General features: G+C 36.1%; 1 long non-coding RNA gene and 1 pseudogene across 1 annotated transcript; both read left to right on the top strand.

Moving 5' to 3' along the window:
• Positions 1-19,571: 19,571 nt before the first annotated feature.
• On the top strand, positions 19,572-55,603 carry LOC144378316 (uncharacterized). Its single transcript, XR_013440015.1, has 3 exons — positions 19,572-19,718; positions 24,461-24,517; positions 55,187-55,603. It is a non-coding gene; the product is annotated as an uncharacterized LOC144378316 (long non-coding RNA).
• Positions 55,604-71,219: 15,616 nt separating this feature from the next.
• The window catches only part of LOC101972376 (holocytochrome c-type synthase pseudogene), a 1,164-nt pseudogene continuing 294 nt past the window's right edge, over positions 71,220-72,089 (top strand).

The raw sequence follows: 72,089 nt of genomic DNA, 5'->3' as shown, positions 1-72,089 counted from the left end.
TGGCTTCCAGGTCTGTCTGGCCTTGAAAGAAAGAGATTTTCTAAATGCCATCTCCTTGCCCAGCATATTTTCATAGAAAATAATAACATAAATAAATTGTACATTGAATTCAGACTGCCAGGGGAAGTTTGGTCTCTTGAACCATATTTCAAATTCCTATTAACCTATTCAGGATGCCCACATGAAGTCTGGCATAAACTCAGGGGCATGGTCTTCTGGATCACCATGAGCATGCCACCTGGCTTCCGCTATCATTTCTGCTCTTTGTGATCTCATCAATGCCCTTCTGTAACCCCAAACCACCACGGTGCCCTTTCGTTAATCTTGCTGGGGTGGCACCTCTCAACGGCCATATGTTCTCATTATCTTGCATAGAGTTTAGTGAAAAGAATGATTTCTGTGACAGCTTCTCATTTTGATTACAAGAAAAGATGGGAAGATCAGATTTCAGTGATGTATATGTAGAAATATTCAGTTATTTTAAAAATATTTCTCTCCCTTTTATCCAAACCAATGATCTTGAACCAGAGTGTTTCCATTTCCTCCCTAAGAGGAACTCTACTGTTCCCTCCAGCCTCTTTCTTTATAGACATAAACTGGTAGTTTGCCCTTGCTGAGCCCCTAGACTTTGCAAGGTCATGTGGCTACTGAAAATTTGGAATTTGGCTAGTCTAATTGAGATAAGCTGGAACTATAAAATACAAACAAAGATTTTTTTATGTTTATTTTTTAGTTGTAGTTGTACACAATACCTTAATTTATTTATTTTTATGTGTTGCTAACCTTGCACATGCTAGGTTAGCACTCTATTGCTGAGCCACAACCCCAGCCCACAAATAAGGTTTTAAAGATTTAGTATGAAAAAAGTGAAATATTTTATTAAAATATTTCATATTGATTACATGATGGAATTATAATCCTTTGTATATCTTAGGTTAAAACATATTAAAATTAATCTTACCGGTTTCTTCTTTCTTGTTTTTAATTGGCTGCTAGAAAGTTTAAAGACATGTTTTTCTCAGCAAGAGAAACAATAAGAGAGGTAAATAGGGAGCCTACATCCTGGGAACAAATATTTACTCCTCACACTTCAGATAGAGCTCTAATCTCCAGAGTATACAAAGAACTCAAAAAATTAAACAAAAGAAAACAAATAACCCAATCAACAAATGGGCCAAGGATCTGAACAGATACTTCTCAGAGGAGGATATACAATCAATCAACAAATACATGAAAAAATGCTCACCATCTCTAGCAATCAGAGAAATGCAATTAAAACTACTCTAAGATACCATCTCACTCCAGTAAGAATGGCAGCCATTATGAAGTCAAACAATAATAAGTGCTGGCGAGGATGTGGGGGAAAAGGGTACACTTGTACATTGCTGGTGGGACTGCATATTGGTGCGGCCAATTTGGAAAGCAGTGTGGAGATTCCTTGGAAAGCTGGGAATGGAATCACCATTTGACCCAGCGATTCCCCTTCTTGGACTATACACAAAAGACCTAAAAAGAGCATACAACAGGGACACAGCTACATCAATGTTCATAGCAGCACAATTCACAATAGCTAGACTGTGGAACCAACCCAGATGCCCTTCAATAGATGAATGGATAAAAAAAATGTGGCATTTATATACAATGGAATATTACTCAGCACTAAAAAATAACAAAATCATGGCATTTGCAGGAAAATGGATGGCACTAGAGCAGATTGCGCTAAGTGAAGATAGCCAATCCCTAAAAAACAAATGCAGAATGTCTTCTTTGATATAAGGGGGCGACTCAAAACAGAGCAGGAGGAAGAGCATGAGAAGATTACCATTAAATAGGGACGAGAGGTGCATGATAATGGGAGAGAGAATGGGAATTGCACTGAAGATGGTAGGAGACTCATTGTTATGCAAAATTACATATAAGATGGTGTGAGGGGGAAGAAAAGAGAGAGAAAAACGTGTCACAGTAGATTGGGTAGAAAGAGAGGAGGGGAAGGAGGGGATAGGAAGGGCAGCACAATACAATACACACTAGTATGGCCCTATGTATAAACGTAGCTGTGTAACCAATGTGATCCTGCAATCTGTACAAGTGGGAAAAACAAGATTAAGATTACGTACCCCATTTGAATCAAATGTATGATATGTCAAGGTCATTGTAATGTTTTGAGCAACTAATAAGAAAAATTTTTAAAAAAGAAAGTTTAAAGACATGTATAGCTTACAATCCTGTTGGATGAAGTTGTTCTACAGTTTCATTACACCATAACAGAGCCAGGGTGATTGGAGAAGATGTATACCACCCACTTCTCTTTTGTTTATCTATGCATCCATCCCTCAATATACCACTTACCCATTAATTTTAGCATATACTCATTAGGATTTATTTATGGAAAAGAGACATGGTTATTTTCATGTATTACAACAGTTGAGTGTAGGAAAAATCTTTAAATATTCCACCAGTAAATATATAATCAGAAGCTGTGCTAAGTACAAAGTTGTAAAGCTGTATGTTATGGGAGCTATCCAGAAGGGAAGAGAGCTCAGGTTGTCAACATGGAGCATAGGGAAAGATTTCCCTTAGGAACTTTTGGCCTTGTGTCTTAAAGGTGAGCAGAGGTTAACTAGGCCAGAGTGGGATGGGAAGAGAGGGAAGATCATCTTAGACAATTCTTTTTAGGGTCTTCTAGCAAGAGGACTCATGATACCAAAAAAGAGCAAGAAAACACTTTCTGAAGATGAGGCTGGGAATAGATATAGACCAAATTTTAAAAATCTTGAGGAGACAAATGGTTGAAAAGGAGAGAACATCAGCTATGGTTTGTGGAATGTTGTGTTGATACATTAGAAGCTAGTGGGCAACTTTTATTAGGAAAAGGGCTTCATAAAAATTATTTGTTGTTGTTCATATATTGTTTGCTTCATAAGAACATGCTTTGGCACAGTGTATAGACATAGGAATGTGCTATGAAAATGTAGAAATGCCAGGTCAATTTATTTTTCTTATATGATAGACCTTTATTTAATTTATTTATATATGGTGCTGAGAATAGAACCCAGTGTCTCACACATGCCAGTCAAGTGCTCTATCGCTGAGCCACAGCTCCAGCCCCTGTAGACTTCTTTTTGACAAGGTTATTCTGACTTCATTATACTAAAAAGAATGAGGCTATAGGGTACAGAAAGGACATTTTGGAATTAATACAGAACTTCTCCACTACCTCACACCCTGAGAACCTATCAGGAATTCAACTGAAAGAACCAGAAAGAAAAAAGAAAATAAAAATTTTAAGTAAACTTTAAAAAATTTTAAAGAATTATTCCTCCTTTCCCATCAAGAGATTTTTCTATATGAGCTCTTTTCTACATAAATTTTGTCTTTGGGGGTTTTAAATTTTTTAAAAAATTAAATTTATCATAAGGCAAATTGCTTGATCATCAACTAATATCGAATCTAATAATGGTTTCAGCAATACATGCAGAAAAATAATTTGATTTATAAATGCTTTAAAAACTATTATTTCTGTGATGCTTATTCACTGACAATTGCAACTTCCCATTCAAATGCTTAGTGCATTGTTTTATGTATATTCTTTTTTTTTTTAATCCAAATGGATGGGGAAAAAAATAAGACCTCACAGAGAAAGACACTGAAAGTCATTTCCTGTAGCTTTAAACTTTATCCACTTAAATTGCAAATTATTCTGGGAAAAGATCTATAAATAACTGCGAAGTTGTAGGAATGCATGGGAAATTAAAGTCAATGGGGAATATGCTGCTCATTCTCTTTTGGTTTTCAAATGAACTACTTTCTGTTTTGTTCATTGGGCAACACATGGTTAACTGGTCTAGAATGTTACATAACATTAGAGAGACTGACCTATTTTGGACACTCCCTATAGATCACACTTGAAATATGCTTTAGCACCCATAGCAGAAATAGGTGTGTATAGGAAAATTGTCCCTGAGGCTTGTATTTGGGAACACCACAATATATTGGCATATTTATAAGAATTTCAGAAGAGCCTCATGAAACAATACCGAAAACAGACTGAAATTTTGTAAGTGGAATCAAAATTTGAAAGATTAGATTATGAACACAGAATACATGATAGAGAAACTATTTTTTAAATGATGCTGTGCTGATTTTGGATTAGAATGGATTGATTATTCAGTAGATTACTTGTAGATAGATTATTTGTAGATATGGAAGCTTCCTTTTTGCCTCTGCTTTCAATTTTTATTTTTTGATACCAACGGTTTCATGTGTCTGTTAATATCTCAATCATTTTTGCTTGTTTTTAAAAAAACTTCATCTGAAAGCATGGAAAAGCAAGGCAGTTATCAGTTATTGAAAAGCTGGAAAAACCAGCCTCACTTAAAGCAGTAAGTTAAAATCTGGACCCAGTGACCTTCCAATTCTTTTGATTGCACAGAAAAGACAAGTTATTACCTCTCAGAACCGCAAATTAGCTATGCTAAATTCTAAATGGCAAACTAGAGTCTTTTTCCATCCATGCACATCTGAGCTTTTCTCTGGGTTAGTAAATACCCACATTGCTTAGAATTTGAATGTCTAAAAAGAAAGTTTTCCAGTAGCTGATTTTCTCTGACCATCTTGTCATTCACAGTGGGTACTTAATAACCCATTCAGTACTCTCAGAATTCTGTCAAGGTCTAAAATCTTTATGAGTCCAACTTAATGTGGAAATTTTAAATTATTGGGATGTAGATGTTTCAAGACAAGGAGATAAAAAGGCTGCCTTTTTTTTTCTCCTTTCTAATGACTTGAGAAATCTAGGATAATCCCACCAAGACCAAAGCTAAGCACCTGCTTTTTCGTCCAGGTGCAAAAGTTTTGCATTTAAGATAGACAAAAAGCACTAGCATGATTGATACAAGTAGATTTTGTCACCAAATCGAATGCCTCATTAGTCACTGAAGTGTTAATGGATAGGGAATTGCATTATCCTTCCATGCCTCTGTTCTCTCCAGTGGACCAGAAAAAAAGGAACTATAAGGTTAGTAAAATCAATCATTGCTAATGGTAGCTTGACCAATGCAGACTCCTGACTCTTAAGGGAGAAGTCTTGACAATATATCTGCAATGATTTTCTTTCTTACCAGTCAGAATGATTTAACCTATTTCAACCTAATCAAATTTTATTTGATCTTCTCTACCACTCAGGCACTCAGCTCACTGCTCGAGACAGACATTGGTGACTTTATTAGTCAAAGTTCTCCAGAGAAACAGAACTAATATAAAGATTGTGTATACACACACTCACATATACATTAAAGGACCTTCTAAGAAACATCTAGAATAATGTTTAACCACATAACTGAATGCTGTAGCTTAACCTAGTTGACGCATAAAATTAACTGCCACAGTGACCAACAACCTAGGAGGTGCTCAAGATAAGAGCCTGGGGTGAGAGAGTACAAGAACATCACAGTGTGGTTATGATTGGGAGAAGCACAGAGAGCCAGGGAACCTAATGTACTTTCATTAGGGTTCCTACAGGAAGTGATATTTAAGCTGATTAAACCTCCCTACATATTAACATTCTTGGGATACAAGAGTATGGAGAAATGAGAAATGAGTAGAATGATTACTAGACAGAGAAACTGCACATCCAAACCCAAGATCAGAGAAAGCTGGGTCTATTTAGAGGATAGAATACAAGGCTGTGGGTGCCATGAGCAAGAGAGAAACAGGGATACAATTATTATAGGCCCTGAATGCCATGTTAAGGTGTTTCCAGGTTACTATTTGGTAATGAGGACCTTTGTCTCCAAGAAAGGATACAACCTGTTTTCCTATTGCTTCCACCATCCATGAAGATAATGTTGAGTTCCCAGTCCCACTCTAGTGGATGAGTCTGTCAACTGTCACACTCTTGAATTCAGCAAGCCAAAATCCAAATCAAAAGTCACTTGTTCAATCATTTCCCACATCAACTAAGGCAACTAGCTACAAACTGTTAGTGCAGTCATGTGTAATTCTCCAGTGATTTCAAATATCCAGCCATGAACAAATAAACTATCAGTACAGTGCTTGTTGTACCATTCTGAATGAATATTTGAAAAAAAAGCCCCAAACATTCAAGCAATATTTACTGACTTTCGGTTTTATGTAGAAGTCGTGCTAAACGTTAGAGGATAAAAAGACAAAGTTCAGTTTCTACCTACAGTGAACTTGGGATCTTGTAGAATGACAACCCTGAGTAACTTATAGAGGGAGATCACTGGGGTCTGGAGGTGATTAGAAAAAGAATTGAATACTACTAGCTAGCACAGTGCCAGTAGCAAAGTAGGTGTCTGATAAATGTTGCTACTTTAAAAAAAATTTTAAAAATTAAAAAATCTTCAATTTGTTCATTTTAGATACATGTGACAGTAGAATGTATTTTGACATCATATATCTGGTATAACTTCCCACTTTTGTGGTTGTGCATGGCATGGAATTACACTGGTCATGTATTCATATATGAACACAGGAAAGTTATGTCCAATTCATTCTCCTGTATTTCCTACTTCCATCTTCCCATCTTCCCTTCATTCCCCTTTGTGTAATCCAATGAACTTTTATTCTCTGCCTTCTCCTGTGTGTGTGTGTGTGTGTGTGTGTGTGTGTGTGTGTGTGTTAGCATCAGCACATCAGATAGAACATTTGGCCTTTGGATTTTGGGGATTGGTTTATTCCACTTAGCATGATAGTCTCCAGTTCCGTTCATTTACTGGCAAATGCCATAATTTCATTCTTTTTTATGACTGAATAATATTTCATTATACATATATACCACATTTTCTTTATCCATTCATCTCTTGAAGGGCACCTAGGTTGGTTCCATAACTTAGCTCTTGTGATTTGAACTGCTAAAAAATTGATGCAACACTGCAGTATGCTGAGGAGTGGGGTAAGTGTGTCAAATGGTAGGTTCATTGTAAGTTTTCTGAGGAATCTCCATCTGTTTTCCAAAGTGGTTGCAACAATTTGCAATGCTACCAGCAATGTATGTGTGACCCTTTTCCCCCACATCCTCACGAACCTTTTTTGCTACTTGTATTCTTGATAATCGCTATTCTGACTGGAGTCAGATGGAATCTCGGTGAAGTTTTAATTTGTGTTTCTCTAATTGTTAGAGATGTTGGACATTTTTTCATATATTTGTTGATTGCTTGTATTTCTTCTGTGGAGTGTCTGTTCAGTTCCTTAGCTCCTTTATTCACTGGGTTATTTGGTTTTGTTTGGTGTCAAATTTTTTGAGTTCTTTCATATCCTTGAGATGTCATGCTCTAGTTGAGGTGCAGGTGACACAGATTTTCTCTCATTCTGTAGGCTCTCTTTTCACATTCTTGATCTTTTTTCTTTGCTGTGAAGAAGCTTTTTAGTTTAGTTTTTTTCTTTTTTTTTTAAGTTTGAATTTATCGCATTTATTGATTCTTGATTCTACTTCTTGTTCTTTAGGAGTCTTATTGTGGAATTTGGTTCTTAAGCTCACATGATGGAAAGTCAGGCCTCCATTTTCTTAGAGTCTTAATTAGGCACATGGTCTTTAGTTTAATGTCTAGGTCCTTGACCCACTTTGAGTTGAGTTTTGTTCAGGGTCAGAGATAGGGGTTTAATTTATTTTTGCTACATATGGATTTCCACTTTTCCTAGCACCATTTGTTGAAGAGGCTGTCTTTTCTTTTATGATGCCCTTGTCTAGTATGGCATAACTGTATTTATGTGAGTTTGTCTCTGCCTTCTATTTTGTACCATTGGTATTCATGTCTGTTTTGGTGCCAACACCATGCCGTTTTTGTTACTATATCTGTGTGGTATAATTTAAGGTCTGGTATTGTGATGTCTCCTGTTTCACTGTTCTTGCTAAGGATTGCTTTGGCTATTCTTGGCCTCTTATTTTTCCAAATGAATATCATGATTGCCTCTTCTATTTCTCTGAAGAGTGTCATTAGAATTTGAATAGTAATTGCATTAAATCTGTATATAAATGCTGCTACTTTTGATGAGGATATGATAGAAAGGCACCAGGAAAATTATTTCTAACAGGGAGCAATATGGGACATTTATTCTTGTACAGGATTTGAAGGCTGAATAAGATTTCAATAAGTAAAATTTAGGAGCTGATCATTTCTGATGGAGCCAACTTGTTTATACAAAAGAGTACTATCAGAAAGTTCAAGATGAGGGTTAATCAGAGTAAGTACTCAAAGGAGCATATTTCTCAGAGGAAAGAATACCAGAAGATAGTTATTATGAGCTAGAGAGATGAACTGTGGCCCAATCATTATAGCCTTGAAGGTGAGGGAAAGAGAAAGTGAAATGCTCCTTAGGAAGCAGTTATTACTTTGACTAACACTTCCATTGTTTTAAAAGATAAACCAGTTTGAAAAACAAAACAAATAAAAAAAAGATCTAACTAAAATGATGCACCCACGTTTAGTAATTTTAAAAGAATTTTGTTCATATTGATATTTTCTGATTTATTCTTTTTTGGTCTTTGGCAAACTTCGAGATGTAGCTTAAGAATGTTTACAGCATACAAATTCATCATGTCTTCAGCCTGTGTTAAATGGCTTATAGATAGAATATGTATTATATAAGAAAGTCATGACATGGAAGGTGTGTTTTGAAACGATGCTGATTTTATAGTTTCATGAATGGAAATCTGATTTTTTAAATTCTAATTTTTTTACTTTCACCGCATGTTTTCCTTCCAGTTTCAAAGGTGGGGGGAATCTTGGAAGCTTCAATATGTGATATTTAAGCCTGTTTGTAGTATATATGGGTTATGTGGAACATATGTTGTTCTCCAAATTACTGTGTTTCTTTCTCTTTTCTCAGTGCATAATTGGATTTTAATATGACAAATGTAGTAGGAGGTTTTCTACCCTAAGAGATTTCCTGGCTCCAATGTTTGAGAGCATCAAAAATTGTCTGCCTAATACTTCCTGGAAATGAAATGTAGGAATCTTTCTTGAAGTGCCCTTGAGAAACTTGGAAAGGTTCTCATTGAAACTAAATACTTGAAAACAGTAATTAATGTAATAGTGTTTATGTTCAGCAGGAATAATTTAAAATTTCTAAATAAACTCTTTTGGCCTGAGGAATTCCCTTACAATATCCGATTTGTGTATACCCTGAAAGTGAAATGTCTCCTGTAACTGAAAGCTTTACAGAACCAGAAAACACAGCCACTACTCTAAATCTGGAAAGACAAATTTAATTCAGCACCTTCTTTAAAACGTACAAGAAAAAAATAATCAATTGGAGCCAATTATCATGGTAAATTATTATTTACTCCCCAGAGTGTCAGCTAATCAAGTTACTTCTTAAATGTACTGACTCCTAGAAAATCTTTTAAAATTTTATTAATTATGTTGACATCCATGGGAAAGGAAATATTTTCAATTAAGTAAACTTTTTATCAAGGTCAAAAACAAATTACCCTTTTCTGAATTTTGGTATAATTCGTTAGAATTATATTAAAAATAAATGATCATAGATCCTAAATTATATTCTATTTCCCTGGAAATTCAGATTGTAGATAGGTTATGTGTTATTTGTTGAAATCCTGCATACATTCCTTTTTCTGTACTCTCTGTGTGATCTCATGAACATTTATAGCTGTAACTGTGACATTTATATAGAAGCTCAAAGATTTGGATCTCCAGCCAAAATCTTGTTTGAGCTGTGGTCTAGTGTGTTTGTCATCTTAATGTCTGAAATCTCACAAGGATGGAAACTTACCATGTCCCCAACCAAATCTTTTCCTTCACTCTTATGTGCTCCACTTCCTATCCCAATTCAGTTTTCTTGGTGAACAACTCTTGTCACTGAACAAATTGCAGTGAATTCCAAGTGTGAAATATGAAAATGATTTCCCTCACCACTAACTCACCCAACCCTCATACTACAACCTTCACCAACTCTGGTCAATTTTATCTCCAGAGTATACATTCCTGTCTCCCCAAGCACTGTCTTGGTCCAAGCCATTACCATACCTTAATTAGAGGAGTTTCCAAATTTGCACTACAAGGAGACAAACTCATTTGCCCTCTAAACCTTTCTCCTTTCCTTTTTTTTTTTTCCAAATGGTGACTTAAAAACAGTTTCCTAATTATATCATTTCTCTGCTTAAAATTCTTCAAAAGCTTTCAACTGATCTTACAGTAAAAGATCAAAATACTTAAAATGATCTATAAGCCCCTGCAAAAGTCAGACTCTACCAATTCTCCATTAAAAGAAAAACGAAGGTTAGTTAAATTTAACAACATACACTTGAGCAAGGTTTAGAAGTAGGCAGTGATCCAAATCAAAGTTGGTGCAGAATGCCCCACCCTGCCCCATATGCAGGTAATATTTATAGCCAAAGGAAAGAAAGTGACAAACAGAAATAACTTGGTTGGCTGCAGTTGGCATTTGCCTTAGATGGTCATGTTTTGACAGCTTTCAGCCTTTGATTGGCCGGAAACTTAGCTACAATAATTGGCTGAGACTCGGTTGCCTGGTTTCAAGGGTACTCTCTTGAGTTTGGTTTCAATTTATTTTTGAACCTATCAAGCTAGGTTACAGTTCACTGTGTAGGGAGGCCACTTTGGGCCCAACTTTCAAGTATAGGGGCAAAATTAGGCCAAATTTATTTCAATTCTCATCTCTGAGTATGTGTCATTCCACGGAGTCCCTGTTCACTGTTCTCTACTCACACCAAGTTCTTTGAAGTTCTTCCGTGTGCCAAGCTGTTTTCTGCCTCGTGGCTCTGACCTGTACTTGCATATCTCTTTCCATCTCTCTCCATATCATTGGCACCATTACATCACTTAGATGCTCATGGATGCCACCATCTATTCTCAGATGTGTTTTCCTTATTCTCTATAATGATGCTCCCTTCTTCTTTTCCTTCAATGAACCAGTATAATGGCTTAGTTGTTATTTCTTTTGCTCCCATCAACCTTAACCTTCATGAGATTAGGGGACACAGCAGGATGGTTCATAGCTATTTAAGCATCATTGAATTGCATGCCTAACACACAGTAGGTACTCCATAAGTGGTTTTGAATGCAAAAAAATTAAATAAATTGCCAGACAAAAAAAGAGAAGATAAATCCTACTCCATGACATCAAGCGTGTGAAGGATATCAAATTTCCATTTATTAAGTAAAATCTGTTGCTGAGATCTCAACTCTTTTTGTGGAATGAAGACATTCAAACTCTGTATTATTTGGTGGAGGACTGTGCCATCTCTAAAGACATATAAAATTGGGGAAGGGCCCGCTTCTTCACCTCTGAATTTAATTACAGATGAATTATTGTCATGCCTGCGTAGCCCCTTGAAGGAAGGCTGTTCTACTGTTCTCAGGTCAGAGGTAAGCCTCAGTACCTAGGTCTACCCTTTTCCTGGACTCTTCGCCATTGCTTCTGAAATCTTTCCTGTTCATAGGACATTATCAAGGAGCAGGGCTTGGATCCCTCCTTTTGTCTTTATCATCATATTTTGAGCTCTGGTCTTTGGCTGTAAGTATAAATTACCTGGTATAAAACACAATGTGTGGCAACACTTGGACAGAGTTTGTTAATATATGATTTTACAAAGGTCAACAATCTTTTATTGCAGATGATATAGCCAACTGTATGAAATTAAGTTTATTGATATATTGCTATACTGTTAATAGCAATTTTGTTTGAATAAAGGAATTCTCTCTCTCTCTCTCTCTTTCTGTCTCTTTCTCTCTCTCTCTCTCTCCCTCCCCCCCTTTATTTTTCCAAAGTCTACAGGTTTATTTTTATGCATTTTAAAAATTTAAATGGTCATTTCCTTATTTTGAGACTTTAAGATGCACTGAAAATTTTAAGCAAGAAAGCTCATCAATTGGTTATTTATATGAAAATATATTTTAAATTTTATAATATTTGAAAATGTAGAAAATATAAAGAAGAAATTAAATAATCATCCAGAAACCTATACTCTGCAATAATCAATGCCATTAAATCTTTACTCTAGCTGCTTTACCTCAATGCCTTCTGGCAATTACCAGTTAGCCAGAACTTATCATCTGGTTGTGTATAGTGTTGCTATTTTCTGACCCTTTCTGAGCCCATTCTGAATATTTGCCCTGAAACACTTTGTTAGATTCTATCTTGACACTCTCTGGAAGAAAGACAAGTTTCCAGTTTGATTCCCACCAACAAAATGACTTTCTATTAGAAAATATCAAAGATTTCCATACTTCCCGATTGATAGTATTAACCACTGCCTCTGACTATAACAGTTGCATGAATGTTTTAATGGTTTTATCTACCCTTATGTAAGCTAATACTTTAGACATAGAATTAATATTTGTATCACCATGGAAGAGATTCTCTAGAACAGCATGTATAAAAAGTGGCTGAAAGCCCTTGCTATAACTCTGAGTAGGTCTGTTGTTGCCAGTACTTTGATTGCCACAGGAAAGTGCTACTTTCAGGCAAGAATTTTGAGACCCAGCAGGAATGTAGCAAGAGTATAAGAAACATCTTTGTTGTTTTAAGCCACTGACACTAGAACTCCTTTTATTATTACAAACCAAAACTCTCCTGACTAGCAACTACCCTGGCACCCAAATCCAGAAGTGTGTGAGTGGAAAGGATATGTCACATCTGAAGAATAAGATGTTCCCTAAGATTATTTTACTTTATCTCTTGGCATCATCCAAAGTTTCATATCTGCATTCTAACATTAAACTTGCAACATTTAGCTTGAGGTAGTAACTGCCTATTGACCCTTAGTTCCCTAGCTACAACAAAAAAACAAGATGCCCTAAAACCTGATATAGCACAGTGGCACTCTTCTTCATAAAAAGATGGTTTGAAAGGATAGGGAGGAAAGAAATCACATTGAGCTGTCATTCTCTCCTGCATATTCAGCAGAGCTGACACTGCACCTGTTAGTCATCTTTCTGTCACTGCCACAAAATGCCTGAGAAAAATTAACTTAAAGGAAAAAAGGTTTACTCTGGTTTATGGTTTAATCTATTGTCAGCTGGTTCTGTTGCTTTGGGTCTGTGGCAAGGCAGAACATCAGAGTGGGCCTGTGGTAGAAGAAGTGTATTCATCTCAAGGCAGCAGGAAGCAATCACTGAGAGACAACAAGGTGCTATGATCCCAATATCCCCTTCAAGGACATGCCCCCAATGATCTAATTTCCTCTAACTAGGTCCTTCACCCTAAAGGTTCTAACAACTTCCAATAGCACCACAGATTGAAGATCAAGCCTTGTGCATATGAACATGGGTGACATTTAAGTTCAAACCATAAAATAACCCAAAAGGCAAAAGTGTGTATTCAATAACAAAGTACAATCCAAGCAAGGATGAAAATGTGTCGGCTCTGTTACAAAGAAGTTCAGTTGAAATGCTTTATCTGAAAAGAAATGCATCATAAACTCATAGGAAATAAGAAATATTTTTAAAAAATTTAAAAATCTTAGGAAAACAAAAATATGTTTCAACTTTTCAAACACTGTGACTGTAGAAACTCTACTGTGATTTTGTTAGATATTTAGGATATCTATATGGATATCTATATGGATTTTAAAACTACATTGTGCATTTTCCCTAGATAGACCATTGGAAAAACTCTCACACCTCATATAATGGTTTTTATATTTTCCCATAAATATTGCTGTCGTGTAAAAACTGAAAAGATGACTAGACTCTTACCTGTAATCTTTGAAACATAAACTTGTAGGCTGACAACGTATTCAAGATGACCAGAATATTTTGAATAAATATTACAGTATATTTATAGCTTGGTAACCAAAAACATTTTGAACATTCATATTATTTTATAGCCTTACTTTAAAGTGCATATTATAGAAGCATAAACTTGGAAGTTACTTTAAAACTAGGCATTAAAATGGACTTCCAATCTTTTAAACCTTTTATTATGTGATTTTAAAGACTGCTCTCCTGGATATTACTACTATTTGAATTTATTTTTAGACTAATACACTGTTTTTAACTCTCCTCATCAGCCTTGAAGACAGAGAAACTATCATTCTGGTCTGTTTGTGTGACCCTTGTTCAGAGAGAATCTAAAATATTTTCACAGGTCAATAATCATCAAGTGCATGTTTATTTGTTAGGTTGCAGTGGCGGTATTTTTGCAAAGTTCCTGTTTAGTTTAAGGACTTCAAATGGCGTCTACATTTTTCTGTCATTTCTTTTCAGTTTCTGTAGACTTCTTAAGTGCTTCACTCAGCAAGGTCTGCAAAATATCCTTCAAAAATTAAAACAAAGTTAAAATAGCACTGCTCCAGAGACTCTGATCTAATCTTTCAGTTCTGCAACTTTAACCTTTTATGTCCTTGTATACCTTTTGTAACAAAATTGAATACCCCATGGTTTCTACAAAGGTCTAGTCATATTTTGCAGATGATAATGCATGTGTGTGGGGGTGTGTGTGGGTGTGTGGGTATGTGTGTGTGTAGGTGTGTGGGGGGAGTTGGGGGTGGGGGTATGGGTGTGTGGGGGTGTGTGGGGGTGTGTTTGAATACCTCATGAAGGCAGTTTTTCTAAGATATCTTTAAATAATGCTCTATAGTCGATATTTAGTGAACTAAATAATTCAGCTGCAACATTCCAGTGTGTGATTATTTGTAAGCAAGTATATTACAGGATTGACATTTTATAATTCAACGTTTTATAATAGCTAAGCAGTAATAAAACTAGAGTGCTTATCCAGCAAAAGATCATATAATGTGGCATATATTTAGAAAACTTCAAGGAAGCTGTAACTGCATATTACCACAATCCCAATAGAAACAATTAACTTGAAATATCACTACAGTTCTTTATGCAAATTACTTTCAACTCTAAGAACTCTTGATATGATTTTGCCATGCTATTGTTCTTTATAAGAAAACTACTTTAAGTATGTTTATAGATGTATATGCAACAGTTATAAAAATTAAGAAAAAGAATGATCCTTCAATAGATTGTGCTTAGGGTGATTTTTTTTTCAGTCTACTAACAAAGTTTATTCTTTATTAAAAATTTGTTAAACTTGCCAGAGTGGTAAAGTGAATATGTTCATCTATTTTTACGGCTGGTTTTCTTTAATTGATGTTTTAGCAGAGTCAGTTTAAGGAATAAATTATTAGCAAAGCTGGGGTTTTTTCCCCTTTTACACAGGAATATATTCAAATACAAAATGTTCTAGTTTCTGTTATGGAGGATTGTTACAGCTTGCCTTTTAAGTTAAAATAAACACATTAGATCCCTGATTAGCAAGAATTTTAAAAAATTAGGGCACTAACCTTGATTCTGTTACAAGCTAGTTTTATCAACTGGAGCATCTCACTCCATCTATCAGAGGTTGCTTTAACATCTACAAAAGAAGCAACTCATTATACAAATTACTCTCAATTCTGAGAACTTTTAATATGACTAATATGATTTAATTTACTTTTGATTGTGAGGTTTGCTCCAGGTTTTCATTTTTAGTTTAGTTTAAAGTTTCTTTTTTTATTAACTTTATTTTAAATGACATTTAAAACCATAAAAAATGGCACATATTAATGGGACACGATGTGATGTTTTGATAAATGTATACACTGTATAATGTTTAAAACAGATTAAACATATGTATTTTCTCAAACACTTATCATTTGTTTATAGTGAAAACATCCAAAATCCTTTCTTCTAGCTTTTTAAAATGCACTATACATAATTTTTACCTATAACCACCCTATTGTGCAATAGCACACTAGAACTTCTTCTACTATCTATGTCTTAGTAGCTATTGATCAATCTTTCCCCAGCTCTCCCTTCCCCTACTCTTCCCAGTCCCTGGCAACCATTGTTCAACTATTCTCAATTTCTATGAAATCAACTCTTTTAGATTCCATATATAATTGAGATTATAATCTAATATAATTAGATTCCATATATAATTGAGTGCTTGCCTTTCTGTGCCTATTTCTCTTAATGATTTCTAGTTCCGTTCATATTGTCACAAATGGCAGGATTTCATTCGTTTTTATGGCTGAATAGACTCCATGGTATATATTTACCACATTTTCTGTTTCTGTATTGATGATTGTACCCAGGGACATTTTACCACCGAACTATATCCCACTTTTAAAATTTTGATATAGGGTCTCCATAATTTGCTTAGGGTCTCACTAAGTTGCTGAGGCTGGCTTCAAACTTGCAATCCTCCTGTCTCAGTCTCTGGAGCCACTGGAATTACAGGCATGTACCACCAGGCTTGGTACATTTTCTTTATCCATTCATCACTTGATGGACACTTTAGTTGTTTTCATTTTTTAGCCATTATGGAAAATGCTGCAATAAACATGGGTGTTCAGATGTCTCTTGTACATACAGATTTTTTTTCCCCCCTCTGGATATTTATCTAGTAGTAGCATTACTGTAGGCTATTGTGGCATTTCCATTTTTAAATTGTCAAGGAGCCACCATCCTGTTTTCCAGAAGAGTTGAACTAATTTACATTCCCACCACTAGGGTGCAAGTATTTCCTTTTCCCCCCACATCCTCACTAGCACTTCTATTTTACCTTTTTGATAATAATTATTCCTACTAGGATGCAGTGATCTCTCATTGTGATTTTGGTTTGCATTTCCCTGATGATTAGTGAAACTGAGCATTTTTTTTTTCATATACTTTTTGGTCATTGGTATCTACTTTTGAGAAATGTCTATTTAGATGTCTTGCCCACTTGAAATCAGGTTCATTTTTTTTTTTTGATATTGACTTTTTCGAGTTCCTCATATAGTCAAGATATTCGCCTTTTGTTGGATGTGTACTTTGCAAATATTATTGCTCATGCTGTAGGTTGTCTCTTCATCATATGGAATCTTAACATTTAAACATAGACTTTGTTATGTTTGAAGAAGAGTTGGTTTTCTAAGAAAAATCACTGGCCAATTTGAACCCGAAATCTACGCTCCCAAGTCTAAGTATGGTAAAACATTACATATCCCAATTACTGAATACAAGGAGTTAAGCTTAATTTGCTTACCTCTGTGCCCGGCAACCAGCCTGTTTCCACTTAGCTCTCTTTCTTTTTCCTTCCTGCTGTGCTCAGCATTGTGGACCAGCCCACTGCAATCTGTTTCCCAGTCTCCCCTGCTGCAGTAACCTTGGAGCATAAAAGGCCCAGGCCTTTGTTCTAGAGAGAATCTGCGGCAGGCAGGGCTGGGGACTGAGAGCACCCCCATGTGGTGCCCTGAGGATCTGTGTGGCTCTGAAACTGAGACCACCTGCTACTTGGGCAGTTTCAGACCCCCTCTCTGGGGGGCTATGTACCAGCACAACCATTGGCCTGATTGAGTTTTTCTGAAACCTCTAATCACAGTCTGAGGCCCTGATTACCAAATCCTGTGATCTGCCTTCCATGGATCTTGTTTCAGCGTTGGCTCTGAGGACCTGAAGACCTTTCCTCCTTTTCTTTTCCCTCTTTCCGTCTCATGGTGTTATCTCCAAAAAATCTCTTCTACCTGTAGATTCATCTAGTTCCGTTCTTCCCCGAGGACATGCACTCACACATTCATCATCTGTTTTTTGACTCTATTCAGCCGATGGGATACATTGAGGGGCCTTGAGGGAGAAATACAGTGAGAAGCTGGAACACTACTTCCTTCCCTCTCTCAGCTATGGGAGACATCCTCATTGTGGCTGCATCTCCCCCATGGTGCCAGATACTGCCAGATGGCTACTTTTTCTTTGAGTCTTAATTCCTTTTAAACTAACTGTCTTCTCAACTCTAACCACACACCTTTTCCCAACTGCTTCAAGGGTACTAACAACGTCCTGATGCTGTTAGCAGTTTGTTTACCTCACAAGCCTTTCTTCCAGAAATAACCATGTGGTAAATGTAGTTAAGAACTGTCTTTTACAGAGTAATTTAGTACCCTCCCATTGCCTACCATAGATCTGAGTCACTTGAGGAAAGTTTTGTTCTCTACTTCCCCAATATTTTCCTTCTAAAATCTTCAACTTTGCATTCTTTTTCTTCCAGTGTATTAGTCCATTTTCTATTGCTATAACAAAATGCCTGAGGCTAGATACTTTATAAAGAAAAAAAAATGGTTTAGTTAGCTTACAGTTTGGGAAGTTGAAAGGCCAAGATCAGGCAGCCCCGTTAGTTTGGTCTCTAATGAGTTTTCCTTGGCTGCAACACTGCACAGCAGATGGCATCATGTCAGGAATATGTGTGAGAAGGAGCGATCAAATGATGAGAAAGGAAGCCAGAGGGCATGGAGGGACCAGTCTTGCTCTTCTAACAACTCACTTTCATAGGAACTAATGAGTATCCCATGACAACTGTATTAATCCCTCCCAAGGGCAGATTCCCCCATGAACCAATCACCTTCCACTAGGCCCCACCTCTTGCAGCTTCCGCCATTTCTCACATCACCACATGGGGACTGAACTCCTAGTACATGAACGTTTGGGGACGTGCTCAACCATATCCAGACCTTGTCAGTCTTTCCATTTTTGTTTTACATGATGTCCCTTCTCTCCCTAGTGTGCCCCTAATTGAGGGTTTCCACCTCCCTTCTAAGCCATGGAGCCTGACACGAAATCCAGACTCAACCAATCAAAAGTCTTTCCAATAATTGCTGGACAAGAAGAAGAGAAAGGAAAGATTTTGAATTGGGGGGCATTAAAAACTCTACCAGCCTGTACCTCCTGGGACTACTCTGTGGTAAGAACCTATTTAGTGAATAAGACCAACACCGAAGCAGGTCACCCTCAAAGACAGCAACTTGATGACACTTTTTAAGCTCCTAGATGTATGTGGAAGACAGCACTGTTACTACAAAGTATAACCCACTCCACAAAATTCTCCAGGTGTAAATCTTTCATTTCTGGCTCCATGAGAGTTTTGAACCAAGTAGAAGTGGGGAAAGAGAGAGGATCTTGAAGATAACGGTTATTTAGAGTCACGGGTTCAGAGATGGAAGGCAGATCTGGGTTGTTGAAGAACAAGGGGACTTGGAAACATGGCGCCAGCATTCGGTTGACATATTTCCACATTTTCTTTTCTGAGTTCTGACTCTTTCTGACACTTGGATGTCTGTGGCATCCGTTCTTTTTATTACATTGTTGCAACTAACTCTTTGAAGTCAGCCCTTTGCTTTTGCTACCACCCGGAGCTGACATCTGTGACTAAGCTCCCTGGCTGCCTGGGGGATTTTTGAGCCAGATACCATAAATTAGAAAGAAGGAACTTGCCAAATATTAAACTATTTATTCATAAAAACAGCAACATTATTTGTGGAAGGGAATAAAACAGACTTTAGAGGTCTGTGAATGAATGTGACATCTGAACAATCATCCCTGTTTTACTTAATTTGAATGAACTGCTCTGTTGTATTTTTTCTTTGTCACCATATTTATATTTCTTAATGTCATGAATAACTTAGCCCATGCCATGAACAGATAGGTGTCTGCCAGGATCTTAGAATCAGTGGGTCTACAGATCAGCAACCCCCATCCCCATCCCTCGCCCAGGTGACATGAATTTAACTTACACTAAAAACATGTTCTTTCAGGTGCTTTTCATTTCTAGGACTGAGCCGGCACCTGCTGTGGCTCTGCTTGAGTTTTCTGCATGAATCCCGCATGAATTGCATCTCTGTTTCAGCCTCCATCAGAACACTAACATTTGTGCTACTGAGTGGACTCCTGTTTAAAGGAACCAAGGTTAGTGACATGCTCTGATTCACTCATAATGAATTATCTTGAGTCTGCTCTTCCCAAAAGTAGGTTTAAAATAAAAATAAAATTTCCCAGATCTGGAGCTTCAAGCTAGAGGGCACTGGCCTCTCACTTTGCAAGACACAGTTTGTTCAAACACGAGAAAGAAAAGCATGCATGCACCCCCACCCCACCCCTACCATGTAGTTTGTGTCCTCAGACCTGATGATCCTTTGCTGTGTTTAACCTTGGTCATCTCAGAACCACCAACATTCCCAGCGGCCTTGAGGACAGATTCTTATAATTGCTTCTCCGTGGTTCTTATTAAGTGAAAAGCTGAAGGGCCCTGATAACCCTTTCCATTTCTTCATATCAAAACTATTTGAAGAAATAGGGCATAAAATTTAGGATAATATAAATAAGAAATGATAATTTCTTTGTGCGTCACCCAGCAGTATGGAGACTCTTGAATCTTAAAATCTAGTATCTTAAAAACTGGTTCCTATAGAATCATCATTAGAGAAAAATCCTTATTCCTAGGAAAATACACTCGTATATACATGCACAGAAGTCGACTCCTGTTGAGTGTGTATTCTTTCCTCGTGAGGATACTACTTATGCAAATTCTTTTGAATAAACATGGTAATGAAGAACCCAAGTTTTCCTGTCACAAAGATATGAGTTCACAACCCCATGTTGTCACTTATTAATAGTGACAGCTTGGAAAATATTTGAAAAGTTTCCCTGAGGATCATTTACCCTGTGCAAATTGGACATAGTAGCAGCTATTAATGGGGTCGTTGGAGATTTAAATGTGTGTGTAAAGCACTTGCTATCACATAGCTCATAACAGGCTTACCATTATCATCATCATCATTAGCTGTTACTATATCTGGATCTACTTTAATTTTCATTTCAATTCACATGTAACTCATGCTATTCCTATGCAATACAGAATATCATCCCCCTTTTTCCATGAGGGAACCAAGGGTTGAGATAATTGAGCTAATAATTGGTAAAAAGGAGATTTGAATCCATATATGTGCAAGTATGGAGCTCTATCCTTTTCCACAATTCTATATATATATTGTCATTTTTTTCTGGTATAGAGAATGACTTTTCCCAGAACAATCTGGACACATCTTTGTTCATACAAATTACTAGATCATCTGACTCATTTGGACAAAATAAGATTCCCTGATGCTGATGGAATAGAGAAGTAGGCCCTGGGGAGAAATGTGTCAAGGGGAGGAAAAATTTATTATTTTGAGTTCTTTACCTAGCTGTTATCTTCTTTGAGGTTCTAGTGTTTGATAGTTTGTAATCTTCCGTGCAATCTTACATTTCCCAAGAGAATTCATCTGTCGTGCAAAGATGTTGTACCCTGTTGAAAAGTAAAAGAGCATTATATAATCATAGCATCATTTACATAACTGAAGTGCTGGAGTTTGCTTCTAACACAGGGCAGGGCCTCAAGAAAGTCCTTTGAAATATACAGCAGGCAGTATCAGCCATTTAAAAAAAAAATCTATGCCTATACTGCCTTCCTTCCTGGTAACAGGATAATTTCACTTCTGAGTAATATTGATTAGGACAAACAAGGAAGTATTTAAGTCCACTTAAAATATTTCAGTTTCATTGATACATTGTTTTAATAAAAAAAAAATTCAGTGCATTTTTTTTTTTTTGTGTGTGTGTGTGTGTCTTGTTTTTTTTTTTTTTTTTTTTTTGGTACACTGGCAAACTTTCAAACAATTCTAAGAACATAGGCGTAAGTAGACAAAACAAGAAGCTTGCCAAATCTACTCTTGCAATACTACCAGTAAATATATACGGCACCTTTCAGCCCTCCTGAAGGTATCGTTAATTACATGTTCAAGCCCTCTGCATACTTCATCACTTCAGTACTTGCCTGAAGACCTATAAAACCTTCAGAGAGCAACATTTTGCAAATTGAATGTATAAAACAAAGGCATGTTGCATCAAATCAAACTCTGTCTTGCAGGGAGCTGTTTTGGAAAGGTAAAGTTCCTACCTTTCCTATTTAAATGCTCAACCTACCTCCTCCTTGCTGTAGCAATGCATGTTTGACAAAAATGTCTGATGCAGGCTTCTGAGATTCCTGAGAAAATGTGCACCTTTTGCATATGTATAAAGATATTGACTTGGCTACTGTGATACCCACAACTAAGAGAGAGTGTTGTGTAGTGTTTCAAAGCCACAATTGGCAGTAAACTTGAAGGTGAAGCTCAGCTGTACAGCTGCCTATTTGTATGACCTTCTTAGCTTCTCTAAGCCATAGTTTATCTAAGCTATTTTTTGTTTAATGGGAAAGAATAGTAATATTATCTACCTTCTAAAATTATGCTGAAGAATGTGAGACAATTTATTAAAAGCTTTGAATGAAGAACCTAATGATTTTGTTTCAAGGAAGACGTAGAGGGAGGGAAAGAAAGGGAATTGGGACTTCCGCCTTTTAATTCTGAATTTAACCTAACTAGAGGTTGTAGAGATTGGAGAAAGGATTGTTGGTAAGGGATGGATCCCTAAGAGGCAGTGGGCAGACAGCAATGACTATCTAAATATTTCACAACCTCATAAAAATTACACAGCTCAACTAGGAAGTTTGAGTTAACTTTTTTACTGTATCTTTGTTTTCTTAAGAGTTTGTTTGTTCCATTGAGAATTAGGTCTAGGAGATCCCAATGAATCTTGAAGTTATAAAATAAGCAGGAGAGGGTGGGGACATCTGTACCTAATACACACACACACACACACACACACACACACACACACACACACCTAAAATTGTGCTAAATTTTCCCTTTGGCTGGCAAAGTTATAACAACATATGTCTGGCACCAGACTCCTACACCTCCTCCTTCTATGCCAGTGCCAAAGGATTCCCCAAACATCCAGGTACTGTTTTACTTTGCCCTGACAACAGTTGAAGTTTCAGTGCCTCCTGTTTTTTCTCAACTGGAAAGGATATTCATTTCTGCCCAGCTCAAAGTTTATCTGTCTTGCACCAGAATGTGCATTCTACTACTAAATCTAAAGCCGCCTTGACATGTTGTTATAATACCTCATGGATGTGGAAAGTTTGGTGTAGCCTAAGGTGAAGCATGGGAAAAGGTGTGATTTGGCAGTTCCTTGATGTGTTTTCACACTGGTGCCCCAAATCACACTCTCTGTATGGGGAACATTATGGCTAATGAATTCACTACCTGCCTTTCCTTGGTCTAGGCTTATTTATGTTTCTAGATTGTATTGCCACTTTTGGTTATAAATAATTGTAATTGGATTCTATTTTGTCTTCTTATACAATTAAATTCTGGGGATTACAACCAGGAGAGAATCCCTAAAGATCCCATTGGATAGAAAAAAAGTCAGGGAGAGCGTTTTGAATGTTTTTAAAATATATTTTTTTAGATTACTTACATTGACATGTAATTTACAATTTTAGTTTTTTAAAGACAAATTTTATGATGTAGAAAACCACTGAGGACTCACTGGAGGGTAAATTCACACTTGGCATTTTACCTAATTATGTTTGATCCTTAATATAACCTTATAAAGAAGTTATTATGATATAAAGCATAATTCTGAGATATATAGCTTGAAGACATAGAGAAAGCAAGAAGTGATTTGAGGTTTCGAGCCCTCTGAGTAAAAAGTTTGAGGAATGCATTTATTTAACAATACTTTCATGGGAAAATTCCATGCATCACTAGATAGGTTTGGGGCACCTACCATGAACAAGGCATTGTCCTGACACTGGGAATACATCAGAGAAGAAACCAGACACAATCCTTGCATTCAACAAAGCTCCCAATCAATGAGGGAGATGTTTAAAAGTTTCATTATGAATATGGCACAATGAATCCCACTATTATGCATAATAATACACCAATTAAAAATAATTAAAAACTTGCAATTAACAGGACAAAGAGTCTATTTTGCAGTGCCACAAACTTGTAATTCCAGCTGCTTGGGCAGTTGAGGTAGAAGGATTAATTGTTTGAGGCCAGCAGGAGTAATTTAAAGAAACCTGTCTCAGAATAAAATGAAAAAATTTGGAGATCCAGCTTACTGATGGAGTACTTGCCTAGTGTGCTTGAGGCCCAGGGTTCAACATTCAACACCTTAAGAAAAAAGTTTTAAAAAGAAAGGGCAAATGTATTCCATGTGCAAGTATTTACAGACAACCGAATAGAGAAATAAGAGCCCAATTTCCACCCCACTCCCCCGAATAAGAAAAAAAGAGTCTTCTGGAAGAGAAGGAATATTAATCCATACACAAAAACATATTTTAAAAGGTTTTATTACTAATCATTCCTCCCCATCTAGGTTCGCTGCCCACGTTGATGTGTCCTGCCGGTCAGGACAGACACCATTGTTGTAAAATATAATATGCAAAACATGTATGTATAGGTTAACAAAGATATTAAATTGAACGCCCATATACACTGCACTCAGGCTATGAAATACCCATTAAGATTCAATCTGTTTCATCTGATGTGTCAGAGAAGTTAGCTGAAATTCTGAAATAAAAGTTCACAATCATGCTACTTACCAGTAAGATTGTTTATATTTGACTCTAAGCAATAATTTACTTAATTGTATTTAACTTATATACAAGTAGTAACTCATTATAATTGTTCTATTTAATTATTAATTATTACTTATAATGCTTGTATTAAAATTTTTTTTAATTGTTTTTGTTTGTTTGTTGCTCTGTTTCCCAGGCTGGTCTTGAACTCCTGAGCTCAAATGCTCTTCCTACTGCAGCCTCCCAAGTACAGGTACATGTCATTGTTCCTGGCTCCTAAAATTTTCATTGTTTCTAATAAGGGCATTTGAAAAGATACAAGTAGAAAAAAATTAGAATAAATGTGGAGAGTTTTTGTCTATTAAAAAACTCTAGATACAATAATTTAATAAATAAATGTTTCTACATAATAATCTTTTCAAAAATTTATTTATTTATTTGTTTAAATTAGTTATACATGACAGCAGAATGCATTTCAATTCATACTACACAAATGGAGCACAATTTTTCATTTCTCTGGTTGTACTCAAAGTAGAATCACACCATTCGTGTCATCACACATGTACCTAGGATAATGATGTCTACCTCATTCCACCATCTTTCCTACCCTGCTGTTCCCTCTCTTCTCTTCCCTCCCCTTTGCCCTATCCAAAGTTTCTCCATTCCTCCCATACTCTGTCCCCCATTATGGATCAGCATCCACGTTTCAGAGAAAACATTTGATTTGGGGGGATTGGCTAACTTCACTTAGTTATATTCTCCAACTCCATCCATTTACCTGCAAATGCCATGATTATAGTCTCTTTTAATGTTGAGTAATATTCCATTGTGTATATATACCATAGTTTCTTTATCCGTTCATCTGCTGAAGGGCATCTACGTTGGTTCCACAATGTAGCTATTGTGAATTGTGCTGCTATAAACATTGATGTGGCTGTGTCCCTGTAGTATGCTGATTTTAAGTCCGTTGGGTATGGACCGAGGAGAGAGAGAGCTGGGTCAAATGGTGGTTTCTAAGTTTTCTAAGGAATCTCCATTTTGCTTTCTAGATTGGTTTCACAAATTTGCAGTCCCACCAGCAATGTAAGAGTGTGCCTTTCCCCCTACATCCTCATCAACACTTATTGTTGCTTGTATTCTTGATAGCTGTCATTAGGACTGGACTTAAATGGGGTGGATTCAAACTAAAAAACTGCTTCTGGGCAAAAGAAACAATAATGAGGTGAGAGAGAGAGACTACAGAATGGGAGTAAATTTTTACCACATGAACATCAAATAGAGCACTAATCTCCAGGATATATAAAGAATTCAAAAAACTTAATGCCCAAAATCAAATAACCCAATCAATAAATAGGCTAAGTAACTGAAGAGACAATTCTCAGAAGATACACAATCGATCAACAAATATATGAAAAAATGTTCAACATCTCTAGCAATTAGAGAAATGCAAATCAAAACTACTCTAAGATTTCATCTCACTCCTAGTAATCTTCTTAATAGTTTCTCCCTCCATGGAAAATATGACTAACAATATTCTAAGAGCACTAATTAGGAGTAGTGCCAAATTATTTGCATTCCTGCAGCACCCACATGTCTCACTACACACAGAAAACTTCCCACTGGAATTGTCAGCTAGAAAGTTCACTGTATCTGTGATGCTCAGGGAAGTTTAGGCTGGATATGTAACTTTAAAAGCTGCTTACATAAAGATAAAAATCTTAGCCATGGGAATTGTTGGAGTTATTTAAACTGAGAGTGTAGACCAAAATACAAATGGTTTAATGAACTAAGCTTCAGCTGAGCACAGTGGCTCACACCTGTAATCCCAGGTACTTGGGAGACTGAAGCAGGACGATCTCAAGTTCAAAATCAGCCTTGGCAACTTAGTGAGACCCTGTCTCAAAATAAAAAAATAAATAAAATAAAAAGGGCCGGGAATGTGGTTCAGTGGAAGAGCACCCCTGGGTTTAATCCAAAGAAAGAAGGAAAGAAGGAAGGAAGGAAGGAAGGAAGGAAGGAAGGAAGGAAGGAAGGAAGGAAGGAAGGAGCCTCTGTCCCAGGGAAATTGTTTCATTGTGGCCTCTACTCATAGGTAATGCTAGCAATGGTCATTTCAGTAGTGAGATACAAGCAGAAGTCCAATAGATTACAGAATACATAAGAGTGAGGAAATGAGGCAACAAGGGTAGATACTTTCTTAAAATAAGTTTGATTATAAAAAGAAAAGAGTATATCAGGGATGGAGTAAAGGTGAAATCAAAGGGGTTGTCGTTTTTAAGGTAGGGGGAAATCTGAGTGTATTCCATGGGAATATCTGCAGGGCAGGAGAGGTTGAAGAGATAAAAGTGAAGGAGATATGCAAAAGGGCAGGGCTTGGAAAAGTGTGGTAGAGGGTGCTATCAATCAGGAACATGTGCCATAGGAGGGGGAGTGGGAAGAGAAGGGCCATCACTAATGGATGTGAATGTTTGCCAGTGGAACATTGAAGTAATTTTAACTGTTGACATATTTTCTTTGACACAGAAAATCAGATATTTATTGAGAATGAAGGAGGAAGGTTGTGGTATTATGAACTGAAGAGAGTAAGAGGGTGCAAAAAGCAAACGTGTGTGCAGTGTGGAAGTGGGAATTGAATAAACTCCTGCCATGGGATTGCTCTGTAGTATTCAGGGCATAGTTGAAACAGAATAACGTTGCTATAGAAGGTCAACTATAAAGTATCTTTTGTGATTTTTTTCCAATGTGAAATTATTTTTATTTGAACGAATCTTTCCTTTTTTCTTTCTTTCTTTTCTTTTTCTTTGTTTGTCTTTTTCACTTTTTTATCTTTATGTAATTTTCTGCAGCAGATCCCAGCAGCTTGGTCTCAGAAATAGGGAAGTGAGATTAACCATGTCACACAGAAATAGAGACAGGTAAGGTTTTGTCGTTTGGGGGTAAAAAAAAAGGACAGATAAACAAAGATATAAAATTGACAGTAAAATGATTCAAATAATAAACTCAAATCTAAACTTGATAGGTGAGTCAAGATGTGTACATGGGGAAAAATGTAGGAAACCAGTAACTTCCACCATGGAGACCTTGGAGAAAAGACTTGGCCCAATAAGCTGAAAAGATAATGCCAAAACCCCCAACACGTCTGAATTAATGATTTGAAGGCAGATGTGTAACATTCATTATGAACAAAATGTGCACCTACCAACTCCTTTTGAAGTAAGCCACCCACTTTCTAATCAGTCCTAGAGTTTAAACATTTAAGGAAACAAATCACTTGAGATATATACATGAAGATTTTGCTTCTGATATTTATATATGATTTTTATGAAACTTGAAATATTGAATTTTCTTTGTAAATGTATCTTTTATTGGATTGAGACTTTGGAAGCTTTTCCTTTTGAATACTATTTAAAATGTTGAATACAATAAAAATCAAACGACGAATCCTAATCCCATTTTCCACTTTTGTATTGCCATGGGAAATAATTTTCTTCTAGAATAGAGGTACTTTGGATTAGACAGAGGGGACTAAATGGAGGGGAGGAGGTATGGAGGTAGAAAGAGTAGCAGAATGAATCGGACATTATTACCCTATGTACATATATGATTACATGACTGGTGTGATCCTACATCATGTACAACCAGAAGAATGAGAAGTTATACTTCATTTATATATGATGTGTCAAAATCCATTCAATGTTATGTATAACTACTTATAAAAAATAAAATATATATATAATAAATTAATTAATTTATAAAAAGTAAATAATTTTCTTATAAAAAAATTGTTCGATGTAGGGTTGGTGAAGTGACCATTAGAGTGATTTGGCAAAAGACACCATATTTGGTTTCACTTTTTCAGTCCCCATAGCAATAATACTCTTGTTTTGTTCAGTCGTGATTTCACTCCTCTTCTAAATAAGAAATACTGAGAGTTTACCTTGTTTCTTTTTCTGCACACTGAATTGAAAATTTCATTTGATCCTCATGATCATATTTTTGTGTTGAATATCACTAGATACTTTATAAAAATTCAGATAAGGACCCTGAAGTAGCTTGTCTGAGATGCCTTAGTAGATGGATCCTTACCAATTTTAGTCTGATTCCAGAATCTTAAATTTAAACATTGTTTGTCCCTGTAATAGCTCTAATGTTCAATGGCCTATTAAATGAAATCTACAAAAATGTTGTTTATCAATTAAGGATTTTGCATAGTTTAATATGAAAATCGAATCTATAATAATTTATACTATTCAAGATGTCATTTTTGAAAGTGTTGTAACTAGATAAAGTTAAAATTTCTCAATGTCCCTGCTTTCTCATACAAATCTCACCATCAATTATCAACTTCAAAGGATGTTTGGGGAGGTGTCTTCCACTCTAAGTTTCAATGGAGTGGAGTTTCAATGGAGTTTCTATTAGCCCAGCCATCCTATTAAAAATAATGGTAAGGGGTGGAGAAAGGAGGAGTCAAGATCTTAGAGTAAAAGGGAGCACACTGACCTGAGTTGGGATTTCCCCACAATCCTTTCCCTTTTGAACATTTGGCAACTCATGGTGGACATCATAGAAAATCTAGAAGAGGCAAAAATTAAAATTTAATTCTGACAAGTCAATGAAAGCCTGAAGAGTTAAAACTCTAGAAAAAAGGAAATCAGAAGTAAGTGAAATGAATGCTTTGCTCCTTTGCTATCTTTTAGGCATTTTGGCAAATTTTATACTATGTGAGGGGTAAAATGAAAAAGCTAAAGATAAAAAAAAAGCTATAAAAGTCTAAAAATCTAAACAAAAATTTAACAGTTTCATGAATATAAAGAGACAAAAAATTAAAGTTTGGTATACACTGAGGAGAAAAGAGAAAAGTCCTAAAATTTTTGATTGAAAATTTTTATTGAAATCTCTGAATTGCTACACTTTACCTAATACTAAAACTTTTAGAAATATCAAAAATGATATTGTGAATGATTTTTTTTGCCAAAGACTTAAAATCTGGATGTAATGAGAAAATTCTTTGCAAAGTACAATTTACACTTTACAAAGTACAATTAAACAGTAGAAAATCTGAAGATATATTTATTAATTTAAAAAAATCTCCTCTAAAAGAACCTCCAGGTACACATGTTATTTATTCCAAATATTTAAAGGAGTTGTAAAAACCACCTTACACAGTTCTTCCAGAAAACAGAAAAATAAAGAGATTGTCCTACCTATTCTAACAGTTTAGCATAACTAAATCTGATAAGGCCAATATCAGAAAGGAAAATAATAGGCCAATATCTCTTACAAAAGTGGATTTAAAGATGTGAACAAAATCATAGCATACAAACTCCAATAATGTAGAAAAAGCACAGCAAAAGTGTGTTTAGCCCTGAGAGTGTGAGGTTGGTTTAACATTTGCAAATTAATCACTATAATTTATCACGTTAGTTGAATACAAGTAAAAAAACTATGTAATCATGTAAACAGAAAAAGTTTCTGCTAATATTCAAAATCTCTTCATGATCAAAAACAGGATAGAAGTGAACTTTTGAAATCTAATAGAGTGTCTATTTAAAAAGGAAAAAACTGTGGGTGAGGTTGTAGTTCAGTGGTAGAATGGTTGCCTAGCATGTGTGAGGCCCTGGGTTACTCAGCACTGCATATAAATAAGATAAAGATCCATTGACAATTAATAAATATTTTTTTTAAAAAAAAGAAAAAACTTCCAGGAAGCATTATATTTAATGATAGAATATTAAAACCTGATATCAGAAAGTAAATAAAGAAAAAAGAAAGAAAGTAAATAAAGAGATCCACTATCACCATTTTTATACACCTTTATTAGACCATTTGGTCAATGCAATAGGTAATATCTACTAAAAATAATATCATATGCCTTGATGCAGTATTTCTACAAGTTATATTCTTTCTTAATAATTTATGTATAACAATATTCATAACAGCATTATTTATGATAACAGACAGAAAATTATCCAAATAAACATTAATGCTAGAATGGATTTTAGTTATAGTATTTTTATTCAATGGAATGAAGTTGTAGAAATGAATGTACTATTGCTTCACACAAAAAAAGGGGATGTTATCTCACAAGAATAATGTCAAGCAAAAGAAGCTGGTAACAAAACAAAGCATTTGAGATTTTTTTCCATTTACATAAAATTTAAAAAACAGAGAAAAGCTAATCTGTAATGATCAAAGTCAGTCTAATGGTTACCATTGCTGGTCAGAAAGGATTTTAGAATTTTGACATGTTTTAAATCTTACTTTGGTTAATTACGTGACTCACTGTGAAAAAAATACATCAAACTACATACGTTTGCTTTCCACTTTCATGTATATGATATTTTTCAATAAAAAAATTATTGAAGTTTACATGATTTTTGTGACTTGTATGAATTCACCTTAAAGATCTATTACCTAATTCAAGAACACTAGCTTGTCAAACCATGCTAGAATTCTCCTTTTGAATTGCTTTCATAGTCTGCTTATCAACCCAGAAGAAAAGCAGTTCTCTTACGTTAGCCACTTTTCCTGTTTCATCCAGGCAATATTTTTTCAGCTTGATCACAAACCTTACTTATAACTTTAGTTTCCAATGATTTTTGATCATTTCTATAAAATATATTTAACCTATGATAATTTTCTGTCATTTGGAATACCTGTGAGGGTGTATTTCAGATTCTTGACGTGATGCCACGCAGGAATCCCTTTGAGCCACAATAGAATCATTGGAATCATTGAGATGCATTTTATCTTCTGAAATGATTATTTATTCTATATATTTCTATTCTTACTGAAACCTGATTTTAAAGAGTAAGGGGGTGGAATGCTGAGGTTGTGGTTCAGTGGTAGAGCATTTGCCTTCCGTGCATGGGGCCCTGGGTTCGATCCTCAACACCATATAAATAAAATGTAAAATAAAGGTATTATGTTTGCCTACAACTAAAAATTTTTAAAAAATAACTTTAAAAAACCAAAGTATTTGGTACTTAAAGAGGAACAATAAAGACATTTTAGACCTGCATCCCAGTAATAGGAGGAGAATAGCTATGAGAATGGGGAGAAAGTAGATGTTTTAATTGCAGGAATAAAAAAAAGACTGTAAAAGTTCTATTTAGAAGTACTCCTAAATTATTAAATAATAATAATAATCAGCATTTGACATTTAACAAAGTAGTTTTCATAGTCTATAATTGATTAAATTCTCAAAATAACTCTGAAATAGGCATTATTCTTCAGAGTTCATAAATTATTTATAGTCCGATAATTGAAGATTAATGCTCACATAGCTAAGTAAACTTAAAACCCAAACCCAGCCTTGGTCCTTTATTATTTAAAGCAATGTCCTTTATTTTACCATGTGTTATTTATTGATAACATTTCAATAGTATTTTAAAATTAGAGAGTTGAGAAAATATTTTATGATTATTTAATAATGACATTAAATTTCTCTTTATAACATATTTATTGGGTTGATCCTCCATGGAAAGTTATCAAATGCCTACAGACAATTAGTTACTCATTGCTACAGATCAATGTTTATGGAAAAAGCTTTTTCATTTACTCTTAAACTATTTTGGAATTTATTTGTAGGATTAGCTTTCATGTTAGATTATTCTTTTTCTCAATTATGTAAAACTTGTCAGACTTAAGCAAAAAGTAAGAAAATCACACAGTTTTAGTCCCTGAACCAATTACTTTTGGTGGGGTGGTGGGGGTGAGGGGAGAGGATTTGGTGCTGGATCAGATTGAACTCAAGGCTCATGCATGCTAAGCACCAGCTCTACCAATGAACTACATGGCCAAATTGAGCATTTTTGAAACTTTAATTGTATAACGTTGTGGTTTGGATGTGAGGTGTCCCCAAAAAGCTCATGTGTGAGACAAAGCAAGAAGCTTCAGAGGAGAAATGATTGGATTGTGAGAATCTTAACACAATCACTGAGGGATAACATAAGTGATGGGGTGTGGATGGAGTAGGTGGGAATTGGGGGCCTGGGTTTGAGTATATATTCGTATCTCACAAGTGGAGACCTCTCTCTCTGCTTGCTAATCAGAAGGTGAGCTTCTTCCCTCCACTACAGTCTTCTGCCATGATGTTCTGCCTTACCTCAAACCTGAGCAAGGGAGCCAGCCTTCTATGGATGGAGACTTCTGAAACCATGAGAACTTAAATAAACTTCCTCCTCTACAATTGTTCTGGTCAGATATTTTAGTCATAGCAGTGAAAAAGCTGACTAAAGCACATAATAAAAACCTAGACAGTTTTTTAAAAGCAGATTTCAGGATACCATACAGAGAAATGACTATTAGATGGGATGGGGAATCAGTTTCTGTAACAAACCCAAGTTGATTTGATCCTTGGACTACACTTTAAAAAACACTGCCCTTAACTTTACTTTTCTTTTTTAACAACTATTCTTTATTTTTGGATATTAAAAAACTAAGTTGGGTTGCAAACTATAATCTCCAGTAACAGAATTGCCTATATAACTCAAATGTGTTTCTCTTTTCTCTATATTTTAAGGTGGTTCTTTTAGTCCTAAAAATCTATCTATGATAAAATAACTACACAATTTCTAGCTTTTACTTTAAAGGAAGATTCAGAAGATATTTACTTTGAATTGACCAACATTAAAAAGTATTTATCTTTATAAATGCTCAGGGAAATGCAAATTAAAACTAAAGCAATAATTTCATACCTCTCAGATTGGCAAAATAAATAAACTCAAGAAACCCAGTTTTGGCAAGAGTATGAAAAAATCCATTTTGTGCGAAGCCCACAGACTCATTACTCATGGGAATGTACATTACAGTTGAAAGAACAATCAAGGCTTGCCATTGGAGAAAATGCCCGTTTATTGAGGAACAGCTCTGCATATTTATAGAGCCGGGGGTGGTTTGACAGTTATGACAGTTTAATGGTTGAACAGTTTGACAGTTGGCATGGGGTGCTTTCTGATTGGTGGGTAAAGATCATGTGAGACATCAGGGCTAGTCTGATTGGTGGGTAAGGATCATGTGAGCCAGCAGGGCTAGTCTGATTGGTGGGTTAGGATCATGTGAGCTAACAGGGCTAGTCTGATTGGTGGGTAAGGATCATGTGAGCCAGCAGGGTTCACCATTGTATGGCTCTTCTCGGGGGATGGGGAAGTTAGTCTTTGGAGCCGGGCGACTCCCAACAATTGTAATGTTGGAAAAATTTCAAAAAAAAAATTATTGATAGTTATCAGAATTAAAAAAAAACACAGGCCATTATATGTTTACATAACCATGGGTACAAAGATAAGGGTTAGTATTATTATATGTACAAAACATTTTTTTATAACACTTTTGTGATGGGCAAGACATTACTATAACAAAGAAGATACTTTTAATCAAAAGAAGAAGGCTAAGTTATGGATTTAAAAGTTATACATTGATTAGAAAAATAGTAAGATAGATATAGAGATCAGGATAAAAATCTATGGACCCATGTTAAGTGAAACAAACAAAATTATGTTTACAGAGCAATTTACATAACATTGTTCATTTTTAAACAAAAAATAACAAGAAAATTTTAAGCATTTATTGTGTTAGCTTTTTGTTGCTGTGAGCAAAATATCTGACATAAACAAGTTAAAGGAGAAAAAGTTCATTTGGGGTAATTTCAGAGGTTTCAGTTCATAGTCAGCTGGTTTGCTAGGTGGCCCTGTGTAAGCAGAGTGTCCCAGCACTCCTTTCTCGAAGCAAAATGAGAAGCCAGGAAAGAGAGAGAGAAATAGTCTTCAAGGGCATTCTCCCAGTAACCCATTTCCTTCAACCATTTTCAATCTCCTGCAGTTCCCAATAATGCAAATAATTCAGTTCCTACTGATGAACTCAAGAGTCCTTATGATTGGATTATCTCCCCAAAGCCCGACATTTGAACATTTGCTGCATTAGGGACCAAACCTTTAACACATGAGTCTTTGGGGGAACATTTCCTATCCAAACCACAGCCTATATTTACATGAGACTCTAAACATCATGTGGTCTACAATATGGTACCTAGAATGCACATATTAGTAATTAAATTTACATTAATTAAAACTAAATAAGTATTCATGAGTCATAACATCACTTTGTACCCTGTAAATACATACAACTATAATTTGTCAGTTTGTTATTTTACAAATTAATAATTAAATAAATAGGTAAAAAAAGCACAAGTAAAAACTTAGCACTTCATCACACATTAGTCATGTATTTAGTGCTCAATAGTCACACATATAGCTTGTGGTGCCATATTCCACAGCACAGATGAAACATTTTCACCACCACAGAAACTTCTGTTTGATAGCCTTGCTCTAGAAAATTTTGGAAGGACAGACACTAAACTCAGAGTTAGGATTGGAAAGAGGAGGGGAACAGGATTGTTGGCATATCATTGTATATTTTATAGCATTGATTTATAAAATATTATTAACTTGTACAGTTTTTAAACCCAATTAATTCAAAGTGAAACGTTTTTTGTTTTTTTAAATTTGCATTACTCATTGGGATATATTTTTCAAGGCTTCTGCAGTGCTTCTTAAAACAATTTCACACATGTATAACTAAAGAAAAAACAAACAAAAAATTTAAAAAATAACTTTTCCTTTTCTTTATAATCAAACATTTAGAAAGTTACCCAAGGTCCACCCTACAGTTGGATTTTCGATCTTTGTGAAGTGATAGGATGTTACTATGACACAGCATGGACATTCTAAACACTTGGTGGATAAGAAAACGTGTAATTAAATTCTAACCTTTCCTTTCCGGCCTGAGTTTTTTTTTTTTTTTTTCCCTCCCCCATCTCTGTCTTTCACACAGACAAGGACAAAACTTGCAAATTGCACTCATTCAGTATTTTCTTTTCCCCTGAGTTTTAATACTGTCCTTTAGTTGACAAGGGTTAACTGAACTCAAATGTCTTTTTTTTTTTTCCTTTTGAAAAAGTACTGACAGAAAGCATAACTTGAGGGCATTCATCCTTGGCCTTCTGTCCTTCCTCTTTACTTTTTATTATCTTCCTATCTAAGTAGTTAAATAATATTTATGAATGGCTGCTCCCTGCAAGTGTAGATGAATGAATAAAAAAGAATGATGTATTCAGAAAATGGCTCTGTTTCCACTGCTCCACTCTTGTCTCCTGACCAAAGGATTCCCAACAAAAGCTTCCAGTCCGTTCACATGGCTTTCCTGTGACTTGGATCAGTGCCACTTTCAAACATTTTACTACTCTAAAGCACTATGCATTAAATGTTGTTGGAAGGCTAAGTAAATTTTAATCACTCCTTATTAAGTTCATTCATGAAAGATAGGAAATGTGCTCAGCCATGAAGGAAAGGACATGGATGTTGAAGTATGGACCTATGTTATACCAACATGCAAGTCCTGGGCAGGGGCAGGCTTCTTTTGAGGCCCACATAAAAACTAAAGGACAATGGTTCTATCAGAGTTGACAGTGAAATTGTCAATACACTGGCAGCTGGTATCCAAGCTAGACTCAAGAAGAAAACTAACTTACCTCATTTCATTTTGCAATCAACATAAAGTGATTTTTAATGGAAAAACAAATGAACAAAACTCATCGTGCCCTATTTTATGCACTTTGCTACTTTAGTTACTATAGACATGGGCCAATTTAAAGGTAGTTATTTTGGGTTCACTTGTCTAAATATAGAGCTAGTAGGCATGCGTTGATCATTTGTCCATTTAAAGTCAGCGGTACAAGGTGCAGGACCTGAAGATTGATGTGGACCAGGATCTATGAATTAGCTATAAAGTATGCCAGTAGGAGCTGTTAGTAGCTTTGTTCCTTTAGAATTCCTGCATGCTGATTTAGAGCAGGTTAAAATGAGGGTATTTTCCAAATAAAGAGCCATATTTAAAAACTTGCTCATCCTTTTCCAATCTTCTGCTAACTTAACTCATCAGATTTTCAGGCTTATAAAAAATAATTTTCTATACTGAAATGAGAACTTCAGAAAAGGGGGCTATTGAAAGTACCCTCTTTATTCCATGATTAGCATCCGAATTCTCAACCCAGGGCCATTTATCCATTATCTCGAGATTCATGCCTATCCTAAAATCTAAAACAAATCTTACTTTTAGCAGATAAAACTTTCTATCTTTATTTCTCAATGATTATTTTTGATTTTGTAATCTTATCTGAATTCTTTTTACCAAAATAATTGTTATCCTGCCCAATAACTGATTCCTACCCAATACTCAATTTCTCATCTTTTGTCCAAATCCCTATTATGATGTTCTGTTCCTTCCATAAAATCTTCTCAACTGGAGTCATGCATTAGCATGAGCTATGAAGATTTTCTGAAATGAAGATTACCAAGCCATATCTTGGTCAGATTTGTATTTAAAATTTCAAGGCTAGAGTTTTGTCTTCTACATTTAAAAAAAAAAGTATTCACAGACCGTATCTACTGCTATGCTCCCTCCACCCGCTCTGCCAATTTGCATCATCCCTTTTCTAGCCTTTATTACACATTTTCTGACCTGTTTATCCACTAACAGAGCCACACTCTTAAAATGCAAAAATTAACATTGCATGTTTGAGGTCTTCTCAGAAGCATCAGAAAAAAACAGCATTATTTATTTGCAATATATTATAATAAGATTACTGTTGTGAAAAACAAATATGTGTCTGTATTTTGGTCTTCTATTTTTGGTATCATTCAAAAATGTAGAGTGGCAAGAGAATATAACAGAAAAGCAATTTTAAAATAGCACATGAAATTTGAAATCCTTAAATTAGAGGTTCAAAACTTTAGTGTGCATAAAATTAGTTGAAATTAATTGGAGGGTTTTTAAATTAAGCATACGTTTTTTAATTAAGTGTCCACACACACACAACACACACACACACACACACACACACACACACACATCTTGGCTCCCATCTTTCTAGTAGGTCCAGACAGATACCCAGGAAACTGAACGTTTAATAACCAAAAAGGGTACAGATGATCTTTGGTATATGTCTTGAGAAGTGGTTTAAACCAGCTAATGTTATGAATTTTGGTTTTCATCTTGATATTTACAAGCATTTTTGTTTTTAAATTTTCTGCCTGGTAAATACAATTTGATACATGAATATTGAAATACAACAGTAGTTGATGCTTTTCAGCAGGTCTTACTCTGAACATGATGTGATTATTTTATTTTTGTATGACCTTTATGTCTCTTGACTTCTTTTAAAAGGAAATATGTGGGGTCTGGGAGTGAGGCTTAGTGGTACAACACTTGCTTACCTGGGTTTGAGACCCAGAATAGAAAAAAAAAATAGTATAATTATTATTTTTCAGTCATGCTTGATAATTAAGTATTTAGGTGACTAAGTTGTCTGGGGCTGGGGCATCACCACCACCTGATGGCAATGATTAAAAATTGCAGGTTTGGGGGCGGGGGTGCTGGGGTTGTGACTTAGTGGTAGAGGGCTTGCCTCACACTTGTGAGGCACTGGGTTTGATTCTCAGCACCACATAAAAAATAAATAAATAAACAAAATGAAGGTTTTTTTTTTTTTTAAATGCAGGTTTAGTTTCTGACCCTGAATTCGAACATGTGAAATGATAGCTCTAGAGGTTCTGCTATAAGCAATTTTAACAATATAAAAGATATTTGGAAGACTTATACAAATTTATTTTCTAGTGTAGTATTTTTACTATATGTTGATTTGGTCTTTTCTCTGCCCTATGTACAAGCACATTTTTTTCTTCTCTTTGTTCCAGAATGTCAAATGTACAGTTTTTAAGGTTTTCACAGAATAATTAGAAATCAAGGATGTAAAATAAAAGGAGCAATGTTGACAGAATTCTCTACTTTTCTCAGTGGAAAAATTATTATTTTAACCTAAGTGAATTCTTGTACCTTATTATACTTTGGTAGCATTAACAATATCCTTATTGTTTTTTGAAAAATGAGTTATAGAAATGTTACATTCTGCAGCTAGCATAAAATATATTTGAACAAAATATATGTTACAATCTGTATAGAGAACATAATATATTAGTCTGCAGCACTCGGCAGTGTATACTGTGGAATGTATACATATGACCAGCAGACTGATGTTTTCCAAAGTCTTATATTATCACTCTCTCTTTTTCCTTTGCATTTATGTTAACAACCCCAGTAGAAGATAGTCTTAATTTTACCTTTTGAAGTGCTTACCTTCAAATAATGGTTACTCTTATGTTTCATTTTGATCTACTATAAAGTTTGACATGCATTGTTTGAAAGCCATTTAAATAATTGTCAAGAACTGGACAGGGCACAAGAGTACTATAACATGAGAATGTAGCTTGGAGGGAAAGGCTTTCCTTATACAGTCAGCCTTCTGTCTCATCAGGCTTTGTGCTCAGGCATTCAATTATTTAAAAACAAAATTGTGTCCATACTAAATGTGTATAGACTTAGGTCACTATTTCCTAAACAATACAATATAACAAATATTAACTTAGTGTTTACTCTGTATTGGATATTAGAAGTAATCTAAGGCTAGGAAGGGTGCATGGGGGCAGGAAAGATGGTGAAATAAGATGGACATCACTACTCTAGGTACATGTATGACTGCACATATGATGTGATGCTACATTGTGTACAACCATATACAGGTAAAGTTGTGCTGCAGTTGTGTACAATGAATCAAAATGCATTTATATAATTAAAATAAATGAATTAATTTAAAAAAGTACATGGGAAATCATCCAGGCATGGTGGGCCCAAGTCTGTATTCCCACCTACTGGGGAGACTGAGGCAGAAAGATTGCTTGAGATCAATTGTTTAGGACCAACCTGGGTAACGCATAAGACACCAGTCTCTTTAAAAACCAGACAAAAAAACAAAGACCATGAAAGGATTTAAGTAAATTTTATGCAAATACTTGCCACTTTATATAAGGGAATTGAGCAACTGCTGATTTTGTCATCTGTGGGAAGACCTGGAACCAATTCTCCATGGACACCAAAGGATGGCTGTAAAATACATCAAAATAATTTTAGAATTTGAAGAGTGTGTCTCTGGCCAAAACTGCACTTCATCTTGTGTTTGTAATTTCATTAGCATATAACAAATTTTTACTTACCTATGGGGAAAACTTAACAATAGTCAGTAACAGCATGTTAACTTATGAGCTACCAAGAAAGACTGGAGGAATAGTAGAAGTACAATACCTGAATATGAGCACTATAAAATAAAAAGCACAGAAGAGCTAACCACAAATTTTGATGGATCCTCATTTCTGTTCAAAGTCAGCTTCTGATTTGGGATCTGAGTCACATCTGTGGTTAAAAGTTTGCTTCTTGCCAGGTGCAGTGGTGTATGCCTGTAATCCAAGCGCCTTGGGAAGCTGAGGCAGGAGAATCACAAGTTCAAAGCCAGTCTCAGTAACTTAGTGAGGCCCTAATTAACTCAGGAAGAACTTGTCTCTAAATAAAATATAAACAAGGGCTGGGGATTTGACTCAATGGTTAAGCACCCTTGGGTTCAATTCCTAGTACCACACACACACAAAAAAGTTATGCTTCTTAAACTTCTCTTATGCATTCAATATGCTTTTGAAAAGCTGTATTTGGGAACATTTAAGTTTGTCATTATTTCTCCTGGCCCTGTGTGTAACAATACCTCTAAAGTGCTCAGCAGTTCAGCAGTGCACTGTACTGTTTATATTTATTCTCCATAGAAGGGAACTGAGTGCTGTGCTGCTTAAGCTAAATAACAAGAACATCCCAATGCCAGAATTTTAAGTTCCTTTAGTTCTTCAAAACAAGATATTCATCTATTAGGAAAAACAGTAGCTTACCTGGAGATGTGTAGGTATATTTTTAAATGTTTGTTAAAGAGAAACTAACCATTCCATTTGCCAGAAATTCAAGTGAAATGAGACTACAATAAATAGTGCCTCAGAGTTCAGGAAACAAATCACAAAGGAATGTTCCCACCTCACTACATTTGAGCTAAAATAATACTACAGATTCTATTTCTGTTGAGTCATAGAAAGACTATTTTGTTCTTTTTAAATTCATTCCCCAAGGACTATCTATGGGAAAATCTGGAACAAACCTTCTCCCACCATTGTATTTAAAATACACACAACAAAGGAGTAAAGGAACTAGGATCTTCTTTAGGTGCTCTTTTTTTTCTTTCTGGTTGTTGATTTTGAACTCTGTGGTTGCTGAGTTGATGAAAACATTTATAAAGATTTTTACCAGGAACTGTCCATCTTTTAAAATGGGGATGATTAAGCCTCTAAACCCTGTGTCTCTTATCGCATGATTATGTGTAACGTGGTGCCCAACCCTCAGGCTTCCCAAAGGATCAAAATGAAAGGACAACTCCCAGGATATCATTTCCTACCCCAGCATCCCAAGGCTGCTGTCTCATGTTAAACTCATCCTGAATTCCCAGCTAAGTAGATATATCTACTGCAGGCAAAATTTATGTTTGCTTTAGATGGAAAAAAAAATCTAGAAGCACATAGTTTTAAATTGATAAGAAAAAGATGTTCAAGATTCTAGAAGATTTCATTTTTGGTCACTGTTTAGAGACAGCAATTAACATGCTGGCAATTATGGTTGTTGGTATTTTTCATAAGGACCATTAAATGCCCAAAGTTGCTCATCATGGGTTCTCAGATGCACTGTTGATGGACAAGTCAATTAACATATTTTCAAAGTATTGGACATCCATCAGACATAGAGTGAGGAATTAATTTTGTAGTGTCCAAAATAATGTAAAATCAACATAAATAAAGACAAATATAAGTCTTCTTGAATGTGTTGAAGAGTAGGAATGACTTAAAAATTATACCAAAGCAATAAAGAGCAGCCTAAAAATTTATTTAGCAAATTTTGTGTGCAGCCTATTATAACATGTAATTTAATTTACATGGAATTAAAATACAATGCAATTAGAAAGTGTTTTCTAATCCAAGATTTTTATAATGTATTTGTAGGAACTAACTAAATACACTAAAAACATTTTGGAAATAATCATTAAATAATGTGAATTTTTCCTTGCTTCCCATAAACTCAAGTCTCTCAAATTCTAAATATGAAACTTGTATCTTCTTTTGACACTACATCTCCTGAAATTATTATGACAAGGAGCACATCGAAGTAGAATTTAGCCTGATTTAAAAAGTTAAGAAGATATTCCTATTTTTTTTTTAATTTTGGTTTTTAGAAACTCAACTGCTGTAGTCCAGCACCATCCATTAATGAAGGTATCACAATGGCTAAAGGGCTCATTTTAAATTTTACACACACATACACACGCACACATACACACAGGTGTGTATGTATGTGCATTCACATGTACATGTATGATTATATTTGTGTATTTTACTGTGTTTATTCATGTACAGCTAACTATAATGGTGTTAGAGCAGCTCCTGTGAGTAACTTCCATTTTCTCCTTTCTAGATAATGAGTAAGAATCCTGAAGCATTAGAGTCAAGGTAACAGTCCAGTGGTGGTGGCATCTGTATTAATTTCTAACTCCTAATGCACTGACTCTTTTGTTTGTGCTAGACTGTCCACATTTTAGTTTTTGGTTTAGTTATAAAAGCTTCCGTGTACTTTTTTCCTAAGTACAGCTTGTACAACCTGCATCTTGATCAATTAATTTTAACCAAGGTATCACTTCCCTCCTAGCTCTGTGCAAAATACTGGCTGGCTCATTTTCTAAATGCAGTGACTGACCTAGCTTACTTCAGTGCTGTCTCCTAACCCTTCAGTGACTCTTTTCTCTTAGTTAGCTCTGTTTTTTTTTTTTTTCTCCTCCCAGATTCTCCACTATTTTGCATTGTCACTGTAGTAGCTAGGAAAGGGGCTTTGCTTAAAATATTTAATATCCTTTCATTAACAACACCAAAAAAAAAAAAATCACTTCCTAGGTGAAATAGATGGAGCAAAAGAATACAACCAGCATGATTAGAAAATAACACATCATGGGGCTGAGGTTGTGGCTCAGTGGTAGAGCGTGTGCCTGGCACATGTGAGGCACTGGGTTTGATCCTCAGCACCACATAAAAATAAATGAACAAAATAAATGTACTGTGTCTATCTACAAGTTGAAAAAAAAATTTAAAAAGAGAGAAAATAACATACCACATGTCAAAGACAAAACCATCTGGAAAATATGTCAAGATAGCCATAGACTTTTTTTTTCCATAGACTTTTATTAAAATTTCAAAACAAAATATAAAGTGGGACCTCAGCTCTTCTCTCACATGGGTTCCTCTGTCTAATTATAACATGTGCCTCTGCTGGTAGCCTGGCAAGGATAGGAGGAAACTTTGTGGTTGTTTTTTTTTTTTTTCTGTTGTTATTTTTAAACTGGACAGGTTAGTTATATTGCAGAAATAGGACTGTAGAGATGAGCAGGAAAAGTTCAGTGTGACAAGGGAATGTGCGCTAGGCCCTGTAACATCTGCAGAAGGTACAGCCATCTGGAAGTGTCTTCTGGCACCTATATATTGTGCTGCCATTGGACATGGGAAAGGATCTAATATTTATAAGAGCTTGGTAAGCTGAGCACCACAAAGCAGACACCCTTGCCTTTCCACCTAACTCCCACATTCCTCCCAGTTTTTCTTTAGCTACAGAGTCACATAAGGAAGTTGAACATCTGTCCCAGACTTGCTGCCCAGGGTAGGCTAATAGAAGGAAAGTTGTTCTGCCTTCTGGGAAGAATATTCCCTCATGAGAGACAGGCAAAGATAATGCCCACCCTTCTGCTTTGGGCATTGTCATGTAAGGCTATGATACCTGGAGCTACTGTAGCCAGGAGAATCATAGAGACCCTGACCTACATATCTGTGAAGTCATCAGCTCAGGCACCAACCCAGGGAATCCTTACCTCTGCATTTATTTTTCTTTTAGAAAAATATTCCCTTGAACAAAAACCACTTTTAGTTGAATATTTTGTTTCTTGCAGTTGTACATATCCCACCTGAATAACATCACTCTAGTCGCTTGTAATATGATTGCTTTTGATGCTTATAATCATACTGCTAGGTAAGCATTATCCTCACACTTCCAACTCGTTTTTAGAAAGGAAGAAAGGAGAGCTCAGGAGCGATTCTTCCAAGGTCCTGAGGTTCTTAAGGAAGAAGTTGTGATTTGAACCTATGTGCCTGTGCCATCTGTGTGTCTGGACTCTCATTCCTGTCCGCCATCTGGCTCATCACATGGCCTTCTCTGTATAGCAAAGATTTTCCTACTGACTTAGAATTTGAACCTGGTAGGAGAAGGATAGGCAGGGATATCTTTGCTCTGAGACCATGGAAACCATTAGAAGAAGTACGGATTGATCATAAAGACAATTTTCATTGATGACATTAAAAGAATGAGAATAATTTCAGCACACATATATCCCAAGATATAATTAGATATGGGGTCATGAATAGAAACTTGGCTTTGCAAATATTTTTTAGAAACCATGTAACTGCAAGACTTTCCACTATGTTTTTTTTTTTGTCTTTAATTAGAGCTCTCCTTCCTGATCCTCAACTCCTTAGTTATTTACAATTAACTTATAAATCCAATAATTTAACTGGAGTGATCTGAAATCTGACTCTAGCAAACACAGAATGTTGTCAAATCTTTTCATTTGGAAATCCACAGAAGCCCTATAAAATAGGAGAGAAAAATTAAAAATGAAAGGCAGAGTATTTAACATTTTTTTTTCCTTTTGAATACTGCTTGAATTTTTCAAAGCAATATACTTCATAAAATTCTATGAGGCTCTGGACAAATGGAACCTGATTATCCATGTGTTTAAATGTGAGTCTTTTTATAAATGTAATGTTGAAAGATATAAGTTTCCTTGTGGTTTTTCCTCCTCTGTGTGCTCCCAGTTGAAGGAACCAGGCATTAGCTTGAATCTTGGACCTCTGCAAACAGCCATATCCTAACTGCATAGGTTTCCTCATTTGGGAATTTTTCTTCTTTTTTTCTTCCTAAACTTCCCTCTACTGTTCTGTTGGTAAACTAATATGAACTAATGTGCAAATGGTGATTCAAAGCTAAACTGTTATATTGTACAAATGAGAAGTAATATATTTGGAAGATCTTAACACAAAGAAATCATTTCCTTGTAGAAATTTCAGTCAGAGTCAGAATTCCTCTAAAGGAGCCAAAATCATGCCACATGGGCATCTGCTTCCTACACCAACCAGCCACAGTGGTTGACAGTATCTGGAAAATGAGTAGAAAATATATTACCGTGGTACAGTCTTTAATAGGAAATAGAATTTTAGGGAAATATTGGCCTATGAAAGACTTTATAATAATGAAAAAGAGGCTAGGTCAGCCATTGCTGTTTTCCTAAACTCATATTAACATTAAAAGCAACCAGAGAGGGAAAAACAAATAACTACACCCTGTCTTCATTGTTTCTAGTGCAACAACCCAGTATCTGTCACTGGAATTACTGAGATGGTCTCTCAGCTTCCACCTCCCCTTCTCAGTCAGTTCTCAAAATAGCAGCTAGAATTATTCCTCTCAAAACTAAATTAAATCAGGATGTGCTTTTGCTCAAAATCCCCTGATGCTTCTCCTGCTTACTCAGGGTAACGGCTGAGGCTGTGACAGTAGCTTCGAGGCCTTGCCTCTCTCTCACCTGATTCCCTCCTGATGGTCTCTAATGCCCCTCCAGCCATGCCAGCTCCCTTCTGTTCCCAGCAAATCACCAGGCATACTCCTCCTTCCAGCCCCTATTCATCTCCTTTGCTCCACTGCTGTCTTCTCAGAGAGGCTCTTAAGATCACACTATTTAAACTTTCCAACCTTCCACCGAATGAACACTCCTCCCCAATATTCTATCCCATTTTCTTGTTTTACCTTTTTTCCAAAGTGGAATGTGGCTCATTGTTAGAGTGCTTGCCTAGCATGTGAAAAATCCTGGGTTCAATTCCCAGTACTAGGGGAAAAAAAAGAAAGTTAGAGCTAGGTGTAGGGGTGAGGCTCCTGGTCAAGTGCTTGCCTGGTGTGTGAGAGGACCTGAGTTTTGATCCCCAGCACTGCAAAAAAGAAAAACAAGGTTTTTGTTTTTCCACCACAGCAAACGGCACACATTTCATTTGTTTGGTTTCATTTGTCCTTTTTCATCTTTCTTTTGCATTCTCCCCTGCCCCTCCCTAGAATGCAAGTTCTGTAATGGCAGGCATTTTTGTCTATTATTTATCAATTCTGCATCTGTGATGCCTGGTACTTATTAGATCTTCAATAAATATTTGTTAAATGAAGCACTCTCCTACCTGCCTATTTGTTTGGACGGCTAGTTGCAAAACTTACAATATAACCTGTTTCCAAAGAACTTCAGCAGAGAAGTAATTTATCAAAATCAAAATTAAATGCTAAAAAAATCAGACTCAGAAAATGATTAGGAATCAAAGTAGTTAGTCAGCAGGACACACTAGCAGTCTGTTGTCACCCCCACCACTAAGAACTACCCAGGTTCTCTTCACCTGTCCCCACACCATGAACACTAAGTGTCTTGTATCATTGCCAGTTGGCCACTTGCATCCTTCTACGTCATGTGTCAACAGTCCAGCTGTCAAAGGTTGGGGAGACAATACATCACCCTGTCAGCTTCCATAGAGAGGAATGTGTTCTGCCTCCAAGCAAATTCATACAGTGAGGATTCCCCACCAAATGGATGGATCTGGATTATGGGCAGCACAAAATAAAAACACTTCAAAAAACAAAAGAGCCCAATTTTAACCCATAATTTTAAATAGAAAGTGACTTTCATTTGCTTGATTTTGTTTGTTCTAATTTCTGCTTTCTAAATGTTCCCAGTATTACCAATCGGTACATTAACTTATTTAATAGTTTTAGATATAGGTAATTAATGCTCAACCATATCAAGTTAATCAAAATTTTAGCCAGACTTCTATTTTTTCCCTTGGGGCCAAATGTAATTTATGTTCTGTCAGCATTTACACAACAGAATAGAATGTGAGCGAATTGAAGTCTGCAATGAACTGTCTGATTTCTTTGAAGTAAAGTTTTGTCTAAAGGGTCACATGACATATTTTATCTTGCTGTCAGTCCATTCTTCTCTCATCAGCAACATTAGGAATGTACTGCTCAGTACTTTAGTATCCTCTGTGAAATGAGGTACTTGTGGTATTTGTGCCATAGATAATCCATGTGGAGCATGCAGGGATATTCTTGGTGTATAACAAACCTCATCTGCATACACCCTGATTGCTGTTAAATACTCTCAGTCCCTGAGAAGCGCAGGTCTCTTTGGTCATGTCCTTTGGCAGTCTTCTACATCTCTGTGAAAAGACATGTTTGTGTAAGTAAAGTCATGTTTCTACTGATATCTTTCACTGCTAAAATTCACCTTTTTATACATCAATTTTAGGAAATCAAAATAAAACAAAATTTCACACTAAAATAGTTAATACTATTTGTGATCTATATTATTAAGATAGCTGAAAATTTAAGACTATGTAAATAGAAAGAGTCTTTTCTTCTTTCCTACACTTAAAGTTAAATAACTGTTCAAAAACATTTTAAAACATTTGAAAAAGTGAAACCACTTTTGCATTTATTTTAAATTATCATTAAGTTTAAACATCATGACTTAAGTTCTAAATATATCAAGGTCAGTCATTTTACTGATAATTCAATTACTAATATAGTGACTTGTGAGTAAACTAATTGGTTTCCTCCCTTTAACTAAGGCAACTATGACATTTAAACTTCATTTGTGAGAACACAAAATGATATATTGTATATTTCATTTTTAGTTATCCAAAATGATAGTTTTGGTTGTTTTATGTGACATATTGAATGAATTTGGTGAAACTATGAGTCATCAATTAAATAAACATCTTAAAAACTGATCTATCAGAACAGCTGTGTTTGGTATATTATTATTGGTAAGTGTAGGCCAATGACAAACTCATCTAAAAGGAGGAGTTGTAAGTTTACACTGTCCATTTATTATACACCCTTAAGAAGTTGTTCTTAAATCTTTGGGGATATCTTTTGTTGTCATCAATCTTGGTCCTAGTAAATGAATAAGCGTTTCCTCCCTGTGTCCGCTTCATTATAAATGTGAGTAGTGAACAAAGAACCATTGTTCAAAACCATTTGATAAAAAGGTTTTCATTTTTTTTTTTTTACTCACCATTGTTTGTTTCTAGATGAATAATCCACCTTCTCTGATAACTGAGCAATTTGAAATGGAGGGGGGGAGGTGCATTCCAAATTCAACATTGGTATGTCTCCATTGCAGTTTATCAGAGAAATGTTCAGAAAGCAATCTGAACGAATCAAAGATTGACAAATCAACTACTCTTGTGAGTTCCCAGCTACAAAAGATTTTAAGCTAGGCATTCTAAGTAAAAAAAAGACTGTCTTTGAAGTTTCTCTGTATGTGTGAACTGCTGAAACCTTATTCTAGCATGTGATATGTTTTATGAAAAATAAGTCAAAATTATAAGAAAATATGTAATGAATAAATGCAAATTAATCTAAAACTCTGCTATAAAAAAATCTACTGTTCTTTTTAAAAAGTTAACATAAATAATATATCTATCTTTAAAAGAAAAATCAAGTAAACTCAAAGAAAAATCTTTGGGAGAAAAGTAAAAAATTAAACATTAAATATTTATTTAATTATAAAGCATTCCTGTCCAAGGAGCCACAGGATTAAACCATTATGTTCTCAAATTTTACATGATCATTTATAAAAAAAAAATCACTGCAAATAGAGTGGTGTTTTATACAGTTTTAAATGATAAATCATGTTGGAAATACCTATAATAACTAAAATTTGGTCATATTTTTAAAAGATATAATAATAACTTTAAAAATTCTGAAATTTATGATAAATTTATGCTTTATAAAAGTCTAATATATAGAAGATACAAACAAGACTTTAACGTAAAAAAAATTTAAAAAAAAAGACTTTAACGTACTGAGTTAAAATAAGACTCTCTTCTTTTACTTCCATTTTTAAAGATGTCTAAGTAACACCATACTGAAAACATAATGAGCCATGCTAGAATCCTATTAATTAGGTAACAATTTGAAAATATATATTAATTAGGATGGGGAAAGTAATCTAACTGTAATCATTATAATCATTTAAAAATATCTCTAAAGTGCTTGAATTTTTTTTTTTTTTTGGTACCAGGGATTAAACTCAGGGGTACTTGACTACTGAGCCACATCCCCAGCCATATTTTGTATTTTATTTTGAGATAGAGTCTCACTAAATTGTTTAGCATCTTGCTTTTGCTGAGGCGGCTTTGAACTCTTGATCCTCCTGCCTCAGCCTCCCAAGCAGCTGGGATTATAGGTGTGAGCCACTGCAACCGGCTAAAGTGCTTGAATTTTAATAGAAAAGAAAGCAAAGACATTTTCAAATTCCCTCAAGGAGCAAAAAACAATAACATTCTGATCAATACATGTTAATTATATGAGAAAATTATATCAATGCTTGCTAGTGAATGACATTTTCCTATCAAATTCTTTCTAAGGTTAATTTGTGGAGTTGTTTGAATGGATTTTCTTGCCTAACCTTTCTGAAACATATCTGCTACTGGACTGAAGTAAAGTTCAGCCCACATCTGTCTTCAGCCTACAGCAATACCCTTAACTTTGTTAAAGAAAAAAATCTATATATTCTAATTTGTTAAACCTGGGAGAAGCTGTTGTGAAATGCAACCTGTTTACTGTGATAGACATTTGAAGTTATAACACAGAAACAAAATAATTCCAGGTTAATTCTATGAAAACTTGCAGGGAATATCAGTACAACAGCAAGAAATGTAACTCTGTAGTCTATGAAAGATATTTCTAGAAAGATCACTGCTAATATGCAGAAGCCAGTGAGCATGGCCAAAACCTACAGAGTATTTCTACCCATGGTGCTAGGCATGGTGCTAATCTAATCTCAAGAAAAACTCCAGCATTCAATTCAATTCAACAAATATTTGTTGAGCAAAAGCATTTACTATGCATTGTGCAGGAGAACCCAAAACTCTTGTCAAATGCTCTGCTTTGACAAAAATCTGAAATCTATGTGTAACTTTGGGCAAAACTTTTAATCAAACCTAAGCCTCAGTTTCTTCATCTGTAAATGAAGAGCCTGGATTAAATAATATCTGTAGTCTTATAATTCTATGGCTATGGAATTTCTAGATATAGTGGTGACAGATTATGTGTTGCTTTACCCTATGCCTTTACCTCACTAATAAGGTAGAAAGTGATAGAAAACCACAGATTCCATTTGATGGAAGGTTCATCAGACGTTAGAGGAAAGAGTGTGTGGAGGAATACAGACAGCACAGTAGTGGAAAGCTACCAGGGCCCTAGAGTGGGGCTGCTTTAGTCAGGGCTCCACCATGCACAAATACATGATTGGGGACTGTCACTTTGCATCTTAGGGTTTCAGTTTCCTCCTTTGTAAAATGGGAATAATAATTGCATTGGTGTTATGGGGTTGTAAACAGTAAATGAGTTAATGCACTTGTAAAGTCCTTAGAACAGCACAGAACAGAGGAAGTGTTCAATAGAATTAGCTTTCATTGCTTTGGTTAAAAGCAAAGTGACAGATGTCAGTGACCTAGGGTTAGCCCCAAGCCCTGACATTCACAAGGGTATTGCTTACATTAATTGATGGTAGCCACCTCACAGCATTACTCATAGAATTAAGGACAGATAAATATCTATATCTATATCTCATCAGCAACACTATCTGGCATAAAATATGCCAATTAATAAGTAGTAGAGCCAGGATTACATATAACTACTACTCTTACTTCAGTGCCTAACAGATGATAACACTAGGAAACACTAGGAACTCAAACATTGGGAAATGAGAGGGAAAATGTATACATGTATAGAAGTCTTCAGGTAGTAGGTTTTATATGTAACAAGTTTATATATTTAATAGTGTTGAGTTTTTGCAGAATAAATATTCAGAACAAGAGTTTATAGCCTTCATTAGCATACCTAGGATATAGTACATGCTCCATGAACATTAGTGTTTCTTGTTTTTAAATTCTCTTTCTATAGGATTAAAACACTTCTCCTTAGCTTTTATTAAAAACTTCAATATGCAATAAAATCCACTCAACAAAGTAATAAAAATTTAAATGATAAAGAAGAAACTTGTTTTCTCATAACACAGCTAAAACTATGTCACAAATATGACAGAGTAGCTTCAAGGACCCAAAGAAAATTAATCATTATAGCTTAATAAAATAGAACTCATAGCATAAAAAGCTATTCTCTTTCAATTAAGTTCATTTCATCAGCTGAACCCCCAACAGTATAAAAAGGATAAGTGACAACAGCTTTGGTTGCTAAGATTCTTTGTATTCTTTGCAGAAATCACTATCACTTAGAGAGGAGTTCATTTTCTTTTGGGCTAAAAACTGAAGTTTATAAGTGCATCAAAATAATTGTCTCAAGACAATGTTGTCTGTAAGTTGACAGTGAGATGGGAGCAGATGTGTGTCTCACCCCATTAGTAGGTCTTCAGAGGATGTACATGCCATTGAGATGGATTCATAATTTATGCATTCAGTTATAAAGGAGTTTCAGTAAAATTATTTTCTTTTATGGAAAGGTATCATGTGGTTTCTATATGAAAGTATTTATGTCACTAAATTGTCAGATCAGTTAACTCAGGATAAATATTACAATTTATTGTTGGAAAACAAAGGCTTTAACAGCCTTAGCATACTTAAAAATTCATGACCCCAAAGGGATAACAAAACAACTATTGTCTCTAGCAGTTTTCTAACTTTTTATTTCCTTGCCTCTCCCTACACGCCATAAAAAGTTCAAGTGTACAATATACAGCCACATGCAGAGTTGAAATTAAGAACAATTCATTTTTATGTAACATGTTCCCTTTCCTATGCTGAACGTATTGGCTGAAAGGTTTTTAAAAAATATTTTTTAGTTGTCAACGGACTTTTATTATATTTATTTATATGCAGTGCTGAGAATCTAATCCAGTGCCTTACACATGCTAGGCAAGCAGTCTACCACTAAGCCACCACCCCAACCCCCCAGAAGATTTAAAGTGGCATTATTGGTGAGGACTTTTGCCTTCAACTAAGAAATAGGGATCAGATTTAATAACAAATAATAGAAAACAACAGATTTTAGACATTGTACACCAAGCAACTTAAATAAGCCCTGGAAAATCTGTGTCCCATCAAGCCATGTGCAAAATCTCATAATTCACCAGACATCAGGAGAGTTTAGCTTGGTAATAGGAAAGAATCAGCCCTACACTAGAAAAGTGAATCTGATCCTGCCCAACAACATTTTGAAGCAAGCCTGAAAACTTTCAAACACTTTACAAATAACTAAATTCTAGACCAAGTCTCAGGCAGATTTATAGAAATAAAAAAATATCCAATACCCCACAAGGTAAAAGTCACCATGCCTGGCATCCAGCTAAGTGCGCGCGCATACACACACACACACACACACACACACACACAGTGCAAATAATTGGAAATAATTTATAATGCAAAGAAAAAAATCAACCAATAGAAACAGATCCAGAAATGACACAGATGACATAAATGATTAGGCAAGCACATTGGAACAGTTATAATAACTATTTCATATAGTTATGAATTATTCTGTGTGTATAAGAAGCTAGAGGAAAGACTGAACACATTAGGTCAGATATGTGGATGATATATAAGAAGACCCAGACTGAAGTTTTAGTGATGTCTGAGACAAGAAATATTTGTAATGGTACTAAAAGCAAATTAAATACTGTACAAGAAGTGATTAGTAACTTGAGATCTAGAAATTTAAAGTATTAAAAACTAAACAGATAAAAGAGAACTGAAAACAAACAAATAGAGCATTAGAGTGTTGAAGGACATCTTTGAACAACCTAATATATGTAAAATTGAAGTCCCTCAATGACAGGAAAGAGAAGATAGAGAAGAAAATATTCGAAGAAATCATGGCATTAATTTTTCCAATTTTGATGAAAACTCTCAACCTATAGATCTAGGAAGAGCAATGCATCCCAAGTACAAGAAATAAGAAGAAAATTATAACTAAGTCTTCCATAATTAAATAGTTTAAAATCTTAGACTGGATAATGAAAAATATTATATACAGAAGAAAAGCAGCATTTTTCTTATTGGAATCAATGCAAGACAGAAGATGGAAGAGAAGCATCTTTAAACTACTTACAGAAAAAAGAAATCCTATCAACATAGAACACATACTCGAAAAAGGAAGGAACATTACTTCTTAAATATATAAATGGTGAAATAATTTATCAAAGCAGAAATGTCACAAAAGGTGTGCAGAGTAAAAAGAAAATAATACCAGATTTACACAAAGAATTGAAGAGCCCAGGAAATGGGAAATATACACATATAAATCTGTTATTTTCTCATTACTGGTACAATTTCAAAAACGATTTGACTAAAGCCAAAGCAATATCTGCATTGTGTGTTTTAAAACATATATAGAATTAAGATGAAAATATGCTGCCATAAGTTTCTAATACTATATGAGAAACAGTATGGTAATATTTGATAAGTTAAAGAAGTATTCTGAAATCCCAAAAGCCACCACTGAAAAACAAAACAAAGCAGAGATTGTTCCTAAAGCCAACAAATAAGATAAAGTGAGGTGTGGGTATTATCCTAAGTGTAGCAAGTCAGAACTTTCATGGTCAAGAAATAGATTTTTCAGAAATTCATAACTCCTATTATTTAGCTCATGAGCCCAAGTCATGGCATTTCAAGGACTCTTAGATGTGTCTAGTTTAAAATACATAGTGGTAAGCAGTTCAGTTCATCCAAAGTCTTTTCTCTCTGCACTCCTCCTGATGCCCCCCTGATGCACAGTGCTCTGAAGGTGCTCTTGCACGTTAAAGCCTACATGAGTGATAATTTTACTATTATCTCTCTGGCACTCTGCCTGCTGCAGCCATGCAGTTCAGATTTTGCTTTCTTTTTTCCTGGCACCAGCAACTCAGCATGTGCACATTTCCCGTGGGGGTTTCAGAAACATTCTTGTGGTATTTCTGGGCTGGGATGTCCACTATCCAGCAGTGCTTTCTGGACACTTCATATCACCTCTGCTTCTCTACTGCTCTATCAGAAACATTCCCTCTCCCCAGGCCAATCTCTGAAGATCAAGACACAAATTCTTTCCTTGTTTCTTTGGACTACCATGACCTATCTTTCAAGCTAGTATTTTTTTTTTTTTTTACATGAAGCAGATGTATTACTTGTAGATAGAAATCAAGGGACAAAAGAAGCCTAGGATCATGTATGAGCTGGTTCCCCATGACTTGAGGTTTAAAAAGCCACCATAGGGTAGATGGAGTCTTGACTACATGGCCCCACTTGCATCTCAATGTGAGGGACCCCAAAAGGCAATCCACTCCGGGTTCTATAACCCAGAGGCCATAGGACCCGATGAGCAAAGTTTCAAAAGACATCCCATTTCCGGAGAAGAGTGGAACAAAATCTGGCATGTCTAGAGTAGTTCCTCCCTAAATCAAGCTCGTATATTCCCAAGGAAGGGCAGGAACAATGTCTGGGATTTTTCCTCCATATCTTAGGATATTCATTGTGTTCCCAGAATATTCAACATTTATTTTGGAGACCACAAGTACCTAATCCATTCTTGGGGGGAGTGTCAGGAAGTTTTCATATTGATGATGGTGATGACAGTGGTGGTGAAGATATGACAGCTAAAGTTTTGGGGATACTGTTGCCAGGCACTGCCCACAAAGAGCACATGTTGTCCAATCATCACAATAAAAGCTCCATGGCTGCATTCCTTGACACTATTAATTTAGGGATGAAATGCCATAAACAAAATTCTTACCATTCCCAGAACATTCATTTCACCTTTTCGTAACTTTGCTTATGTTCATCTGCCTGCAACCCTGTTCTTACCCTTCTCCACCTGGGTAAAAGCCATGTTCCTTCAAAATATTAGCAAGGATCTACCCAATTTAGTGAGATCCTGTCTTACAAAACAAACAAAACAACCAAAATGGGCTGGGGATGTAGCTCAGTTGTAAAGCGTCCCTGGGTTTAATATCACCAAGTACCAACAAAACAAAACAAAACACAATAAAGAAACAAACAAAAGAAATAAAAAACAAAACAAAAAAACAAGCTCAACACAAGCATCACTAAACTCCCTGAATCCCCAGGTGGACTATTTTAAGTAAAGTTCATTTTTGCTGTCAACATATTAACTTTTCTATATAAACACCCTTTTCTGCACCTCCTCAAGCTAGTAATTTGGATACATGCTTTTAAAACTTCTGTTTGAAAATTCAGTGCTTACTTGTGACTCTGTGATCATGCTGTGGCCATCATGTTCATCATGTGGCCATCATGTTCAAAAGTGTATCATCAGCAAACTCTCTGCCTTCATGCTAAGGGCAGTTAGGGGTAAGAAGAGTAGATAGAAGAAACCTGGTGATGTGTTGAATGTTATCCATTTCCTAGTGGCATCCTTGAATCTGCCCTAGTACACACCATTCACTGAACCTTTACTATTACTAGAAACAATTTCATTACAACGTATTGGAAAGAAATGTCACGCACCACATTGCTGCCTGCAGCAGTGGAAGTATTTGTTAACACACAGGCAGGGTTTTAGATGCATTTGGAAAGTCCTTGAGTGACCGTGTCTACTGAGGTCACCCTGAATTCCCTGGAAACTGCAGATGCCTTTTGATTAATCTAGAAGTAAAGTCTATAAGGAGTTCCAGTTTCACTGTGAAAACTTTCCATGGAGCCATTTCTGATGATCAAAGCTGAAAACAACCTCTTACTACATGTTTCCTATGGTGATTATGACACACTGACTTGTGGTATAATCATTCACTGACTCTTCTGGTCTCCTTCAGTTGTCTAGAATCCCCTTGAACAATGGTACAGTCACATACTGGCATCCCCACAAGGCTTAGCAGTGTCAGAAGAAGCTATTACTGGTGCCTCCACCACCATATGAGAAGATGGCCCCCAACACTGATACAGGTACTCCACAAATGTGATTCCTCTTGGTCCTCAAAAGAGAGTCTAAGTTTCTTATTGCTTTACTCATTGTATGGCTAGGATCATTGAGGTTCCAAGCTGTTGTAAGACTTTTGCTAGAGAAAGCCTAGGACTGTAATTCTACCTCAAACTATGTCATTCCATGCCTTATTTCTAGTCACTACAGTATAATAGCTCCTTTACAAAACACCTCAGCATTGACTGCTTCTGTGCTTGTTTCCTTTTACTGGATTGACACACAAATCTTCTGGTGGTTAGACTGTCATTGGAGGGCATTTAGACACAGGGAGTAGACACAGGATTTGTGGCTATTGAGATAATAGAGGCAAGTAGATAGCATTTGTGGCTCTTGAGATAATAGAGGCAAATATACAGTTCACTGCTTTAGAAGCTTGTGGACATTTTGCAAAGAAGAGTCAATAATATTCTTTGAATTTGATATGAATATGATAAATTTGTTCAGATTTTTATAACTAGGAATGGAAAAAATTAGGAAGAAGGTATCCCAATAGTTTAACATTTTCAATATGCAAAAGACAAAGTCTTGGGTTTGTTTTTTTTTGTTGTTGTTGTTGTTGTTGCTATAGAAAGTGAGAAATCTGGAGATGTAGACACTAATTTGAATTTGGAACCTCTGGCTCATGGCCTGTGTCTTAGAACTGCAGGATTGCATTCCTCTACTCCAAAGAGGCATGTGACCTCTGGGCAGAACCACTCCGTGGAGGGGGCAGAGTGTGTCTTCTGCTAAACTCACTTCTCTTTTGGGAAGCCCTTTCCCCTTCTCACAGACCCTTCTTCCTATGACCTTCCCCCTGCCCTGCTTTTCAGTTCTCCTGTGTCCAGAAGAAAATAAATTACTAATCCTTTTAGGGGAAACAAACAAAAAAAAAACTGTCTATGATAAATCTCTTGGAGAATATGTAATTATCTCAAAGACAATAATCAGTCTTCATTCAGAGAAATAACCAATGATAGTATTGCTGTGGCTCAAGCTTCAGGGAGTTATTTTGATGGTAAATTAACATTTGAGGGGTAAATCTGTACCATAAAATCAACCACCTGTCCTCCCACCTTGGGTGGCTTAGTTTAGCACTTCGTATATATTAGGAAAACAGATTCTATTAGTCAGTGTGAAGAAATGCACAATCCCAGATTTGATTCCATACTAGCAGAGAGGTAGAAGAGTTGCTAATAGTGGAACAAAATTAATGGAAACTTGCAAAATTGCTCTTCATTTACAGTGCTCTGCTGCTGACCTTGCTGTCGACCTTGTTGCTGACCTTATTCCTTTCTCCCAATATGTGTCAGGCAAGTGGACTTTTAGCCGCCGGACATGAAGAAATCACATAATCAATGAAGCAAGCAATCAGTCAACAAATATATAATGGATTCCTGCAATTTGCAAGACTCTGAGACAAATTGAACCAGGGACACAAAGATGATTTATGAAGCAATATCCCTTCATAAATGTGCATGATATATGCTAAAGGAGACAGAAGAAAAAGCAATCCCATGATGCTGTCCTGAAAGTATTTTTTTAAAATAGATTCCCTTTCAAGTAATATTGCAGGAAAATAATAAAAATTTTTAAAAATAATTTCTTCATATCAGATATGGTATTAAGCTGTTTACACATATACTACCTGGAGTTCTTAGATGACTGGGTGGCGCATGGTAAATGCTCAGTAAGTGTAACCTACTCTTCTTACTGTTGTATTCATCCTTCCTTATTCTTTCAATAAGAACCATCATCTTCTCCATGATAGTTGAGAAAACCGAGGCACATCAAAACTATACAACTGCACAAGATAGTAGCCGTGAACATAGACTCTCACTCTAGGATGGATAACATGGATGAGTAATGGCAGCACTCAGAGTTGGGGATTAGATCCAAGTAGCACTAGGGGCAGATGGATAGAGGAGACAAAGTTCCAGTCTTGCTCAGGGGGTCAGGAAGTTAACTTTAGGGTTAGAGGACTTAGTATAAAACTCTGAGGGAGGTATGACTAGAAAAATAAATTAGAACTAGTTATTATAGCATTTGAATTACTGCTGGAAAGGATGTTAAAGGAATAGCTACTTCATCTTATATGTGCTGGAGAGTCAATGATTTTCACACACATTTGTGAATTTCAAACTAAGGATATTATCAAGGTCAACTTATTATTCATCATGAAGATCACAAGTTTAAAGACAGCCTCACCCATAGCAGTTACAGTGTCTAGAGCCTACACTACATGTAAGGGCCTACTGAAAGACTTTGATTTATTTTAAATCATAAAGACAAAGTGAATATAATAGCAATTAATATGAAAAAAATGAATATAGATTATATTCATCTTTATACAAGATAGTCATAAAATATAATTTAATTTTTTTTTAATGGAGGATATGGTGAAAGTGCAAACAACCCATAAAAGTCATACTGCAGCCCTGGGTATTGTGTTGAGTCATCTGGAGAAGGGAGTGACTAAGCAAAAGTAAAAAATTTAGGGAACTACTAAAATCATTATGCATAAGGCACTCCAGACTTTGACTAAGTTTGTGGTCATAACCTTAATGAAGAACATCAGATTAAAAAACTCAAGAACGTTAACTATCTCCATCTACTTACGTATGTGGTAGAGGTAGGTTTATGACTTACAGCTGGATACTTCAAATGTTAAAGCTTCTTCATAAAATGAGTCAAGATAATGAACAAATATACACTTGCAGTTTGGGTTCCTACATTTCTTGAAATAACAGAAGAGATCTATATTTCAAAATCCCCATTAATGCTGAAAAATTAGAAGACTAAATCCTGCAGACTAGAGAATGTTTTAAGGATCTGATTCATTAAAGAAAACAAAAAACAAAGCTGTGAAACCTAAAACAAACTCAGGAGGGAGTTGCAGGATTCAAATCAGAATTAAAGGAGTAGCAATAGCCATAGGGTTACTAGTGTAATACTTGCTTTAAAGGATTATGAAACAACCAGATCCAGTCTATACAGGGAAACTGGCTGAAGTATTTGCCATTAGGATGCACAGTTAATGGTAACGGCTTTCAACACAAAGTGGGAGAATCTGAGTTGGGGCACCCACGTAATCCCAGCAACTCAGGAGGCTGAAGCACGAAGATCACAAGTTTAAAGACAGCCTCAGCAATTTAGTAAGGCCCTAAGCAATTTAGTGAGACCCCATCACAAAATTAAAAATGACAAGGGCTGGGGATGTAGCTCAGTAGTTAAGCACCCCTGGATTCAATCACCGGTACTGAAAAACAAAAAATGAAGAATCTTCTGGGCCAAGATAGGTGGAAGGCAGCGCCAATGAAATCTCAACATGATCTTAATGCTGCAGACAAAATAATGTGGGCGATGATGACTTTAAACCCACAGGGACATGGGATAAGGGTGAGAGGGAATAAATGGCTCAACTCAGCAGATAAATGCATTCAAGTGTTTACTTCCTTTCACATTTTGGTCCTTAAAGTCCAGCCTTGCTTGCCAGCTTTCTGTACACAAACCCATCAGCCAGCAAATTTTGGTCCTTTCAAACTTCCTAGTAATTCCCCTTCATTAAGAAAGATGGGTTTTTGAGGAAGCAGACATATAGACCTTCTAAGAAAACCCAACTAGGTAATTATGCTAATCAGCCCAGTCCTTCATTTGCATATCTGAAGGAACAAAAGAATTTCCATGCATTTAAGAAAAGGCAACATCAGAAAAGATAGTTCAATAGAACAGCTGAACTATAAGAAATGTAAGCATTTTAATTTATGTTTAGAAAGACTGAACTGGGCTATTAAAGCCATGAATCAAGTACAAGCTGCTTGGAAGAAAAAAAAAGAAAGAGAATAAAAAAATGTTCTTAGAAAATAAAATATGATTGAACGAAATAAGCACACATATGTTTGTGTGTGTGTGTGTGTGTGTGTGTATATATATATATATATTAGGCCAGAGCATAAAGCTGATAATGTTGGCTGCATTAACAATGGGCATAATAAAATCCAAAACACAGACAAAATAAAGAAATAGAAAATATTAAAGACAGAAAATTTTCAAGTGATAAAGAATAGGGCCAGAAAACTCAACCTCTAAAGAAATGGGAAGAAAGAGAAAAGAATACAACTCAGAGAAATATGTGGATGATAGTAGAAAAATGTCCTGAAATGAAGAAAGATTCAGTTATTCAAATGGAAAAGTCTTTGGTATATTGAACAGAAATAAGGAACACATAGATATTCAGACACACCGTGATAAAAGTTTTAAATTCAAAGAATACAGAGTTCATTTTCAAGTTTTCACAGTAAAAACAAGTAACTGAGGATCAGATTGATATGGAATTCTCAACCTTCACACTAATTGCTAGAAGAAAGGCAGAAATGACCTCATATCCTGAAAGATAAGGGATTAGTAATTAGGACATTATTCTCAGCTAATTACTCTGCAAATATTTGGGAAGCAGAAAGAGTTTTGTTGGACTTGAAAAACTATAGATTATTAATGTGTGTTTTCAGGCAAAAATTATTCAAAATTAATCTCAAAATGAATCCAAGAAAGGTGCAGGTATGTTAAAATATATGAATAAAATTAATTATGTTGTTAAGCTTGAGCAATTATTGATAAATTTGAACATAAATTCTCAGTGTAGTTAATTACAAAAATAATTTCTCAAAATTAAGGGCATTACATAAAACAAATGATTAAACATAACTAGAAATTATTTAAAGATAATATATGGAGCCTAGGAGGTAATTGATCTCATATGTGGGAGCTAAGTTTTCTATAAACCTGAAAAATGATTAAAAAAATGTTTATTGCTTAAAAAAATGCATGGGAGATGGAAGAAAAGAGGAAATAAAGGCATGTTAATGCTTGCTGTTTCTTTTTCAGAGAAGGAAAGTAGATATGAATGGATGAAATTTCCAAATAAAGATGACTCTCAAATGAGAAGAGTGAAATCTCCAAGATATACAATATACCCGTTCACTGTCTTCTCTCTTATTGGACATTTGAGGATGGACTGTTGAAGGGCCAAGGTCCAGAGGCAGGCAGGTGAGGGCAAAAGGACCAAAGGGGCTACAGATGATGTGTCTGAAATGGACAATCAGAGAAAAACTGAAAGTTTTACTAGGCAAGACTGGTAGTGAATTATGCTCAATTAATTAAAAAATTTGATTAACTGAATTAATAAAGCACTTGAATATATATACAAAGACAGTATGCTTATATAATCTTATGAACAGATTTACCCAAGTCTTCAAGATACAGTTCATTCTCATGCTTAACATCAGAAAACTGAAAACATCCTCAAAAATCCTTTTATAATGCCAGCAAAGCTAAGGAAGGAGAGTATGAAAAGAAAAGATAGCCCAGACTCATTAGTAGTTGCAAAAATATAATTGAAATAACAAATTTTAAAAGAATGATACATTCAGGAATGGGAGGGAGACTTTTAGAAGATGCAGTGGGAAAAGGATAGCAGAGAGGAAAAAAAGATGGAATTGCTTTTGGTAGCCATGGCCAAGAATTTGAGGAGTGGTTTAATGAGTTGGCTACAGAATTTCTAACAAAACTCTAATATAAACTTGTTTTCAATACTGACATTGGCTGAGTTCCTAGGTAGGATTAGAGATGTGAGGGTTCCAATAAAACATGGGTGTAAAGATACTGTTTTCATTGACTGAGATGAGATTGTCCCCAGGACTTTCTTTTCCTTGCCTTCGGTACTGGAAGAATCAGCTGTCAGGAGGTACGCTGAAATATGCTCTCACCCTCTTGAAAACATTTTGAGAAGGGGTATTTTTTCACTCTATACTTTAAGATGTATAAAAGGTGTACAAAGGTTGAAGATATCTAATCTGAACACACAGAACTGGATGCAAAATAATTTCTAAACCAAATGCTAACAGAGGCCAAGGCAAGGAGGCGCCTTGGTTTAGAGCCTGTTAGACTAACAGGACTAACTAACTCCTTGAGCACTAAGGGTGGTGAGAGTTCTCAAGACTGCAACAGGGAATATAGAAGGCCAACAGATAAATGGGAAACATTACAAGGTCAGTTGAAGTGACTATTGGACTTTGCTATAAATATGCAGCAGACAGTTCAATATGTGGAACTGAGTTTGGAAAGCAGGGATATTAAGCCGTTTTTATAGATTAGGATACTGAAAAGATAACCAGGAGAGATGAGCCAAAAGATGAAAAACAAACTTAGAATAATGAAAAGCCTCATATTGGTAGGAGTAAAATGAAGCCGGAAAAACAAAAAAAGTGATATAAAAATGCTTTCAGACTGCCAGGTGCAGTGGCATACACCTGTAATCCCAGAGATTTGGGAGGCTGAGGCAGGAGGATTGCATGTTTGAGGGCAGCCTCAACAACTTAGTTAGACCCTATCTCAAAGTAAAAAAATAAATAAATAAATAAAAAGGGTTAGGGATATAGCTGAATGATAGACCACCCCCCGCCCCCGTTCCATCCCCAGTACCCGCCCCCACACAACTCTTGTAGACTAAGGGACAAGAAATATGAAAGCAGAGGTCTTGAGACTCTGATCCACAGAATGTTTTAATCCTGAAAGTATAGAGACATGAGGAAAAAATAAAGTACTATTTATTTACTCTATAAATATACACCAAGCACACCTATATACAAAGCAGATTAAATAATCCCCACTCTTCTGATGCTTTTCATTTGATAGACCAGACCAAAGCCTCGAAATGATATGTTAATGATTTGGAAGTACTAAGAGTAAATTCTTCCTATAATAATCCCCACATTCTTTTACTTCTCTCCATATCGCCTGCAGAATTTTCATCTTTTGGCTCAAGATTAAGACTTTTCTGGGCCAGAACCAAAAATTCTTGAATGGATGTCTGAAGATATCTGGTTGATTTGGCCAACTAATAGAGGTTTATCTGAGTTTTCCTCAATGCTGAGAATACAGCAGGGGACAAATCAAATTCTGTGAATTTAGGATGGATTTTAGAAGACAGGAGAACAATATCCAAGTAAATACAGATGAAATCTGTTTGGTAACAATAAGTGCTGTGGGGAAGAGAAAAAAAATCAGCGTAAAGGTGAGAAAACATTGCAAGGCTTGGGGGAAGGGTGCTATTTCACATAGGACAGACACCGAAGGCCTTTGATATAGAAGAGATTTTAAGCAGATACCCAAAATAAGTTTAAAAAGTGAGTTTTGTTGCTTTTGGGGGGAAAGAACATTCGTAAAGGGGACAAGCAAGGGGAAGGGCCTGAGTGCATGCTTGCTGGGGAGACCGGTGGATGGAGCAGAGTGAAGGTGGGAGAGGGCACAGAAGCAGGGGCCAGATCAGGCTGGCTCCTTATGACACAGCAGGACACTTGGTTTCAAGCTGGATGAGATGGGAAGTCATTCTAAAGTTTCACACAGAAAGGTGAAAGAATCTCCTCTGTGATCATAAAAGATCACTGGCTACTGAAGGGCCCTGGGATCCATCAGGAAGTCTCTATTTGTTAAAGAACTTTAACCAAGTTATTTATTATTCCAAACTTCAGTTGTGGGTGGAATCTTTTTTATTTAACATTGTTTTAGATGTTGATAGACCTTTATGTTGTTCATTTATATATACAGGTGGTGCTGAAATTTGAACCCAGTGCCTCCTCACACGTGCTAGGCAAGTGCTCTACCACTGAGCCACAACTCCAGCCCATGGGTGGTATCTTAATTGATGTGTGCTTCATGTAATGGTACAGACACGGATAGTTGTCACCTGCCAAAAAAAATATTTTGTCCTTCTTCCTTAGTGAATCACTTTGCTAGTGTTGCCATTCAGATTACCACACACCAAGTGATTTAAACCACAGAAATTTATATTGTCATCATTCTGGAGGCTAGACATCTGAGATCAAGGCATTGTATTGGTAGGTCTGGTTACTTCTGACACCTTTCCTGGGCTGTGGATGACTGTTTCCTGTGTCCACATAGTCAGTCCTAAATGTGTGTGTGTGTGTGTGTGTGTGTGTGTGTGTGTGTGTGTGTGTGGTAAAACAGAGTAGCCTCATAGTGTAGCATCACAGTGTAGCATCACAGTGGCTGAACATCTGGGCTCTGAGGCTCAGCAACCTGAGTTTGAATGGTAGCTACTTCTACTTGTAAACTGTGTAAATGTAGAAAAGTTTATTTAAAATCCTCCTTCCTTCTTTCTTCTCTTTCTTCCTTACCTTCCCTCTCTCAGCTTCCTCTTCTTCTGAAAAAAAAAAGAGTTATGGTGATACTACTACATAGAGTTATTTTGTGTAAAATACATAGAACAACCCTGAGTATAGTAGATGCACAATATATGTTACCTACTGTTGACTGTTGACATAGAATTCATTTTTGTTTAATTAGTTGTAAGGCTTTGAAGTTCAACATTTAATTTTTCAAATACTTTGTCAGTATGCAGCACTACACTTCTCCATATAAAGCAGAAGCTGGAGCCCATTATGTGAGAAACTCTAAATATTTTTAAAAAGAATTGTAGTATTCATTGGCCCTAAGTAAAATATTGTGGAGCTATAAACCATAGATGTGTGAGGTTAAGACACTGAGCACTTCTGATGTTTTAAGCACTGGAGTCACACAAGCTATTTTTATTTTGTAAACCATACTCTTCTGTGGCATTTAACTTTCTGATAAGAGAAACAATCCTGAATTATTTTCTCCACATTTACCACAGAATCAAAATTCCAAATCAAAGCAACAGTCAATTCTGTGCTTTTTGTGTGTTAGCTTTCATATGTTTTCTTGTCCTCATGACTCATCTTTTCCATTGTCAATTAATAGCTATGTCCTCCCTCTTGCTTTTATTCTCCCCCAAGCACCCACATGCCTGTGATGGACTGACATGGGTTCATCTTGCATCTGATGCTGTCTGGTGTCGTTGCTCACTTCCTGTTTAGCTGCGGCTCCAACCTAGAGTGTGCACACCATTCCCCAGAAGCTGCACACACTAGGCAGATTTCACAGTCCACACAATTACCGATCCCTTGTTATTCCTTAACCCCAAAGTCCAAAGGTTCCTCTGCTGACCCTTTGGGCCACGGACTAATCTGTTGACCTTGGCATTTTAGGAGTAATTTCAGAGATTCAAGTGTTTCTTCTCATCCTAACAGTAAAATGGAATGTTTCTAATAATTATCTCAAGGTCATGGTGTAGATGGAGTTTGGGGTCATCCCATGTTATCCTTACACTTCTCTGAACCTTAGTAGGAAAGGATTCAGTATTCCAAACTCAGAATTATGTGTGCTGTTATGGTCTCTCCTGTTTCTCTCAGTTATTTCTGTCCTTGAGCTTTAAAAATGCATCATTTTACAGCCAAAGTCACCATAAAATTTAAAGTTATAGTACCATTATAATATTCAACAACTCATAGAAATTTTAATTTGGTTTGAGATTTAAAGTCACGGTAATAAGAGTAACTTAAGGAAGTTAATTTGTATTAAATTTTTAATGATATTTATAAGCCAATATTTTCATCCTGCCTATAAACCCAACTGAAATGTGACCAAGTGTCTGTGTATGTGTGCAAGAGTGTTCATGACCCAAACTGCAGATGATCCAACCATAGAACTTGTAAATAAATTTTGGGACGTGGCACAAGGGACTGTTGTTACAGCCAAGAGAATAAGCAAACTACGACTCAACTTCCCCTGATCTCAGAAATGCCCATGACCATTCAAACGCCCTTCAAGTGTGAGGGAGGCCAAGGTGCAGTGCAAATATTGTGACCTAAACAATGTGCTGTTGAAGTGCTACTCTTGAAAAATTTTCCAGAAACTGATGACCACATACTAGCTGCTGCTAGCTCTTGCTGTTGTCTCCACAGATGCCAACACCCCCTCCATTTGCTCCTCTGTAAACCCACCTCTGCATTTTGCTTTGCCTCCCTGGTTGCCTGTGGCTTCTTATGGAAGGGAACTCTTCATCTCTAATTCTTGTCAAAACACTGTGCACACCTAAGGTGGGCTCCTTGGTCGACTGGCATTGTTCCCCCGTGGTCAACAACTATCTGTGTGGTATTATTTAAGTTTCTCCTCCAGTGCCTTTTCATAGGGTTTCATCTGCCCGCCTCACAGGCAGCCCATTTCAGCTTTGCCAGGAGCAGCTGGTGAGGTATCTGGGGTTTGTTATCAACCATTGTTAGGGGACGACCAGCTGAGCACAGTTGGGAGGTGGCCATGAAGCTTTGAGGCAGCAGAACTGGCTGTGCTTCAAGGACTTGATGGCTTTCTCTTGCCATTTGCTGTGGTTTTGATACTAGTGAATAGGGTGGACCCTCCTGTGGACACATGTGCCACAGCAGTACTTTCTTTCGTCTTCACTCTGATTACACGGTTCTCGATTCAATTCATCGCTTGCCCAGACAGGAACTGCCTTCACTTACTTGTGCTGACTCTTGACTCTATTTTACACCTGGAAAAAATAGTCAGAGGAGTTATTCTCTTTCACTCATAATTTATGTTTGTCTAACAATATCATATATATTGATGTTTATCATGGATTTTGTAAGCCCTTGGAAAAATAATTCTATAAAGAAAATATTCATCTAATGGGCCAAGTTTTGAAGTCCAGTGATAATCTGTGCTGAATACCTTCTTTTCAGACTAATGAAGCAGTTATTCTAAGTAAATATAAAGCTTTTATATGAAGCACAGAGATTCTTTTAGATTGCTAATATATGGTCAAATAACCTGAATTTATTTTATACCAGTATTCAGAGAATCTTTAGATTATCCAACAGGTTGACAATCAACATTAAAAAAGCTTTTCAATTTCTAATTGATTCTTCCTCTTATTTAGTTGTACTGATAAGTACTTGTAGTAAATATTTCATGGCATTACTTGATTTAATTCTCATAAAAAAAAACATCACGAAGGCAATATTATTCTTGGTTTTGAGGAATTGGGCCTCAGCAAGGGATAGATAGAGTTCTCACAAGAAATACCTGGTAGATCTGTGATTTAAACATGGGCCTGCTGATACCAAAGCTAGTGTTGATAACCATGTTCTACCTTTCAGAAGTACTAGTTCAGGAAGAAAATGTGACTATTTTAACAATTCTCTCAAATCTAGAACAAGCCAGAGTTATTTTGCTGTCTGAATTTATAGTACATTTGGATTATTAAAAGGTTAATTTTGAAAACAAATTCATTTTATCATACTCAAAATACCCTGCATTTGATTTTATTTGCATTTTTTTTAGTTAATTTATTTTTATTTCATCTATCCCCATACCTATTAGGCAGTTATGCTTAAAGTGAGGTTCTTTGCCTGAGGATCTTCTAAAATGTTTATTAAGACTCACTTGAGCTAGTGTGAAGAAATCTGCACTTAAAACTAAAAATGAAATTATGATTTTTAAAAGCACCAAAATTCTCCTTTTGGATAGTTTTGCCATGTCTGTGTCATAGTTGATATTTCCTATCTGTTCCTTAAAGATCTTGATCCATAATCTTAGTGTAACTGGTTCTCTGAGAAGGGTCTTTCCACTAGTCACTAGACCTGTTCATATGAAATCTGGTTCTTCTCCATCAAGGCACATGATGAGACCACATATTGCTGACTCCTTGGAATTCTATGTATCCATTGGTCAAGTGTGTTAGTCAGCTTTTCATCTCTGTGGCCAGAATCCCAACAAGAATGACTTAGAGGAGGAAAAATTTATTTGGGCTCATACTTTTAGAGGTTTAGTCCTTGGTTTTCCTTGCCCAGGCCTGAGTGATGCAGAACATCATGGCGGAAGGGCTTGGTAGTGGACAGCTGCTCGGCTCCTGGTAGGGAAAGCTGGGGGCAGGGAACAGGGTAGATGAACACGTCTAGGGCATGTCCCCAGTGAAACACCTCCTCCAGTCATGCCCCACCTGTCTCCAGTTACTATTCAGTTAGTTACTATCCAGTTAACTACTATCCAGTTAGTCCATTCAAACTAGGATGGACTGATTAGGTTACACCTCTCACAAACCAATCATTTTACTTCTGAATATTCCTTCACTAATGCAGAAGTTTTGGGGGATAAAGTTTCATATCCAATCCATGTCACCGACGACAGTTTATGGAAGTCGTGCATGCTCCCTTTCCTGGCTCTAGCAAACATCTACAGTCTGGGTAATAAAAGCTTTGTTAACCTGGATTCCTGTGTAAATATGGGATGGAACAGAATCCACAGTCGATTCACATGGATCTAGCAAGAGCAAAGCCTAGCACGATGCTAGTTATCTTCCAGCATTCATTCCATATTTATTCTTTAGGTTTAGAAACACCAATTTTTAGTCGGCCACATTACTATACAGAAAAAGAATAAATTCTTTAGTCTGCATTGAATGTAAGCATATAGGGATTATTATAATTTACTGTGAAATACAGGTGGGAATTTATCTTATTGCTAATGAGCATCCCTAAAAAACAAGGGTGTACTCACCTTTTTTTCCCCCCTTTCAAGATTCCTGGGGATTAAATATAATGTCTGGAGCTTCAGCAACCCTTTTATCTATGATGTAAGTTTTAAGACATAAGCCACAGTCATTAGAGCAAGATGATGAAAGGATCCTGGACCACTAATAACTTCTGTACTGCCCTGGGAAGCTTACCCCTGGGTTTATTTTATATAAAAGAGAAGTAAACCTGTAAATCACTATTTTTCAGATCTTTATTCTCTACTATCTCACCTATACAAAGCAGTATGATGCTTGCAATTACTTAGAAGCCAAGACTCTGTCACTATTGTATCAATTGGAAGCAACATAATCCATAATTCAGGGCATTTTCTCCACTTGGAAAGAGGTGATAGTGGGTACCATGTCTCCAATGTAGGTGAACTAACGCAAGTTTTGTAGATTACATGCCTTCTCGGAGTGGGATATGATGCCCGTGCGCATCAGCCAGTCTTATAAAATGATACTCTGCATCTTCTGAACCACTTTGCCAGCTCACCAACTCTCAGGCCAACACACTGGTCAGCATGTTGTCAGAATAGATGGAGTTTATGAAGTATGGCTGGCTTCTCTCAGAAACAGCTGGAGGAATGAATTTTGTGAACTCACTGAAGACCATAAGCATGCTGTACAGGAACTTCTAACCGGCGGATAAAGTACATTTATTTTTGGTCCTCATTTATTTCTTGCAAATTCATACTGATCAACTGAACACGTTGCTCTTTCATGCCACTCTTGTAAATCATCCGTTGTTTTGGAATCCTGCAGTTGTTCAGGAGATTTAGCATTCAAAGCTTAACACCTGGGTTTTACATTTGAGGAAAATAAGCCTTAGCAGCAATGAGAAATTGAGAGGCACCCCTAGGGCACCCCCACTTTCCATATGTCACTCTTTTTTCTAAATTATTCTTCCCCAAAAAATCATTTTAGATTTCTTTCCTCTACTTGAATTTGAATCAACTTACTCAGCATTCAGATGAGATTATTTTGAGTTAACTCCAACTTTTGCATTGCTGTCCAGAAATCTAAAGAAAAAAAAATTGACTCTTCCTGATGTGACCTTCTGAAGCAAATGCTTTTTTCAGTAGTCTCCTCTTGGAGCATTTATTCTCTCTCAACCAGTTACTTCCCTCCTGCTTATAAGTGTACCTAGGTCTTTCCTATTTTTCTATCATCTATTATTTTTAATACCTTTATTTTACTTATTTGTTTTTTTGTGGTGCTGAGGATTGAACCCAGACCCTCACACATGCCAGGCAAATGATCTACCACTGAGCCACACCCCCAGCCCTCATCTATATTTTTTAATGTAACAAGAATCTATTGAGTGTTTGAGCTTTCAAATCCTTCTTCGTCTTCTGGGAAGCATCGTTCAGAGATATTTTTGCATATCCTCTATTGCCTTAGTACCTTTCTATTATTATTATTATTATTATTTATTATTTTGTTATTCTCTGACATCCTTTTCTCCTTACCTCCTTTCTTCTTATTGATATGAAATACCCTTATCTGTGCAGGGACTAGCATAGTACTCTGCATCTGCTGAGTGTTCTGTAAATTTTTTGAATGAATAAATAAAGGAATATAATAGTCAAATAATTGTAAACTGATCTGGCTTCTCATTAAATATCCTTAACCAGGGGACAGAACTGTGTGTGCAAACATAAACGTAAAGGAGGTACTCAATAGTTTCTATGTGCTCACTAGACCTGTGCAGTAGTCTCTGTTCCAAGTTTGACCTCAGGATATGCAAAGCACCCCGTGGGCCACTCATGTATTCACAAGGGTAGGCAATGTATTATCCTAACAGAGACAAGCAAAGATGTGACCTCTGTTGTCACACAACAGGTTAGTACCAGAGCAAGGACTGGATCTTCTGTTTTCCAAGGGTACTCTCTACCCCTTTACCACGCCGTGTTAACCCAGGCCTAACAAATAGATTTGGTACTCTACCAAAAAAACAACAACAACAAAAATTGTTCTGTGTCCTACCCAAAGGACCATTTCCCCAAAACATCTTCTTTTCCAACTTGCATGCTGAATGACTGAAAGTTTTGTTATTCAGTCACACTCTTCAAAGAAGGCTTTAGAAAACTAGAAAAAAAATCACGAATGTGCCACATAATGATGTAAAACATAGAATCACATAAAACTCTAAGCAACCACTGACACTGGGACTCAAAATTATGTATCAGATAATATAATTGATCTTTTATAAGACTTGAGGAAACAGAACATGAGACAGCAAGTTGAGTTTTGAGATGTTAAAGGAGATCATCTCAAACTGCTGAAAATGGAGGAAAGAAAACTGAGTAAGATGTTAACCCTGCAGGATATTTGAAGAAAAAGGAAAAGGAGATTTGAAATTTTGACAGAGTAAAAAAGAACTCAATTTGTTACTATCAAAATATTCTATGTGGCTCAGCTACCTCCATCTTACCTGATAGTGACTAATTTTATTGTATTCATTTTATTTTAGCTTATATATCACACTTTCAGTGATGTCATTAGGGTCAGTAATTTCTTTCTCTAGCTCTAGCTGTCTATTTTAAGAGCATAATTCAGACAGATCCCTCTTAACCAGAAAGATTAATCTCCAATTTTACAGTATAAGTCCAATAGGAGAGCTATGCCCAATATATAGAATTCTACTTCAGCAATTATTTTTATTAACATCAAATTTTGCTTTAAGACACATCCTTGAGGCCTCGTTTCCTGAATGAGAGCCAACCTCCAATTCTTACTGCCTGCCAACACTGTGTTTTTTTAACTTATAAGTTTATTATAATAAAGAAAAATTAGTTTAAGTATTTTTTGGTAATCCCTATGTATGGACCTCATTTACATGTTTAATAAAGATAGGTGGTGTCATTTGTCATTGTAATCAGTTTTGATCTTATGAGCCTTTCAATGAATTTCCTTCTCTCAATTGGAGGAAGTTGTACATGTGCTTTAGACATGAATCATCTATTTTTGTTAGCAATTCACTGCTTCTATGAATTATGAATTGGGGTAAAGAACTATGGAAAATATAAGCCTGCTTACTCTGGATGACACATATACTCAAAGTGGAAAAATGTTAAGCAAACAGCAGTCAATTCCATGTATTTGTGAGGGTGATTTTATCAAGCCTTTCTTTGATCCATTGGATTTAAAATCAATTCATAGTTGTACAAGATTTACTTGGCCTGAGGCAGTGCACTTTGTCTGGAATCCTCATTCAGAAAATAGTCCTGTGTCCTCAGTTGCCTAATCCTCAATCCCTTAGAAACATGCCCCCGGAAGGCAGGTTTCTTACTGTTTCTCAAAGGCGGCAATATATTAAAGTCTAGTATGTTCCCATGATGGGACAAAAAGGATTGACCAGGTTAAGAGGTACGAGGAAATAGCTGCATTCTAGGCATCAGCATTGATCCGTGTCTTTGCTTTGACAGCTGGAAGTTTAAAATTGTTTAGAGTCAACACTGATTCCAACCATGGGTTTGTCAGCCTCTACTCCTGATGTTCCAGTTCAGACCTCAAGTGCTTCAGATCACCCGACAGTATCACCACCTTCAGGATGCCCAATGCATGAAGGGAAAGTGAAAGGCTGTCCAATGAATACAGAACCCTCTGGTCCAACCTGTGAGAGCAAAACATACTCTGTGCCTGCCCACCAAGATCTTGCATATGAGTGTGTGGAGTGTCCTGTTACAGGCGCTGCTGCTAAGAATAAGGAGAACCTGGATCCTTCAGATCTGATGCCACCACCTAATCAAACACCAGCTCCGGATCAGCCCTTTGCATTGTCTACCGTCAGAGGGGAGTCATCCATTCCACGAGCAGATTCAGAGAAAAAGTGGGTTTATCCTTCCGAACAGATGTTCTGGAATGCAATGTTACGGAAAGGGTGGAAGTGGGAGGATGAGGATATTAGTCAGAAAGATTATGTATAATATCATTAAAATTCACAAGCAGAACAATGAACAGGCCTGGAAGGAGATTTTGAAGTGGGAAGCTCTTTATGCTGCGGAGTGCCCTTGTGGTCCATCCTTGATCCGATTCGGAGGGAAAGCAAAACAATATTCACCAAGAGCAAGAATTTGTTCCTGCATGGGGTATGAGCTGCCTTTCGACAGGCACGATTGGATCATCAACCGTTGTGGCATGGAAGTTGGATTTGTGATAGATTATTAGGATGGCGCCAAAGTCAACAAGGACTACCAGTTCACCATCTCATCCACCCTGCCTTGGATTCGCTTTCAACAGTATGGGACAGAATGAAAGTTGCTTGGTGGCACTGGACATCATAACCACTGTTATGTTTGTGATG

The sequence above is a fragment of the Ictidomys tridecemlineatus genome, chromosome 6, assembly GCF_052094955.1.
Source record: "Ictidomys tridecemlineatus isolate mIctTri1 chromosome 6, mIctTri1.hap1, whole genome shotgun sequence".
Lineage (NCBI taxonomy): Eukaryota > Metazoa > Chordata > Mammalia > Rodentia > Sciuridae > Ictidomys > Ictidomys tridecemlineatus.
The sequence above is the reverse complement of the archived record's forward strand: the minus strand, read 5'-3'. Positions and strand labels throughout refer to the sequence as shown.